We start from the raw sequence: 72,089 nt of genomic DNA on the forward strand, positions 1-72,089 counted from the left end.
TTTAGTTCCCCTTCCCACTCCTACTCTGACCTCTCTGTCCTCGGCCTCTTACACTGTTCCAATGAAGCTCAGCGTGAGCTTGAGGAATAGCACCTCATTTTTCGTTGAGGCACTTTACAACCTTCCAGACTCAACATTGATTTCAATAACTTCAGATCAGAACCACTGTTCCCATTTTTGGTCAGCTAGCGCTGGTAATGATTCCACTGCTGCAATTTTCAGCTACTCCTGATCAGTCTGTTGTTACTTAACATGTCTCATTACCACCTTCCTTACCTTGCACCATCATCCCTTTTGTCATTTAATCACTCCTGCCCTCCACCCTATCACAGATCTTCCTTTTTGTTCTTTCCTCCCCCGCACCCACCTCCCTGCACCCTTTTCCCTGGCTCAGTACTTGCTCAAAAACTTAAATCTTTTAACATCTTCCAGTTCTGACGAAAGGTCTCCGACCTGAAACGTTAATTTTGTTTCTTTCTCCACTGTTGCTGCCTGATTTGCTGAGCTTCTCCTGACTTTTCTGTTTTTATTGGAGATTTCCAGCTTCAGCAGTGTTTTGCTTTTAATGTACTGTAGTCTGCTCTGACATCACTCTGAGCACTCCTGCCAAGCTCTAACATTGACAAACTCCTTCCTACCCCAGTCTTCCCTCCCACCGCTAACCCTGTGAACTCTGCCAGCGGATCAACGATTACCGTCCCTCCAGAATTTCCGTTCACTTGCAAACAAGGCCATTGCCATCCCTGATCTTATTAAGGATGTTGTATCGATAACATGGACTTGCCGGTAACTTCGATCATGGCTGATGACAACTTCCCCCTTACTGAAGCCTCCCCGTCTGTCTATACCTTCTACCAGCTGCCCCACCCAAACCGCTGCGGTTGCGGTGTGACATTTATAACCAAATAACACCTTAGTCTGTGCCGCGACTCCTCGGTCAACTTCTCCTCATTTGAGCACATATGCCCCAGGTTAAATTTCCTTGACAGTTTTCGTCCCTCATCTTCTGCACTGAACGACTTCTCCTCCTCGGTGACTTCAACCCGCATCTCAGCTCACCCTGCTGTCTCTTCTCTGAGTTATGTGACCAACTGTTCTCACTTAACCTTTCCTTCATAACAATTATTGATGGGATTTGGGCGTCGCTGTCAAGGTCAGCATTTATTGCCTTTTCCCCCTTGAGAAGGTGATGGTGAACCGCCTTCTTGAACCATTGCGGTCCGTGTGGTGAAGCTTCTCCCACGGTGCTGTTAGGTGGGGTGTTCCAGGATTTTGACCCAGTGAGGATGAAGGAACGGCGATATATTTCCAAGTCGGGATGGTATGTGACTCAGAGGGGAAAGTGCAGGTGGTGTTGTTCCCATGTGCCTGCTGCCCTTATCCTTCTAGGTGATAGAGGTCGCGGATTTGGGAGGTGCTGTCGAAGAAACCTTGGCGAGTTGCTGCACTTGTATGTAGAATTACATCGTATTTACAGCACCTCAGAAGGCCATTCGGTCCACCAGGGTATATGCCGCTAATTTTGCTCAACACATACCGCTCACGAGTCACACCCCCTGCCGCCTTCCAACCCACTTCCTTCTGTGTCCGCCTCTTGCAAAAAAACTATGCCCTCAGTCACTTACAACGGAACTTTCAATCTCCCAACTGTGTATCCTTTGGCCCTCCAGTCGCCACCATACTTCTGCAGCTTCAATCACACCCTCACCTCCACCTTTTATGCCCTATTCCCCAGTAAAACTCCTAACTTCTCCCACCCTGGTCGTTTCCCGTGGTAGGGCCTATATCTTTGTTTCCATAAATGCAAAGGACACAGATTTAAACGCTTCTGGCGAACAACCGTTCTCGCCATTGATCACCAGAACTGAGTGGATCACAGAAAGTACTGTCGGTCCCTGTAATCCTCTGCCAAAACTGCTCATTACCCCTGGGAAATCCTAGAGTGCAAAAATAATCCCCAGCTCCTTTTCGCCACAAAACCGTCCCCTTAAACCCCTCTCACCTGTCCACTCCACTCTCACCAACAACAAGTGAGAGGGGCTCATGGACTTCCTGCCTCCTTGAACCCCTCTGTCCTGCCCCCTCCACTCTGACCAACAACAAGTGAGGGGCTCATGGACTTCATGCCTCCTTAAACCCCTCTGTCCTGCCCCCTCCAATCTCACCACCTACAAGTGAGAGAGGCTCATGGACTTCCTGTCTCCTTAAACCCCTCTCCCCTGCCCCCTCCACTCTCACCAACTACAAGTGAGAGGGGCTCATGGATTTCCTGCCTCCTTAAACCCCTCTCCCCTCGCCCCCTCCACTCTCACCACCAACAAGCGTGAGGGACTCATGGACTTCCTGTCTCCTTGAACCCCTCTCCCCTGCCACCTCCACTCTCACCAACTACAAGTGAGAGGGGCTCATGGATTTCCTGCCTCCTTAAACCCCTCTCCCCTCGCCACCTCCACTCTCACCACCAACAAGAAGTGAGAGATGCTCATGGATTTCCTTTTTCCTTAAACCCTTCTCCCCTGACCCCTCCACTCTCACGACCAACAACAAGTGAGATTGGCTCATGGACTTCCTGTCTCCTTAAACCCTTCTCCCCTGACCCCTCCACTCTCATCATCAACAAGTGAGAGGAGCACATGGACTTTCTGTCTCCTTGAACCCCTCTCTTCTGCCCCCTCCACTTTAAAAACCAACAACAAGTGAGAGGGGCTCATGGATTTTCTGTCTCCTTAAAACCCTCTCACCCGCCCCCAACACTCTCAACACCAACAACAAGTGAGTGGAGCTCGAGGATTACCTTGTCTGCAAGACGGAGACCACCCGTTCAGATGCTTTTGTCGCGTCTCTCCTTCCCCTTGTCCAACAAGCCAAACTGCCCTCAAAGCTCCACCTGCAAGAGCACTGAACTTTCATCTTCATCTATTGTCTGCTCTCTCCATTGATCCCCTTTCTGAGCTCATCTTGTCCATCAGACCCACTCCTGATCTCACGACCCAATTCCCAATAAACTTCTGACCATCCAACTTTCCTTCCTGGTCTCTATGCAAGCTGTTACTGTAAACGGTTCACTTTCCTCAGATTTTGTCTCCTCCCTTTCAAATCTGCGGTCATCACCCCTCCTCAATGCTCACTCTTGACCCCACTACCCTTGCAAACTAGCGCCCAATTTCCAACCGTTCTTTCCTCTCCGAAGTCCTTGCACGTGTTGTTGCCTCCCTAATGCGGGGCCATCTTTCCTGCAACTCAATATTTGAACCTTTCCAATCAGATTTCCACTCCTGACACAGGATTGAAACGGCCATAAAACATGTCACAAATAACATTCAACCTGACTGCGACCGTGATGCATTGATCGTTTCTCATCCTCCTCGACCTCTCTGCAGCCTTTGACACGATTGACCACAACACCCTTTTCCAGCGCCTCTCTTCCGCTGTCCAGCTGGGCGGGACTGCCCTCGTCTGGTTCCTCTCTAATCAATTCAGTCGGAGCCCGGAGAATAGCCAGCAATGGCTGCTCTTCAAGCCCCTGCACCATTACATCTGGACACCCCAAGGATGTATCCTTCGTCACCTCCTATTTCTCATCTGCATGCTGCCCCTCGATGACATCATCCAAAACAACTGCGTCAGATTCTACAAGTATGCTGCCGAAAAACAGCTCTCCCTCACAACCACCTCTCTCAACCGCTCCATTACCTCTGTGTTGTCAAACTTCTTGTTTGGATGAGCCGTTGTCCTTGGCCCTCTGCACAAACTTCGTTCGCTATAAACCGATTCCATCCCTTCCCTCGCCTCTGTCTCTCGCTTGTTTGCAAGTAACCATGCCGCGCTCTTTGACCCTGAGCTGAGCATCTCACCCCATGACAGCTCCATTACAATGACTGTTTATTTCCAACTCCATAATATCGCCTGTCTTATCCCCTACCTCCGCGCATCTGCATTAAAAAACCTAGTCCATGCTTTTGTTATCTCCAGAATCAATTATTTGAATGCTCTCCTGGCCAGCCTCCCGTCTTCCACCCTCCATAAACTTAAACTTAAGGTCTCTGCGCTCCTAACAGTTGCATCTTGTGCACCCCCCACTTCCTTAGAACCACCATTGTGGGCCGGAATTCCCCCCCTAAACCTTACCGCCTCCACTGGTCAATATAGAGTAATATCGGGTTGTGAGTAAACCAGGCGTCCTATCCGAACCCGCCCGGCGGCTTAGGTTAAAATTATACAGTTTGGGATTTTTTATAATATAGTTGAATAATATGACGGGACAGTTATGGAACTGGACTGATTCGTTTCACTGGCCCGACGACCATTTCTGCTCATTGACTTTTCTCGTGTTCATATTTTGTAAGCCAGTAATGAGATCTAGATTTCTAACAGTTCGTCTTTCCTCTCAGGGAAGTGGAGAAGCAGCGGAGAAATGAGGTGAGAATATCAGCAGTTGAATTGTCAAATTTATCAAATATTATTTTGCTAAATTGGACCACAAACCCAACTGAAATAAAACCCAGACGCAAAGTTGGACGAGGGGTTTTCTTACTGATAATCTACTCCTCAAAATAATAGAGTTCGTGTCATTCAAAGTTTGGTGCTACAGATTTATTCAGCATTCAATAGTTATTATTAACAACAATTAAACATCCACTTAACAACAGCATTTACGGCAAAACCTTGTGAGGTTTTAGCTGGAGAATCCTACCTGAACACGTTAAAGTTTCAAGCTCGGGATTTTCAGGGTTGCTCAGATCTTAATCGAATTCCAAAGTATCTGTTCCATCATCCACATTTTATAGGCCTTTTCCAACCATTCTACGTGACAATTGTCATGTTTTTTAGTTACATTACATAGTTATCATTCAACACTGATTTGATTGTCTTGTACTTGCAGCCATAGATCCAAACCCCCTAACTTGCTACACTGCCTAAATTTCCAGATCGAGGACTTGCAGGTTTTCAATTTCAAGTAAGGCGTCGATGCCTTCATAATAAAGGGGGCGGGTGGCTGGTGGCGGAGGTTCTCCCTGTTCTGTGAATGTGCAATAACTTTAGTTTTAAAGCGGTATCTTACCATCGACCGGTAAAACCCCCAAACTGTTCCCTTTCCCATTCAATCCCAATGTACTGAAATACTCAAATACACACACACACACACACACACACACACACATGCACACACACACACACACACACACACACACACACACACACACACACACACACACAGGGATACAAACGTACACAAAGACACACAGACACACACATATAGACTTAAACGCACCAAAACACCCAGAGACACACCAATACACAAACACACATTCACGCTCAAACACTCACACACTCAAATTCTCTCTCATACACACAGACACAAATACGCACAAGAACACAGAGACAATTATTCACACAATCAAATACTCTCACACACACTCACACATTGACAATAAAGCACATACACCATAACACAAGCACTCATACACACAAAAAAAGCTCTCTCTCACTCACACACAGACACACATACACAAGCGCTCTCACACAAACACACACACACAAATATTCTCAAACTCAAATACTCTCTCACAGAGACACACATCCACCAGCACTCTCACATTCTCATACAAGCACACACAATAACACAAGGCACACACATAGAATCATTCATACACATAAACATCTACATACGTCGACGCATACATAGACATATACACACACAATCACACAGACACACAGACACACATCCAAAAAATGCACACGCTCAGTTGCACAGACACAACACCCAAATACGCAGAAGCCAATTTGCACAATGCAATGTCTTACAAACAACAATGAGATAAGGAACCAAACATTCAGTTTTAGCGATAAATGTCGGCCAGCTTCTCGGATAAACTATATTGCCTATGTCAAATATACCTTGAAATCTTTTACGTCCATTTGAGAGGTCAGACAGGGCCACAGTTTAATGTCTCATCCTGAACATAGCATTTCCAACAGTGCAGCATTCCCTCTACTGAAGAGTCAGCCTAAATGTTATGCTCCAGTTTCTGGACTGGAGTTAAAACACACGACTTCCTGATTTAGAAACAAGATTGGATCTGATTTAACCAGGGTAGACTCTTCCTGAGGGACAACTGCATTCTGACCTCCAGAAGTGTCATTCAAACATATCCCCTGTGCTCCTGATAAATGTGAAGGACCCCATTGGCACCATTCATAGAAAAACAGGGGAGTTGTCCCAGTGTCCTGGCCAATGTTCATTCCGCAACCAACAACAGTTAAGCAGATTAGCTGGACATTTGACTCATTGCTGCTTGTGGGATCTTGCTGTGCGCAAATTGGCTCATCCCTTACATTACAACAGCGAATCCGCTTCAAAAGTACTTCATTGGTTGTAAAGCGTTTTTGGACGTTTTGGGGATTTGAAAGTCGCTTTATCAATGCAAGTTCTTTCTTTCCATTATTAAACTATCATCATGGATGAATATATATTAATATTCAAAAGTGAACGGTCATACAGTTCAGCAATCATTGTGAACATAGAGCAACTCAGCATTGGCATACTACCGCTACCTTTGTAATATTCCTAAAAATATCAAGCCACATATCTACTCCTCTTCCTGATGGACACCTTGGCCATCCCATCCATTTCCTGGAAGAAGGGAGCGAATGGGAAGGGAAGCCCAGCGAAGGAGGACCATTCACTTCCTAGTGAACAGTCAAAGACCCATTGCTGGTTGCCAAGGACCAGCTACTCCCCATTCTTGGTGGCGGAGATTGTATCCCATTCATATGGTGATTTCATAAAACTTCCTCTGGAGGAGAGACGGACCAAAGAAAGAAAACTCTTTATAAAAGGGGAAAGGTTTTATGTAATTAAAAGTCAGTGCATTATTTTCTTTGTTTTGTTTCATTTCCACGCTACCCTTAACCTACAAACACAGACGAGGAAAGACGGTGTAAGTTACAAATGTCCCTGGCGGTTTATTTCTTGCCTTTGATGTTGCCTTTCTTCGCGCTCTTTCCTCCTCCTGGAAAGATGTGTCTAAATATTTTGTCGCATTCTCTCAGGATCTTCTTGTGCTTTTTAACATCACAATTATCTTGTCCTGTAAGTTACTATGTTTCGCACCAAATCTATTTTCAATCATATCTCAATATGTCCTAAAACCGCGACCGAAAAGTGTGCAATGAGAGTGCATGAAACGGATCTGAATTTGTCTCAGTGGACTGAACGATTAATTCCCATTCGAACACGAATCTTTGAACTGTGCGCCATAGGGTTGCTCCTCGATAGGAAACGAAGCGAAATAACAGGGATTCCTTCGGAGTTTTGCGGCTGTACATGTGTAAACATACTGCTGTACCATCAGATCCAGACAGTATACAGCAGTGAGGGTTTAGCTGTAGGTTTAAGTGTGGAACACACAGAACATTATTATGTATACAAGACAATATTCTATTTCCCTACTGACCCAGTGTCCGGTTTGCATGTCTTGCACCAGCCATCTTTTTAGCCCGCCTGGAAAGTCAATTTGCCCTTTTTCTTTGCTGTGCCTTTCGGAAAATGCGACTGGAACTTTTGATTTTGCGCAGGCGTAAAGCGCGCGATATTGATTCGGCCGCCCATTGTACACCCCTCCCGATTTTCCTCTCCTTCCATGTCATTGGGCTAATCCGTTCTCGTCCGATTTCCGCCACCGCCGAAGTCGGATGTTCCGCCCGCTATGTATTTCCAGCATCTCCTATTTCTCGACTGCAGCTCGCGAGTCTCTCCTTGTTTTAAAACAAACAGCATTAACTTGAACTGATAACATCATTTGAAAACATAACTGTTAGCAGGCAGTCAAAATCATTTACAGTGGCGCCATATTTCCCATTAACGATCGCCCACTCGAAAAGAAAACATTTTGGAATTTGGCCCTTCTGCTGCCGTTCACCTGCCGATAGAATTTCGCCGAACTGTTACCAAATTTTAAGCCGATCGATTGAATTCCTGACCAATTGCATTGTTCATTTCAGGGCCAGCGAGACACCTTCCAAACCGTAGGTGAGGACTCCAGCATCGACACAATGAGGAAGGTTCAGATCATTTGTTGGTCTCCCGGGCACAATGCGCCGCCCCCAACCCCTCTAGAAGAGGGTCAGTGCCGAACAACGCGATGGGCATGAGCATTTCACCAATTTCTATATTATCAATTGATATTTTGTGTTTCTATATCGCCATCTGGAGATGTCCAACCTCCCTCCTGGTATTTAGTTCACTTCAAATACCATTTAAACGACCCTTTTGGTGGATGAATTGTTTTTTCTGCACAGCCCAGTCCTGAATGGCAAACTTAGCCCCCAGTCGATGAATTTGAATAAAGGAGGTGCCAACCTGGTGAAGGTACAATTCAGGACGACATGCATTCTAAACAGCAGAAACGACATGTTATAGACAGAGCTAATCGACCTCACAACCAACGGATCAGATCAAAGCTCTGGAGTCCTGCCACATCCAATCATGAATTGTGGTGGACAATTAAACAACTAAGGGGAGAAGAAGGCTCCGTGAACATCCCCATCCTCAATGATGGCAGAGTGCAGCACGTGAGTGCAAAAGATAAGGCTGAAGCGTTTTCAACCATCTTCAGCCAGAAGTGCTGAGTGGATGATCCATCTTGGCCTCCTCCCGAGATTTCCACCATGACAGAAGCCAGTCATCAGCCAATTCGATTCACTCCACGTGATATCAAGAAACGGCTGAGTGCACTGGATACAGCAAAGGCCATGGGCCCCGAAAACATCCCAGCTGCAGTGCTAAAGACTTGTGCTCTTCAACTAGCTCCGCTTCTAGCAAAACTATTCCAGTACATCTACAATATTGGCATCTAACCTACAATGTGTAAAATTGCCCAGGTATGTCCTGTCCACAAAAAGGAGGACAAATCAAATCCACCCAATTACCGCCCTATGAGTCTACTCTCAATCATCAGCAAAGTGATGGAAGAAGTCGTTGACAGTGCTATCAATATCCTTCTCACCGATGCTCAGTTTGGGATCTGCCAGGACCAGTCGGCTCCAGACCTCTTAACAGTCTTGGTCCAAACATTGACAAAAGAGATGAATTCCAGAGGTGACCAAATGTGGCATCAAGGAGCCCTCGTGAAACTTGAGGCAATGAGAATCGGGGGAAACGTCTCCAGCTGCTGGAGACATACCTCGCTCAAAGGAAGATGGTCGTGGTTGTTGGAGGCCAATCATCTCAGCCCCAGGACATTGCGGCAGGAGTTCCTCAGAGCAATGTTCTCGGCCCAACCATCTTCAGCTGCTTCATCAATGACCTTCCCTCCATCATATGGTCAGAAGTGGGGATGTTCGCTGATGATTGCACAGTGTTCAGTTCCATTCGCAGCCCCACAGATATTAAAGCAGTCCGTGCCTTCAAGCAGCAAGACCTGGACAACATCCAGGCTTGGGCTGACAAGAGGCAAGTAACATTCACGTCAGACAAGTGCCTATCAACAAGAGAAAGTCTAATCACCTCCACTTGACCATCAACATCCTGAGGGACACCATTGACAAGAAACTTAACTGGAGCAGCGACATAAGTACAGTGGCTATAAGAGCAGGTCAGAGGCTGGATATTCTGCGTCGAGTGACTCACCTCCTGACTCCCCAAAGCCTTTCGAACATCTACAAGGCGCATATCAGAACTGTGATGGAATACTCTCAACTTGCCTGGATGAGTGCAGCTCAAAGAACACTCAAGAAGCTCAACATCATCCAGGACAAAGCAGCGCGCTTGATTGGCACCCCATCTCCCACCCTAAACATGCACTCCTACAACACTGGTGCACCATGGCTACAGTGTGTACCATCTACAAGATGCACTGCATCATCTCGCTAAGACTTCTTCAAAAGCACCATCCAAACCCACGATCTCTACCACCTAGAAGGACAAGGAGAGCAGCAGCATGGGAACAACACCACCAGCACGTTCCCCTCCAAGTCACACACCATCCCGACGTGGAAATATATCACCGTTTCTTCATCGTCGCAGTGTCAAAATCCTGGAACTCCCTTCCTAACAACACTGTGGGAGAACCTTCACCGCACAGACTGCAGCGGTTCAAGAAGGTGGCTCATCACCATCTTCTCAAGGTCAATTAGGGATGGGCAATAAATGCTGGCCTTGCCAGCGACGCCTAACTCCCATGAATGAATAAAGAAACCTTCATGATTTAACATTTAAGCCTTCTCTTCTCTATTTCCGTGTCTATAATCCCGGTATTTCAAATCTTCCCTCATACATTTTCCCTTCCATGGCCTCATTCCAGAGAATCTTTATTGTGCTTTCTATGGGTTTAATATTATTTCTGTAATGGGGCGTCCAAATTGCTCATTGTGCTCTTGTCAGCAGCCCGAGAAGGCAGTAAAACGGGATGTAAACAAAGAGAAAAAGGCAAATAACTGATAAACCTTCATCCTAGTCACTGTAGCTGGTCTCATCATCGATAGATCACTCCGTAAAGGCATCCTCCGTTTTCCATTTGCCCCACTTTTGACAGCCGTGCCTTCACCCATATCCACACGACAGAATGTCCTCTATTTCAGTGTGATGTCTGCAGATAAACCGAGTTATGTTGTTAGAACAAGACAGTGTCCACGAGGAGTTATGAATGGTCATTTATCTTAAAAAATCTGTCTATTACATAAATCATTTTCTGGTACAAGTATATTGAGCCAGAAATTACTTTTGCTCATCCAGTGGACAACTAATGAACACATTCTAATGAACCTCAACAACGATTCGCATTCACAGACCGCCTTTAATGTAATAAACATTCCCAAGGGGCCTCACGGAGGAGCGAGTAAAAACGGGCACTAAAGGAATAAGAAGATATCAGGAGGACTGGCGAAAACCTTGGACAAAGAGTGGGTATAAGGAGGGTGTAAAAGGGGGAAAAGCAAATGCAGAGACTGAGGGGAAAAGGTTGTTTTAAAGAGAGTAGAATTTAGATGTCTGAAGGAATGGCTCCAATAGTGGGATAAAAAGAGTGGAGGATGGTAAAATATAACAATAACTACTTGTATTTATATAGCGGGTTTAACAGAGATAAATATCCTAAGGCGATTTACTGAGGTATAATCAGATAAACATGGTCCCCCGGCTACACAAGGAGTGATGGCAAAACTATAAAGCAAAGGATGGCGTTCATGAAAGGTCTGAAAGGAGGAAAGAACTTGCCTTTATAAAGCGCCTTTCAAGACTCCAGGACGTCCAAAAATGCTTTACAATCAACGAAGTGTATTTTGAAGTGTATGCACTTTGTCAATCTCGGAAAAACGGAAGCAAATTTGCGCACAGAAAGTTCCCACAAACTGGAATGAGATAAATGACAAGAAAATCGTTTTTAGTAATGTTGGTTGTGGGCTAGATATTGCCCAGGACACTGGAAAGAATTCCCCTGTTCTTCTCGAATATTGCCATGGGATGTTTTGCATTTCTTTGAGAGGACAGGTGGACCCTCGGTAACACGTGCCTTACAAAAGCCAGTCACTCCGACAGCACAGTGCTCCCTCAGTACTGCACTGCAGTGTCAGACTGGATTATGTGCTCAAGTCTCTGGAGTGAGAATTGAACTCACAATCTTATAACTCAGAAGCGAGACTGCAACCACTGAGACACGACTGACGCCGGAAAGAGGTAGAGGGAGATGGAAGGGCATAGAGAGGACATTCTGGAGCGTGGATATGGCTGAAGGCACGGCTGTCAAAAGTAGAGCAAATGGACTGAGGATGCACAAGCGGCCAAAGGTGGAGGAGCCGAGTGTTTGGCCGGGGCTGCAAGTTTGGAGGAGGCGACAGGGATAGCAAGGGGTGAGGCTCTTGTAGATTTAAGTGTAAGAAAGAATTAAAATATACTACAGGCTTTGGCGGCTGGAAGCCAACGCAGGCCAGTCAGGACTTGGATGATTGGTGAGGGACTCACTACCAAAAAGAGAGGGGTGGAGATGGAATCCGTGGACAGGATGTGGAGATTGTGGGGTCAAAGATAATGACTTCCCAATTTTTAACTGGATGAAATTGTGACTCATCTAAAACAGAATGATGCTCTGACAACACAAATACATTGTAAGGGTCAAGAGAGGCGAGGGTTTTGTCAGCGTACAACTGAAAGTTGATCCATATCTGCGCACAATGTCACCAAAGGGCAGCATGTAGATGAGGAAGAGGGAGCCAAGGATGGAATCTTTAGAGAGATCAGATTTAATAGTGAAGGGATGGGAAGAGAAGCTTCTCCGAGCTATGATTTGATCGGTGAGTGGAACCAAGCGAGCGCAGTCCCACCATAAGAGGCCAATGATCGATGAATGGGGAGGTCACGGGTGGGTTTGCTGTAAGTGTGGAGGACAGGGCGGAGATGGAGAGGGTTGGGCCATGGAGTAATTAAAACCCCAGGATGAAAATCTTAAATGTTAGGCGATAGGGAAGTGGGAGTCAATGAGGCCGAACAGGACCTGGTGCTGGTTGGAAGGCCGGCGAGGAGTGAACTGGAGGAATGGAGTCTGAAGGAGACAGAGGCATTGATCAGGGTTTCACTGGCAATGGGCTGAGGAAAGAATGGAGGCGGGTGAGGGAAGCACGGGGCCTTTGTGATGGAGGTCAAATCGGGACATGAGCTCAGCTCGGGCTCACACGGGAGCAATTTTCCTGGAGCCGTCAACCAATTTGAATTAAACGGGTAAATATCTGCAGTAAAATAACGGAGAGAGGACTGGCAATGAAGCTCGTTCACTGTCCGTCCCCTAATATCACCCACAGTCCTGAACGTGGCATTGAACTGTCCCTTTGTCAGAGACCCAAAATACATATTTTAACTGGGTAACTGCAGGAACAGAGGGAAACGGGTCTGCTGGTGTCCCTGGAGAAATCGGTAAAACTAATAAATGAATCGGCAGGAGTGAACATGGTCAATACAATGATATGAAAACTATAAATGAAGCCGCTCATTGTTGTTGGACCAGTCCTTTGTGAGCACAGCTTTTAACTTTATTCCTGAGAGAGGTCTCATTAAGACAAGGTTCTGAACTTTGAGATGATTGTGATATATCCACGTCATTATTTACACTGAAGACAAAGCTGCTGATGTAATGTGTTTGTTCAGGTGACTGTAAGTAATACCAATGATCAGGGGTATAACCGTGTCAGTGGAGATTTATCCCCTGTATAAATTAAACTCGTTGCAATGTATCAGCGCAGAGTGCCTTCTGGAGCTGCGGTTTTCAGATCAGCAGAAGTCAGTGCTTCTCACAGAAATGGAATTTCCAGTATTGTTTCAGATCGAACGCATGTTCTTGCAGCCATTGGAGTTCCTGGTAAGCTATCATCTCACCTGTGAATATTGTAAATCGGTGTTAACTGTGCTGCTGTATTTGACTAATTATTTTTTCTCCCACCATTTTTTACGCAGTCACCTCTTATATCAGTTGAATGATGGAATGTTTAAAGTCTCTGCTCTTTCAGTCTTGTAGGGGCTGCATTATATCTGTAATGATCATTGTATATCCAACCCTGGCACTGTTACTGGATTATTCTCTGTACTGAATATAATGTTGAATCATGGTTTGTTCTTAAATTCAAAACATTCGGTCTTGTAGGAGCTGCATTATATCTATTATGATCTTTACATATCCAACCCTGGCATTGTTACTGGATTATTCTGTGCAATGAATTTATTGAGGAATAATGGTCTACCCTTCAAACGGTCGGTCCTGTAGCACTTGCATTATATCGATAGTGAACGTTGTTTATCCAACCCTAGCATTGTTACTGGATTATATTCAGTACTGAATGTATTGGAATCAGATGTCTGAGCTAAGAGCTGGTATCAGACCATCAGGAGTTGTTAACATTTTCATGTTTTTGAAATAACCTGTCCTGGAATATTTTTCTATAAATGTGTTTTCAGTGATTCATAATGAGACAGCTCACGGTCCTAGTGTTACAAGGAGGCAGCGCAATGTCCGCCCTCTTCAATAACATCGCTTAGTTTAACTGGAATTTCAATGTATTTATTGGTTATCACTGTTATGAAATATTATTTCATTGTGTGTGTATCTGACGCAGCTCCAGATGTCTGGTCACTGAACTGAGTTTGCTGCTAATTCTTTCACATCTCATTCTCTGCTTCACTGTGGATGAATTCACTGTAAAATGCAATATTTTGTAGTTATGTTGTATCAGTTTGCACTTTATCTGTTGGAATCATGATCCCTTCTATTTATCTGTCGATTTTTAGCAGCAGCGCTGATTTTGGGGTTTTGTTAATCGAACAATGCCGCCATCTAACGCTGTACTTTTTAATTACAAGAGAAGGAATTTCAATTCTTGTGAGGTGTGTCTGGAAGAGGCATTCGATTCTGTGTATTCCATGCATTGTAGATGAAGTGAACAGTGTAGTTGAACAGGTGGAGACTTGGATGATCTGTAGAAACATTAAACTGTTCACAGAGGCTTCACTATTCAACAAACTTACACTGAGAATAGGATCGTTTCAACACGGGGCTGGTGAAGAGAAAGCAGGCGCAGGATGTTAGGATTTACTCGGATGTGAAAAGGGGCATTGGGAAAGACTGCAGAGAGAGTGCGGAGAGATATGGAGGAGCGATAGAGAACGCAACTGAGTGGAAAAACGAGAGAGAGGAGCAGAAGAAACGAGAGAAAGAGAAAGGCATAGAGAGAGAATAGGGGAGAGAGAGATAGCAAGACACACAAGCAGAATGACAGAGAAGGAAAGGAAGAGAGATGGAGAGAGAAAGCGGGTTGAACTGCTGAAACTTCGAGTACAATTATGAAGAGGAAATGTGACTTGAAAGTGTTATTAGGATGTTGTCAGATTGTTAGAGTTTTGTTGTACCTGCGCCGAGTGTGTTTATCGCTATCAGATCCTCAGTCTGTTTCTGTGAATGTTCCGTTTACTTGTTTAGTGACTGAGTAAATAAACATATTTGACATGTATTATCAGAAAAAGGATCAGTGATTCTTTGATCGCATTGAATTATTAGGTTATTATATTCTTGAAGCTATGTGTAAGCTTAATTAAATAAAGAACGAGGCTAATTTAATTAATGCATTTTAATGACAGGGCTTGACAGGGTAGATGCAAGGAGGATGTTTCCCCTGACTGGAGAGTGTAGAACCAGGATCACAGTCTAAGAATGAGGGGTAGGTCATTTAAAATCGAGATGAGGAGAAATTTCTTCAATCAAAGTGTGGTGAATCTTCAGTATTCTCTACCCCAGAGGGCTGTGGAGGTTCAGTCATTGAGTACATTCAAAGCAGAGATCGATTGATTTCGAGATGTTAAAGACATCACGGGAAATGGGGATGATGCAGGAAAATGGCGTTGGGATGCAGATGGACGGGAAAGTGAGCGAGAGCCGGTACAGTAGGGGGACTGTGCAAAGTAAATTTATTGAATATATTATGTAACTAACAAGCTGCTCCCTGACACCAATAACCACAGAAATTACGGGTTGAATTCATTAATTGCGTTGTGTTACTGGGACCTATAGATTAGATTTCTTCTAACACTCTGCTGCATTCTCTCCCTGTGAATCCCAGTCTCTCCTCCCACTGCATTGAATCCTCTATCTCCTCATCCGTTGCTTCTGTTTATCCACTTTCACAAACCATCTGCTCCTGACTCCACTCCAGCACCTACATTTCCTTTTCCTTGTCTCACTCACAATCTCACTCAGTGGCTCGGCCTCCAGCTGCCTCTTGTAATCCGATCCGAAGCCACAAACACACCACTGCGGGTCTTGGTTTTTCCCGTTTTGTGCCGGCCCCTGTCGGCTCTCTTAACCCAGAGCAACAAACCAGCAGCACATCCCGCTGTGCCCAACACCCCAGCTCGCTCATTTTCCCGTCCATCTGGAGCCCAAAATCCGGATTTAACCCGTTGGATTCCCGGTCAGTAAAACCCCTTCTCCCTTCCCGACTGGCACTGCGCCCTCACTCGGCCATTCACTTTATTCACTTTCGATGTCAATTTGCCAAGTCATTCATGATAATTGTCTTTAAATACATTTTTCTGCCCGAAAGCGCGGCCCAGGTCAGTGAATCAAATTCCAGCGTTACATGCAGCGACTAAACTGGAAATTTCACCCCAGATCCTGTCAAACTGCTGCTTTGGCTCCAGGTTTGATCAATAATTTCTCGCCTTCCGTTTCTCTTTCTTGCAGTGAATTTGGTGGCGATTGTGATCCTGTCCCGAGGAAAGTGCGGACTCTCCAAATGTATCACTCGCTACCTGGTGGGAATGGCAGCGGCCGATCTACTGGTCGTTATCACTGATGTCATAACATGGCGCATTATTGAGATTTATCTCCCAGTTTCATTTTTGACCATTACCCCCGTGTGCCGTCTCATTGTCAACCTGAGTTTTGCAGCTACAGCGGCTTCTGTCTGGTTCACAGTGGTTTTCACCTTTGATCGATTTGTGGCCATTTGTTGTCAGAAGCTGAAAACAAAATATTGCACCGAGAAAACGGCGGCTGTTGTTATCGGGGTGGTGAGTGCGCTGAGCTGTTTACTAAACATTCCCGGGTACTTTGTAATTGGCCCGGAATATATAATGGACAATGTACCGCGGGGTTGTGTCTTGAAACCGACCTTTTTCACTTCACCCGCATGGGCAGCGTTTGACTTGTATAATCTTGTGTTAATACCTTGTCTCCCATTCATTTTGATTTTGCTGTTCAATCTTCTCACCCCCAGGCACATTTTAGCGGCCAGTAGAGTCCGCAGGGGACTCCGGAGCCGCAGCAAAAGAGAGAATCACAAGGATCCGGAGATGGAGAACCGAAGGAAATCCATCATTTTAATCTTCAGTATATCAGTCAGTTTTATATTGTTATGGAGTGCAGAAGTTTTTTATTTTATCTCTCTGCGTTCAACAAACGCCCAGTACTATATGGCCAATGACATTGAGTCAGTCGGATTCATGCTTCAACTTCTCAGTTCCTGCACCAACACGTGTATTTATGGTGTGACCCAGACTAAATTTAGAGAGGAGCTGAAGAACGGGGTGAAGTACCCACTGAATCTAATTGTTACATTATTTAAATTATAGAAACTTCTGAATACATTTCCTCAAAAAATGAAGTTTATTATAGTAGATTTTCACGTTTTTCGGTGGCATAAGACGGGCGTTAGCCGATCGGGCGCCCGTTATTCACCGCGCCTGATTTTACTATCCATTGACATCAATGTGTTCACTAAAGGAACTTCTATTAATCCGATACTTCACATCAATTTGGAAATACCAGACAGGAATTATAACTTATCGAACAAATGTGGCGTTGTGAAATGATACAAGATGTGATTCTAACATGACCAACACCCGAACCGTTCCGAACTGGTAAAATCTTAATGTAATTTCAAACTCCAGTGGGGTGTTCCGGGGATCATTTCAAGTCTGAACTGTTGTGCAGCAATATTTAGTCACTGCAGGGAGTTTAATGGGATATGAGGCTGGACCTGGTTACACAGATCTATAAGGAAATCTCCTGATACATTTCCGAAACGATCAAGGGCCGGGAGATTTCGCACGGTAGCAGCAGGCCAAGGGAAAGCTCCCCTGCGACTCCTTGCCCCAAAAAATATAAGTTGAAAAGAAACTTTTTAGTGCTCCGGACCACTCAATGCCCATCGAAAGGGCGGCTCCTCCTACCATGTGTAACCAATATTAAATGGTGTCCCGTGTACGTCATAATACTCTGATTTACATATTACACGTTTGTTGACCGGAAACGGGTGGGTGTTGCTCCGGAAGCTCTTCTCAGGACCTTACCCACGATGGTGGAGGCAGGAACGCCAAAGTGAAAGGGGCGGTCAATGACCCCAAACCATTTACTAGCCTCCACAACCCCATTTCCGCCAGGCGGGGATACATAAAATCGGCCACACCTTTCCTGACCTCCGCCCTAGTATCAATCTTCGAAGCCCATAAGTTGGTCCATTTTCTCAAACTGCACCGGTTCACAACAGGTGGAGGGAAATTTTCACCATCGCTGGGGGCTGAACTGGTAGAGCGGATCACCCGCCCCTTATAGAACCGGACCGATTTTAATTTCTGCTCCGTCAGTTTACCGCCCAAGCAGTGAAGGTGAAATTGTCCCCTACGTCTCTGACCCCAAGGTTCGACAGGTATGTGAAAGTCATCAGGCAGTGTTTGCCAAACACTGATATGAATGTGGGCGAATGGGAAAACGCGATAATCCCCCTCCATAGAGACAGGACCTCCTATCTGAGAGAGGCAGTGGAGTGCTTATGAGCGATAATAACAAGTTTAGAGCACCAGGGGTGTTCAGGGAAACTATGGTCTGTCAGAGGACAGCTCTGCTTTGCGCCTCATATGCAAATCAAACGGCTCTTGGTGAGCAACAGGAAATTACAGGTAATTAAACAAATATACTTCAACAATGAGTCCTATTGTGGCCTCCGACCCAGAGATGTTATTCAAGCTGATCCATCGGTCTCACTGGTATTCGGTGAGAGATATATCGAACCGTCCATCGGTCTCACTGGTATTCGGTGAGAGATATCTCGAAAGATCCATCGGTCTCACTGGTATTCGGTGAGAGATATCTCGAACGGTCCATCGGTCTCACTGGTATTCGGTGAGAGATATCTCGAAAGATCCATCGGTCTCACTGGTATTCAGTGACATATATTTCGAACGGGTTCTGGAATCGCCCGCACCACCTGGATTCACAGTACAAATTCGCCTTTACTTTCGAAGGACAGCAGTACACTTGCACCGTCCTCTCTCAAGGTTCCCGCAACAGCCCCGCTATTTCCCTGCTCACAAGTAAGGAGCTTTGACAGGGCTGTGAATCCCCGGGCTGTCATCCAATATGTGGATGAAATCCTAATACATACCGGGACACGGGAAGATCACCTGCGAATGGTGAGTGAGGTTTTCCATCGACTGGAGTCCTCTGGACTTAAGGTCAATGTTACTAAGCTGCAGTTGATGAAACCTCAGATCACGTTCCTTGGTGTCATCGTAGAGGCAGGGTCCCGGTCTGTGGACCAGGATAAAGTCAAGGTTGTCACCTCCTTACCACGGTCCGCCGATTAGACCTCTCTGCGTTTGTTTCTGGGTATGAGAGGATTGTGTGGGGATTTTATCTCTGACTATAAAGAAATTGCTGCTCCCTTTATGGGCGACTCCGGGATGGAGTTGAATGGCAGTGGACAGAGAGGCATATCAACATCATCACCACCCTTAATACCAGACTTGTTACTGGTCCGATGCTTGCAGCCCCCATTATAAAAAGGATTGTGGCCTTTACCCCCTTCCCCATCAGAGAGTTCCGTCAGCATGCTTGCGCCGGTCCATCATGGGAAGCCTAATCCCTTAATTTTACATCGACTCGTCTCCAGTGAGCTGAGCTAAACTACACAGAATTAAGGAGGCAGGCACTTGCATTGTATTCCGCCCTCTCTTAGTCCCTCCGTATCATTGGAGGTCACAAGATTCAGGTTTACACCTATCACAGTCCAGGGCTCTTCCAAACAAAAGACCGAATTGAAGAGGGAAATGTGTCTGGTGCCCGAATCACTGATTGGCCCGAATCACTGATTGGCCGCTTTGTCCACCGAGGCCCTCGCGGTCTCACCAGCAGAAGGTGTGCGGAAAAGTTGAACTGACCCGGATCCGAAAAGGTTTTAATCTCATAGAAAGTAGTCAGATTCCAAATTTGAGCCAAGATATTTATGTAAAGGGGTGGTTCAAGGGAACTTGAGATGAGTGTAAATTGAAACGCTGCAGCTCTGCCTGTTACAGACTCAAGCCGTGTGATCAAATGGAGCAAGTTTGTGGTTTGATACCAATAGTAGTGACAGTCCCACACTGAGAAGATTGGGTCGGGCCACGCTGGCTGAGCGGAAGCAGGATATCTCGTCCAGCTGGACCGTGCACCACCACCTGTCGTGAAGCGAACACTCTCGATCACAAGACCATCACACCGTGGACCGCACGGAACGTTGTGAGTGACCTGCAGGGAAAGGCGGGGGGCGGGGGTAGATCCGGTCGGTCAGTTCCACGACCAGACGGTCGAAACCCTTTAGTGGAGTGTCTCATCGCCGGAACTGACCAACAGGCACGAGGATATAGTCTGGATGGTGGTGAGAAGGGCCCTCCCAGTGTGGTCTTTCCTGCATACAGCATCTCAGCGCCAGCGTGAGCTGCCGTCGAGGCTGCAGCGGGGCGAGACCATCGTCTAAATCCCGGGGGACTGCCCCTCCGTGCAGAATATGTGGAGAGAGATGCGTTGGTATCTGTCCCGGTTCATCTCCAACAGCTCGGTGACACAGGACGCTGTGCTCTACGGGTTGTTTTCCATGACGCAAACTGAGACAGATATCAATTGCTGCTGGAAGATCATCAATTGGCTGAAGGAGGCCCTTTGGTCCGCTAGAAACCTGTTGTTCTTCCAGCTGAAGGAGATGTCGACGACCGAGTGTTGCCGACTGGTACATTCCAAATTCCAGGAGTAAGTGTTGTGGGACACATTGAAGCGAGGTGCGGCCTATGCAAAGGCTCTATGGCGAAAGGCCACCGTGTAAGGCCATTTCACCTTGTATTGTGCAGCATGTATTAGATGATATGTACTGTGTTTTGAATTGTAATAATGGAGTCGTAGTGTGTACGATCTGTATTGTATTGTTGTGAATTGTAACTGTGATATTTACATTGAAATATGTGTATCCATAAATTTTATGAAATAAACTATATTGTGAAACATATAAAAAAAAGTTCCTGTCTCACCGTGTCTGTTTTTATTGGACAGTGAAGGGTGGAAATATAGCCGGATAGGAAAGATGTGGGGAGTTACACAAAGAGCATCTATTGCAGGCACCAGGTGAGAAATAGGAGTCTTTCTTCAAAGTGGGAAACTATGAACTGTGGAGATTCAAAGGCATTTGCGTGTCCAGGTACACCAATCACTAAAAACTAGTGCACAGGTACCAAAATAATTTTGAAGATCCCAATTTCTAGGCAGTCATATTCCAAGGTACCGCTATCAGGTACTTTGCCAAGGCTCTGGAATTTGCTGCTACAATGAGGCCCCACTGCCTCCCTCGCTGGTCCATTCCATACATCCAGCACCCTCTGCGTTAAAAAGGTTCATTCAATTATTCTGCTCATCCTATGCCCCAGGGAGAGAAGACTTATAGTGGCAGGAGGACCCAGACCATCAGCCATAAGTGAATTTAGATATTTCTGCTTTTAATTCCGTATTTTTCAATTATTTTTTTTTCCTTTTTTGCTACATTTCTATTTTGATTTCATTCTTGCAGATTTTGCATTTTTAAACAAGTTCTCCAAACCCTGTGCGCAGTGAGTGCTGACTCTGGGTCCTTTGATTGAGAGCTCTCACCTCCCCACCCCCGATCTGCTCCAGGGCTGACTCCTCCCATCACGTGACACGCAGAAGCGTCACTGCACGCCCGCTGACGTCACGACGCGTACGTGCAGCTCCGGCCCGAGGGACACCACACATGTGCCGCGTTCCGTTCCCAACAGGCCGACGCCGGGAGGGTGATGATGGGGGCCTCGGGCCGGCGGGCAGGCGCTGCTGTGGCCGGGGGCGAGGCCGACAGAGGGAGGGCCCGCACACGGAGGTGCACTGAGAGAGGACAGCGGGGGGGGGGGGTGGGGTGTGGGGTGGGGAGACGGGGGGAGTTACTCGGGGCCTCCTGCGGGCCCCGTGAATCTCCACTCTGGCAGCGCCCGTTGTCGAGCTGGGTTCGGGGGGGAGTCACTCTGCCGCCTCCTAGTCAATCGGTCCAGTGAAACAGGCCGCTCGGCTCATCACACTAGTGCCGGTACCGTGAAAGAGGCCGCTCGGCCCAACGCGCTTTTGCCGGCTCAGTGAAAGAGCGATCCGATTGGTCCCACTCCCCTGCTCTTTCCCCACAGTTGCGCAAATTTCCCCCCTTCAAGGATTGACCCGATTCCCTTTTGAAAGTTATTATTGAATCTGCTCCCACCGCCCTTTCAGGCAGTAAATTCCAGATCAGAACAACTCGCTGCCTAAAAACATTCTCCTCATCTCCCTGTGGCTCTTTTCCCAATTCCCTTCAATCTGTATCCTCTGGTTACCGACCCTCCCGCCAGTGGCAACAGTTTCTCCACATCGACTCCATCAAAACACCTCCTCAGTTTGAACCCCTCTGTTAAATCTCCCCTTAACCGTCTCTGTTCGAAGGAGAACAGTCCCAGCTTCTCCAGTCTCTCCCGGTAACTGAAGTCCCTCATCCCCGGTACCATTCTGGTAAATCTCCACCTGAACCTTCTCTGCTCCAAAGAGAGTAATCCCAGCTTCTTTATTTTCTCCACTTAATTATTATTATTTATTGAGTGGGTTGTGCTGGGTATCTGGAAGCTTTAATGCGGTGAGTAGAAAGCAATGGGAGGATAAGTCTGCAGACTGATTTTGGGAGATGGAGAAGACGGCGATCGTGGATTCAGACAATGGAGGGAGGTGGTCTTTGAGACCGTCCGTGCTCTGTTGTAAGATCTCTGTGTGTGTGTCTTGTTCCAGCCGTTCCCATTTGTACCTGTGGCCTGACTGGCGGAGTCTGTGAACTCGACTGTTGCTGTGACCCTGACTGTTCCTCCGCGGACATCAATGTCTTCTCCACCTGTCTGCCGGGCAGTGAACCGTAAGTTTCTGTTCGTGTGTTACTACATTGGCTCCCGGTCGGGCACCGCCTCGATTTTAAAATCCTCATCCACGTGTTCAAATCGCACCACAATCTCGCCCCCATTCCTCTCACTGTAACCTCTTCCAAACGATTTATAATCCCCTGACAAACATATGTCTCTCCATCCCATGCACTCTCCCCTGGCTCACCACGACCTTCTCAAGGGCAATTAGGGATGGGCAATAAATGCCGCCTCGCCAGCGACGCCCACATCCCATGAACGAATAAAAAAATATCGTGGATTCTACCCAACCCATTTATATCCTCCTGCAGCGCATGTATACTCTACGCACAGTCAGTGCTGGGAGAGTCACTCCTGTTATACACACAGTCGATGCTGGGACACTCAGTCCTGATATACACACAGTCAGTGCTGGGAGAGTCACTCCTGTTATACACACAGTCCGTGCTGGGACACTCAGTCCTGATATACACACATCAGTACTGGGAGACTCAGTCCTTTTATACATACTCTCTATGCAGGGACACTCAGACCTGTTATACACACAGTCAGTGCTGGGATACTCAGTCCTGTTATACACACAGTCAGTGCTGGGACACTCAGTCCTGTTATACACAGTCAGATAAATAAATAACTGCAAACAAAGAATGAAACCTCCAGGGCCTGATGGTTTCCATCTAAGAGTATGAAAGGAAACGGGTGGGGAAATTACAGATGCAAAATTATTGAGCACTTGAACAAGTCTGAGCTGACAAAAGAGAGTCAACATGGATTTGTGAAGGGCAGGTCATATCTGACCAATCTATTTGATTAATTTGATGTAACTAACAAGTTGGACAGGGAAGAGTCGATGGGTGTTGTCTATGTGGACTTCCAGAAGGCATTTGATAAGGTTCAGCACAAGAGATTAAGAGAATAAATAAAATGCACAAAATTGAAAGTGACCTTGTGACTTGGGTTGCAATTGTTTGGGAGGTCGGAGAAGAGAGTAAGAATAAAGGGAACGTTCATTGATTAGCGGGATGTGTCAAGTGGTATTCCCAGGGATCTGTACTGGGGCCTCAGCTTTTCACCATATTTATCAATAACTTGGATGAAGGAATAGAGAGTTGTAGATCCAAGTTTCCAGATGACACTAAGTTAGTAGGCACAGTAAGTGGTGTAGATGGAAGCAGGAAGTTATAAAAGAGAAAGTTTAAGTGAATGGGCAATCTGTGGCAGATGGAGTTCAACGTGGGGAAATGTAAGATCATTCACTTTAGATGCAAGAAGGAAACATTGGAGTATTTTCTTAAAGTGAGAGACTTGGAACTGTGGAGGAGCAAAGGGATTTGGGTGTCCATGTACACATATCACTAAAAGCTAATGCACAAATACAAAAAGTAATCACAGACTAATGGAATATTGGCCTTTATCTCGAGGGCTGGAACACAAAGGGAGGAAGTGATGCTTCAGTTCTACAGAGCCTTGGTCAGAGCCCATCTGGAGCACTGATCCTCAACAAGGATATATTGGCATTGGAGGGGGGACAGTGCAGATTCACCAGAATGATACTGGAGCTTGAATGGTTCTATTATGAGGACCGGTTGCATAAACTTTGTTTGCATTCCCATGAGATTAGAAGGTTGAGGGGTGATCTGATCCAGATATTTAATATTATAAAGGGATTTGATAGGGTAGAAATAGAAATTATTTTCTCTTGTGGGGGAATCCAGAACAAGAGGACATAACCTTAAATTTAGAGCTTGGGTGTCTTGCAGTGAAATCAGGAAGCTCTTTTTCACACAATCTGCTCCGGCTGATTGAAGTGGACCCTGTGATATAATAGAATTTTCTGTCTTGTCAGACTTGGTCATCTTGTAGATCCATCTTTTAAAAAGGTGGAGGAATTCAGTTCAAAGATGGATTCAACTCACTTCATCATGTGTCCTCAATCAGATTGTCTTACCTTCGAGACATTAAGGACTAAACACACTGCGTTTGAAAGAAAGCTGATATATTTGAAACTTGTACAGAATACTAAACTCCAGCCCAGTTAAAGGGGTAATTAAAATCAGAAACAAACCCTAACTGTCGGAATGAACATGGTTCAGTCCTGGATGTGATTGACAGCAGCAGTAACAGCAGAATCCATCCCCTGCAGTCACATGTGAAATCGCTGGTGACTCAGCAGGTGGAATGACCCCGTGAATAACATCCCACACACGGAGCAGGTGAGCGGCCTCTCCCCAGTGTTAGTACGTTCGTGTCTCAGCAGATTCCCCGTTCTTTTAAAGCTCTTCTCACAGTTAGAACATTTAAAGTGTCTCTTATCATTGTGAACAAGTTGGTGTTCAATGAGGTGGGATGACTGAGTTAATCCCTTCCAATACACGGAGCAGGTGAACAGCATCTCCCCAGTGTGAACTCGCTGGTGTTTCAGTCGGCTGGAAAATTGTGTGAATCCCTTCCCACACACGAAGGAGGTGAACGGCGTCTCCCCAGTGTAAGTGCGTTGGTGTGTTAGTAGATCATTTTATATTAAAAGCTATTCTCACAGTTTGAACATTGAAAAGGTATCTTCCCAGTTTGAATACGCTGGTGTTCCAATAGGCCAGATGATTGAGTGAATCCCTTCCCACACACGGAGCAGGGGAACGGTATCTCCCCAGTGTGACTGCGTCGATGAGTTTCTAGCCGGGACGGGGAACTAAATCCCTTTCCACAGTCCCCGCATTTCCAAGGTTTTTCCATGGTGCGGATGTCCTTGTGTCTCTCCTGGTTGGACGATCAGTTGAAGCCTCGTCCACACACACAACACGTGTACGGTTTCTGCCCGCTGTGAAAGGTGCGATGTTTTTTCAGGCAGTGTAACTGGTTAAAGCTCTTTCCACAGTCAGTGCACTGGAACACTCTCACTCGGGTGTGTGCGTCTCGGTAGTTTTCCAGTTAAACTGATGTTTGAAATCTTTTGCCACAGACAGAACAGACAAACATTTCTCCTTCTATATTTAAAGGCCGATGATCTTCAGGTGCTGGTGAATCGGGTAACTGTCAGATCTTGACGTGATGTTTGGTTTGAATTTCTCGTCTGCAAATCCTCCACTTCTCATACCCTGTAAAAGGAGTTTAAAGAAGTCCTCACTGTGAATACAGGATAGAAATTGAGAATTCGGAATTCTAGTTTCGATGGAACATTCTTCTCTCTCATTCCCCCAAACTGTAAATCCCCGTCCCACAAACTCACCCTCCTCCCTCTGCTGAAATCCAAGTCCATCGCACCATCTCCAACATTTTTCCTTCCATATAAGTTTTCTCTCTTCCCTGAAGGTGCTGACTCTGGCTGGATTCAGTCCTACACTCTCTGGTTTCCATCTCTCTCCTCCGCTTTTCTAATTTTATCACTCCGGCCCTCCATCCTATCGCAGACCGTCCCATTTGTTCTTTCCCTCCCCCCGCCCTCCACACACACTATGTCTGGCTCAGTCCTTGCTTAAAAACTTGAATCTTCAACATCTGAAGAAACCTTAGTTCTGACCTGAAAAGTTAACTCTGTTCCTTTATCCACGGATGCTGCCTGACTTGCTGAGTATTTCCAGAATTTTCTGTTTTTAATTCATAGTTTCGGCATCCCCAGTATTTTGCTTTTGATTGGATAAACCTCGCTCTTCTGAACCCCATCACAGAAATATCAGCGGGAGGCTTTTAAAATGGCAGATATCGTTAACCAGAATGGCCCGCGGGGTAGAATACGGTCCATCTACTTTAGAAGGGGCGCAGTGCGCAGGCACGGGAAGCGATTTTGTCTCAGCAACACCGGCTCAGGCCTCGAATCCAAGCCGGGGAATCTGGGGCGGGCTCCATTTAACCCTTCATCCAGCGCCTCCCTCGTCCTACCCACCACTTCCCGGTTTCTGCTCCAGTTTCCACGGAGTCCTACTTGCGACAAACGACACGACAGAGGAGCTCCCAGAATGGAGGGCGGGCCTGGGGAGAATGCGCAGTCTGATTGGGAAATCTTCGCCTTGGAGAGATAGTGGGGTTTCTGGGACGCTGGGGATTGTGGGGCCTGCGGCCGTCATTAGTCGCCGGGTGTTGGTCAGTGTTTTATTGCCCGCGTCGGGCACAGATCCGTGTCCAGAAATACAGACTGAGGAATTCAGATCCGGTTTGCTGAACACACACTGACCGTACAATTTAGAACAGTGTTCCTCAAACTTTTTTTTTCTTGACTCAGTGGAAGAAAAACACTTCCCCCAGGGATCCAAAACAATAATATCTTCTGACTGGAGTTTTTATCAAATCCCAATAAAGATCAATGCATGCGAGTTCTTCATTTCCCTTCAAGTAATAACTAAAATTAGACAACGACTTTACTTGAAAAACATGTTAAATACAGTGCAAATACAATTTAAAAAAGAACAGGTTGAGTTTCACTTACTTAATGTGACTGGTGTTGATGATCTCGTTCCAATCTGGATCACGAGATGAAAGCGTTCCACGCACGTCAGGTGCGCTGTTGAGTCGGTTTCGTTCTCTTGTTTTTAACCTTCTCAGAGTTGAAAATCCCAGTTCGCACATGTAGGCTGTTGTGAACGGCAGCAACAACAGAACACTAATCTTACTTAACAGTGGATAATCCTTGAAAGCACGGATCCAAAAACGATGACAAACTGAATGACTTGTGGCGTGTTTTCAGTGTGCTCACAGGTGAGTCGCATCAGTTCGATTTCTTCCTCAGCCATCAAGTTTAGCTTCATTATTGATTCAAGATTTTCGAAAGCAAAAGGATCTTTCACCCAATTATTTTTCTTCAAATTTTCAATCCCCAATGCCGGGAAGTAGCGACTAAAATTGTCAGTCAGAGCAGCGAGATGTAATTTTAAGACACATTTCATTTCATTCCTTTTTTCTTCATTGATGCTGCTCTCTCAAAGTGTTGTAACAGTGTGAAGCAGTAAATGAGTAAATGAGCGCCGCTCCCATTTCTAAGCAAAAATCTTGCAGTTCAGTGAGCTTCCTTGAATGAAATTAACAATTTTCACTACTTCCTTCAGGACTGCCATAAGATGAGGGGGAATACCCTTGGACGCCAAAGCTTCCTGGTGAATGAAACAGTGATTCTAACCATCATTACCAGCTGCCTCAGATAGTCTTCTCACAACTCCGCTATTTCTACCTGTCATATTTGCTGCAGCATCACTCGGAATTCGAAATCCAATTTGTATTTTTCATCTGCTCTGTCATGCAGTGCTTCGAATATCTGTGCTCCTGTATTTGTTGGTAAAGTTCGACAACACAGCAAACCTTCCATAAAGTCATCTTGCCTGACATTTCTCACATAAGCTAACAGTTTGAAATATCAGCACTCTCGTCAAGTTTGATAGCAAAATCCCCGGCTGACTGTAACCAAGTAAAAAGCTTGGCTTCTAAATGGTCAGCAATAGAACATATTCGCCGAGACATTGTGTTGTCACTGAGAGGAATGCTTCTTAATTTTTCAGCAGGCTTCTCATCGAAGACTGTACAATATTCCGAGATTCTGGAAGAATAAGTTTTTCGCCAACTGTATGGATCATTTTCTCTTTTGCCACACGGTATGCGACCAAATATGACACCAGTTGCGCCTTATCATTCAGAGCTGTTCACCGATTAAGAACTTGCGCTGATAACTTTAATCCCCTTTGCTTCCTTTGAAAATATTCAAGCGGGTTATCAACGTGTTCACCATGTTTTTTGACAGTTTTGAACTCCCGTTTACAAGCACCTTGCTACAAATAACACACTGGGGCTTTGGATCTTGGTTTGCGTTTGCACAATTGATGAAACAACATTGCCAAAAATCCGCACTCTACTACCTCGTCCACGACTTGGTTTCCTTCTTAGTCGGTGGTTCAGACCAGGTCGACATGGCAGAAGTCTGTCCGTCATTACTTGAACTTTCTGTTACAGATGACGTACTTACACATGTTTTTTTTTTCTTTTTCGGATGTAGATGGGTTTGATAACTGTGTTTCCGAACTTTCTCTTATTGCAAAACGATCCATTTTTGGGGATTAAAGTTTGAAGATTAAGCCGCTCCTGACTCCTTTCCCCCTGATACTGGGCCGAGAAAACTACCACTCACCATGGCTTTGGCGGCGAGGAAGAGCACGTCCTGGTTGATGCTCGGAAAAACAAAACATAACAGGAAGACTATTCCACTGGAACAAGGCCATCGCTCCACAGAATGAAATGACTGCCTGTCATCTGCCCAACGGAAATTACCCAATGAAAACGTGAATGTAAACTTCAGTCCAACATTCAACCAATCAATGTCACGCAATCACAAGTTCTGACTATAAAACTCCCTGTGACATATAAACTCTTTATGAAATAAATGTTTGACCGTTTCTTGTTTGATGTCCAGTTATGCTTCATTTGATTTTCCTGTGTTTGTGCTTTGACCGTACCCGTTTAATGGCAGTGAGCTGATATTACCAATCGGGCTCAGCATTCTCTGGCGAGCAGCTACCTGCCCTATAAGCGTCGATGGTAACCTGATATCTGACGAATTTCCGTTCCATTTTCCACTACATTTATACTTTTATTTTTAGGGTTCAAACGAGGGTGCACAAATTGAAACACAAAGCAATTTGGCAACATGCAGGTCTCCCCAGTAAACGCAAGAGCACACAGAAGGAATCCCAATTGAACAAATCCATTCTCATTCACTCCCATTGGAAAAAATCCTTAATGACCAAATTCTATTCCTTCCCATTGCATGGACTCCCAAAGAGAAAAAAAAACCTTTCTCATTCCAAGCCATTATGGAGAGTGCGGTGCCCAAAACTGAACACCGTGCTCTAAATGAATGTTTCGGGGGGTGGATGGGGTGCCAATCAAACGGGCTGCTTTGTCCTGGATGGTGTCGCGCTTCTTGAGTGTTGTTGGAGCTGCACTCATCCAAACAAGTGGAGAGTATTAAATCACACTCCTGACTTGTGCCTTGTCGATGGAGGAAAGGCTTTGGGGAGTCACGAGGTGAGTTACTCGCCGCCGAATGCCGAGCCTCTGGCCTGCTCTTGTCGCCACAGTATGTATGTGGCTGGTCCAGTTAAGTTTCTGGTCAATGATGACCTCCAGGATGTTGATGGTGGCGGATTCGGCGGTGGTAATGCCGTTGAATTTCATGGTTTGGTGGTTACACTCTCTCGTGGCGGTGATCGTCATTGCCTGGCAATTTTCTGGCGCGAATATTGCTTGCCATTTATCAGCCCAAGTCTGGATGCTGCCCAAAGAGAAAAAAAAAACCTTTCTCATTCCAAGCCATTATGGAGAGTGCGGTGCCCAAAACTGAACACCGTGCTCTAAATGAGGTCTAACCAGAGCTCTGTATAACTGTGACAAAACTTCCACTCCTTTTTATTCCAGTTCCCTTGAGATAAAGATCAAAATTTCATCTCCATTTTAACTTTTTTTTCAGTGATTTAGCAATCACTATATTGGACCCCTAAATCTCTCTCCTCCCCCACAGTTCCTAATTTCTTGCCATTTAGAAAATACTCTGATCTATCTTTTTAAGTTCCAAACTGGATAACCTCACGCTTTCACACCTTGACTTCCATCTGCCACAGTTTTGCCCAATCACTTCATCTATTAATGTCCCTTTGCAACTTTCTGCTCCCATCAATAATGCTTGCTGTGCCAACTAACCGAGTGTCGTCAGCACACTGGGATATAAGGTTCTCTACATAAGAACAGAAGAAAAAGGATCAGAAGTCGGCCATACGGGCCCTCGAGCCTGCTCCGCCATTTATTAGATCATGGCTGATCTTCGACCTCAACTCCACTTTCCCGCCCCATCCCCATATCCCTTGATTCTCCGGAGTCCAAAATATGTCCTAAATGTCCGACCCCTTATCTTTAGACTATGACCTCTAGTTCTTGACTCTCCAGCCAGGGGAATCAGCCTCTCAGCGTTTAGCCTGTCCAACCGTCTAAGAATTTTTTCGTTTCAGTGCGATCACCTCTCATTCTTCTCAATTCCACAGAATATCAGCGAATTTTACACAATATCTCCTCATCGTCCAATTGCAGCAAGTCCTCCTTACTCTTATATTCCAGCACCCTTGCGATAAAGGCTAACATATCATTTGCATTCCTCACCCTCATCAGACTCTTGGCAACTCACTATTTCGAGTATGTTTTTCCTCTATTCGCTCTATAGGGAAAATAAATGAACGTTGAAAATATTTTATCATAATTATACCCGTTTATGTTTTGGAAACAATATCCAGTTAACTGCATCAAAATCGATTCCAAACTTAGAGTTTCAGAAGGAAGTGGATTAATGCGAATACTGAATTGCGATGGCCTGGAAACAAACTCGGGTCAACTACTTGGAAGGCTGCCATGCTCGCCACCATACCACCATTGGTGATAATCAATAATGATAAAATAGTTTCCAAACATCAGACCTTGAACAGACATAGCAGGCTGTTGGATTTTGTTCAATTCCCCACCACTCAGATAATGAAGTAGTCCGTGCCCGCATGCAGCAAGAGCTGGACAACATCCAGACTTGGGCTGATAAATGGCAAGCAATATTCGCGCCAGAAAATTGCCAGGCAATGACGATCACCGCCACGAGAGAGTGTAACCACCAAACCATGAAATTCAACGGCATTACCACCGCCGAATCCGCCACCATCAACATCCTGGAGGTCATCATTGACCAGAAACTTAACTGGACCAGCCACATACATACTGTGGGGACAAGAGCAGGCCAGAGGCTCGGCATTCGGCGGCGAGTAACTCACCTCGTGACTCCCCAAAGCCTTTCCTCCATCGACAAGGCACAAGTCAGGAGTGTGATTTAATACTCTCCACTTGTTTGGATGAGTGCAGCTCCAACAACACTCAAGAAGCGCGACACCATCCAGGACAAAGCAGCCCGTTTGATTGGCACCCCATCCACCCCCCGAAACATTCACTCCCTTCACCACCGGCGCAATGTGGCTGCAGTGCGTGCCATCCACAGGATGCACTGCAGCAACTAGCCAAGGCTTCTTCGACAGCACCTCCGAAACCCGCGAACTCTACCATCTAGAAGGATAAGGGCAGCAGGCACAAAGAAACAACATCACCTGCACGTTCCCCTCCAAGTCACACACCATCCCGACTGGGAACTTATCGCCGTTCCAGCATCGTCGCTGAGTCGAAATCCTGCAACTCACTCCCTAACAGCACTGTGGGACAACCTTCACCACACGGACTTCAGCGGTTCAAGAAGGCAGCTGACCACTACCTTCTCGAGGGCAATTGGAGATGGGCAATAAATGTTGGCCTCGCCAGCGACACCCACCTCCCATGAACGAATTAAAAAAAAATCCGTAGAAATTCCCTTGCCCACTACATTAGTCACCTCTTCGAAAAATTCGATCAGGTTCATCAGGCAAATCCTTTACCCTTTATTAATCCACGCTGGCTCTCTCTGATCAGCTGGAAATGTTCACGGTGTTGAGACATTCTATTCTTAATTGTAGAATCTAGTAAATTCCCGACAACTGTTGCTGTTAGCCCCTTTCCCGATGTAGTTACATGATAAGCCTTCTCCCTATGTAGTTCCAATGTAGCCCCTCCCCCCACTTATGGAGTTCAAACGTAGTCCCTCTGACAATGTAATTCCGATGTAGCCACTGCCCTTATGGCGGTCCACTGTAGCTCCTCTCCCTATGTAATTCCACTGTAGCTCCTCTCCCTATGTAATTCCACTGTAGCTCCTCTCCCTATGTAATTCCACTGTAGCTCCTCTCCATATGTAATTCCGCTGCAGCTCCTCTCCCGATGTAATTCCACTGTAGCTCCTCTCCCTATGTAATTCCACTGTAGTCCCTCTCTCTATGTAATTACACTGTAGCTCCTCTCCCTATGTAATTCCACTGAAGTCGCTCTCCCTATGTAATTACACTGTAGCTCCTCTCCCTATGTAATTCCACTGTAGTCCCTCTCCCGATGTAATTCCACCGTCGTCCCTCTCCCTATCTAATTCCACTGTCGTCCCTCTCCCTTTGTAATTCCAATTTAGTCCCTCTCCCTATGCAGTTCCACTGTAGCTCCTCTCCCTATGTAGTTCCACAGTAGCGCCTCTCCCGATGCATTCCACAGTAGGTCCTCTCCCTATGTAATTCCACTGTAAACCCTCCCCTTATGTATTTCCACTGTAGCCCCTCTCCCTTGGATTTCCACGGTAGCCCCTCCCCTTATGTAGTTCCAATGCATCCCCTCTACAAATGTAGTTCGAATGTACCCCCTCTCCAAATGTAGTTCCACTGTAGCCCCTCTCCATGTGCAGTTCCACTGTAGCCCCTCACCATATGTAGTTTCAGTGCAGCCCCTCTTCCTGTGTAGTTCGTATGTAGCCTGAGCTGAAGACCTCCTCTTTAGTATCTCATTTTCCCATATGCTCCCTGCAGCATTTGCCTCTGGCACACGGGGCTAGGAGGCCCTGTTACTGTTCTACAGCAGCCGATACATCCACAGGACTCTCTGACCTCTGACTGAAGCAGTGCTACACCAGGGACAATGTTGCTCAAATGCGGGATGTATCTCAAGGACGTACGTTGAAACACGTCATTCGAACCTTTGATAGATCTCTCGTGACGCAGCATTTGGAACATTGTCTCCAGTTCTGGCCACTGGTGTTTCCAATGGACAAGGTTGACGAGGAGTCCAAGAATGATTCCATGTTTTAGGGCTTTAAGTTATGAAGAGCAAGAACACAGGAGCTGAACTGATTGTCACTGAAAACTAAAGACTGTATGGAACAGACTCCCAGACAAATTACCCGAGTATCTCCTTCAAAAAAAAAACCGAGTAAAGTTCGAGTGAGTTGATGAGGTAATGAAGGAGACACGGATGTTGCTGAGCTGCAGAGAGGTCGCAAAGCACCACCTATAGATGGGATGGCCAGGGATGATCGCTGATGGAGTTTTTTATATATAATAAGCAGATGTAAGAGCCGATAACAACTTCCCCCAATGAGCAGATATATAGCAAGGGACTATCAATAGAATGGAACACCGCCACTGAGCCATCTCAACCCAGTATAGCACAGGAAGTACTGGATGTCCCATGCATGACAACAAGTGAATGGAGGTCACCATCCCAAGGAATCCTCCTAACCCGCAGACCAGCTGAGACATCTCATCCCAATGTCACAGTAGGAGGGAACATGTCAGGTTGTTGCAATCTGACGAGACTGTGACCAGTTAAAACGGGAGGCAATGCTCAGTGGGAGCTACTGGCGAGAAATCTTTGGCAGCCTCAGGTAAGCTTTACTGAAAAAGGTTCAACATCACTGAGGAGCACTGAGAATTTGTGAAGTAAGTTTTTTAGCTCCATTTGTAAATTTGTCGGTAGCAGTAGCCTTTGCTGCTTCCGCTCACTGTATTGTTTTTTCCTTAGAGCTGCTTCATTGGCTCTGTAAAGCCCGAGGTTGAATTTTCTGCTCGTCATGAAGCAGTTTTCTTTAGAAATATGAAGGATTACAATGCAGAATTTGAAGGCAAAGTTCTGTTTAATTTTAAATCAATTTCTTGTTCAGTTACAGAATTTGGGCTGCTGTGTGTTACAAATGGCAAATCTGAGTTTGAACCACACCCTCAGAGCTGCTTTAGCTCCGTCGCTGCAACTTTGTCAAAAGTGCACTTATATTTACACAGGTAAATGGGGTTTTGGCCGCTCTTACGCTGAAGTTACGGTGGTGGAGCGGGAGCAGCGCCGAGGAAACGATAGGTTCATTCATGTTCATTCGCTCTTTATGATTGATTCGCCGTCTCCTGTACTCTCTCCGACTCCTTTATCACTCGGTTCTCCTTTCATTCTTTCTCGCTCCCCTTTATCACTCGGTTTTCCTTTCATTCTCTCTCTCCGTTATCCCTCGGTTCTGCTCTTATTCTCTCTCTCCCCTTTATTCTTCTCGACCTCCTCTCCCATTCTCCCTCTCACTTTCATATGCCTGGTTCCCCTCGTTCATTCTCTCTATCATTCTCTCTCTCCCCATTATCCTCCTGTACTCCTCTGGTATTCTCCCTCTCCCCTTCATCCATCTAGTTCCCCTCTCGTCTTTCCTCTCTCGCCTTTATCTATCCGGTTCCCCTTTCTAATTCTCTACCTCCCTTTTATATGGCTAGTTCCCGTCTCTCATTCTCTCTCTCTCTCTCTCATCCTCCCGGTTCTCTTCTCTCATTCTCTTTCTATTCTTAATCCACCACTTCTCCCTCTAATTCCCCTCTCTCCTCCTCTATCCTCTATTTTTCATTCTCGTTGGCTCTCTCCTTTATTACTCTCTTCCCAATCTCTCCCTCTCTCTGTTCCTTCCAGGTAGAACATTTCTTGAGAGTGTTCTGGACAGCTTTCGGCAACAATATCTCCTAGAACCAACAAGGGGGCAGGCCCTATTAGATTTAATAATGAGTCATGAGCCAGGTTTATTTAACTGCTTAATAATGTATGAATATTTCGGTAATAACGATCATAACATGATCGAGTTCAACGTTGTGTTTGAAAGGGAGAAACATTTATGAGCTGCTAAGATTCTAAATTTCGATAAGGCCGACTTCAACGGGATGAGTCAGAGACTGTCCAACAGTAAACTGGGGAAACCTGTTAATGAGGAAAACGACAGAAGATCAGTGGGAGGTGTTAAAAAGAATTTCAAGTGATACAGAACCAGTTCTTGCCTCCAAGGGGCAAGAGCTCTACTTGCCAAAAAGAAAAACAGCCATGGACGAAAAAAGAGGGAAGCGACAACATAAAACTAAAAGTTAAAGCATACAAAAATGCAAATATAGCATAGATCCTGGCGAATGGGAGAGATACAAAGAACGGCAAAGGGCGAAAAAACAGATAGTAAGAGCTACAAAAAGGGAGTATGAAAAGAAACTTGCAACAGATATCAAAACGAACACAATTTTTCTTACAATTGTACAAGGAAAAAAAGGTTGATCAAGAGCAATTTGGGCCCCTTAAAAACTGATAATGATGATATTGTAATTGAAAATATAGAAATCGCAGAAATGTTAAATATTTACTTTGCATCAGTATTTACAGTAGAGGGAGACGATCGCATGCCGGACGTTCCAAGGAAACTAATTGTGAATCAGGGACGGGACTTACAATAATTAACACAAGCAAATTAACAGTAATAAAGAAAATAATGGCACTAGGGAGTAACACATCCCCAGAACCAGATGGATTCCACTTAAGGGCTTGAAAGAAAGTAGTTGAGAACATTGCAGAAGCCCAACATATTATCTTCCCAAGTTTGCTCCATTCAGGAACTGTTCCTTTAGATTACAAAGTTGCACATGCAACTCCGCTATTTCGGAAAGGTGAGAGAGGGAAACCAGGGCATTCTAGACCAGTTAGCCTAATAGCTGTTGTCGGGAAATTACTGGAGTCTATAATTAAGGATAGAGGACTGAACACCTTGAAAATTTTCAGCTGATCAGGGAGAGCCAACGGTGATTTGTGAAGGGCAGGTCGTGCCTGACGAACCTGATTGAGTTTTTTGAAGAGGTTACTAAAGCAGAGGACAGCGGAATGTCTACGGATGTTGATTATATGGACTTCCAGAAGGCATTCGATAAAGTCGCTCATCAGAGACTATTAACTAAACTTGAAGTTCATGGAATTGAAGGCAAATTATTGACCTGGTTAGGAAATTGGCTGAGCGGGACGAAACAGAGAGTAGGGATAATGGCTCAAATTGGCAGGATGTGACTAGTGGTGTCCCATAGGGATCTGTTTTTGGGCCTCAACTATTCACTGGATTTATTAATGACTCAGATAAACGGGATGGAGATCCATCTCTCCAAGTTTGCCAATGACAAAAAGATAGGCAGCATTTTTAGCAGTGTAGATGGAAACATAACATTGCAGAAAGATAGTAATAGACGAAGTGAATGGGCAAAACTGTGGCAAGTGGATTTCATTGTAGGCATGTGTGAGGTCATCTACTTTGGACCAAAACAGGGTACATCAGTGTACTTTCTAAATGGTGAAAAGCTCGAAACAGTGGAGGTCCAAAGAAACTTAGGGGTCCATGTTCATAGATCATTAAAATGTCATGGACAGGTACAGAAAATAATCAAAAAGTCTAATGGAATGCTGGCCTTTATATCGAGAGCAATAGAAAACAAGGGGGTAGAATTATGCTATAGCTACAACAAAAACCCTGATTAGACCTCCCCTGGAGTACTGTGTTCAGTTCTGGGCACCACACCTCAGGAAGTATATATTGGCCTTCCAGGGAGTGCAGCGCAGATTTGCTAGAATGAGTTCGGGCGAAAGGTCTTCGACCTGAAACGTTAACACTTTTTCATTCTCCACAGCAATGGTCTGACTTGCTGAGCTTCTCCAGCACTTTTTGTTTCTATTTCAGATTTCCAGCTTTCGAAGTATTTTGCTTTTGATTTACTGGAATGATATCTGGACTCCAAGTGTTATATTACGAGGAGACATTACACAAAATAGGGTTGCATTCCCTGGAATTTAGAAGTGTAAGTGGTGACCTAATCGAAGTTTTCAAGATATTAATGGGAACTGATAGGGTCGATAGAGAGAAACGATTTCCGCTGGGTGGGTTTGGGTTAGGGTTAGGGTTAGACAAAGCCTAAAATTAAAGCCAAAACTTCCAGGAGTGAGATTAGGAAACACTTCTGCACGCAAAGGGTGGTGGAAGTTTGGAACTCTCTTCAACAAAGGCAGTAGATGGAAGCTCAATTGTTAATTTTATTTCTAAGATTGATAGATTTTTGTTAACCAAGAGTATTAAGGGATATGGGGCTAAGGCGGGTATATGGAGTTAGGTTACAGACCAGCCATGATCTCATTGAATGGCAGAACAGGCTCGAGGGGATTAAATGGCCTCCTCCTGCTCTAATGTGCTTTCAGTCTGTGCATTGCCAATTCTCAATCCAAGAATGAATCTTTTTCAATTGCTGAATTACCTGATATTTAGGGATCTTCTTACTACAGAAATGAGGGTAACGATCGACAGGCTTCCGAAGCACAAATAATCATTGCCCCATCCTCCAGGTGGTGCTTTGTTAAACCAGGGATTTCCAAGCACTCCGACAGGGCACAGTTTGGAAACAGTTTTCCGGTTGGTAGAAAGTAACCCGAAGGCAGATAATTGAATATTTGCAGTTAGTTGTTGGCAAATAAATTGATTTCCATGTTCATTTTAAAATAAAAAAACAATTCAACCGTCCGGGTCAAAGGCATCAGTTTTAGGTGCTCTGTGCTGATGATAATTTGAAATGTTGCTGACCTTAAAACAGTGCAGCTTTTGGGCCGTGCAATTACACGGAGCCCTGAGCAGATCCAGTTACGTTAATTAGCTGATCACTGAGGGCTTGCCGGTACCTGAGCTGGAAACACAATAAACTTTAATTAAGTCGTCTCCCTTCTCTCGCCTCTTCACCAACAAATTTGATAATAACACATTAACACAATATTCAAAAGTGTTTGGAATCTAGGCTGTTCCCCATCGATTCGTTGTAACTCGAGTCAGATAAGAAATGAATAAAGACACTGCGCAACAAAGCGCCGAGAGTCAGCGGCCTATCACATCGTCCCGCTGGCAGTGAGCAGCATGGAGCAGTGACTGTCACCACCACAGTGGGAAAAGGCAGTTACTGAACGGTGCAGCTGGTGAGACAGGTGAAGAACATGAAACTGGTCAAGAGTGGGCGGCAGAGAAAGGCTGCTCACCAACCCGGCCGAGGTTGGGTCGATGATACCACGGCTCGCAACAAAAGCTCTTCTGCCAGGTTTGTAAGCTGAGCAGCTCTGGATCAAAGGGAGTAACTTCACTAAAACAACAGTCGCAGTGTAAGGCAAACACCGTCCCTGCCTTCAGATAAAGGCCCACAGTTTCGGCTCTCTGCATACTGACTTTATTTGTTCACTTTCTTAATGAGGAACTTTCAGAAACTTTTGAATATTGTGTTAATGTGTTATTATCAAATTTGTTGGGGAAGAGGTGAGAGAAGGGATGCTAATTAATTAAAGTTTATTGTGTTTCCAGATCAGAGTTTGTATTGTTTTATCCACTGTCGGACAAGCGGACTGCACGCACCGAAAGCTGAAACCGAGACAGGCTCACATCCAGACCCCTGGACAAAACCTACCTGGAGACTGCAGTGGCTCAACAAGGATCAAAGCAGTACAGAGTGAGCTCAGAGAGGATAATGGAAACACAGCAGGAAAAGAAGCATTTCAGCAGCCCCGACTCCACGGAGGACAGCAACAAACTCGAAAGTCGCTATCAGTTTTGCGGGCACACTTTGAGAATCACTAGGGTCTCCAGCAATAAATTAGTGGTACCATCAATAATCTGGGAAGCTGTAAGTCCAATGTTTGGAGTAAATGCTTGGTTCTGATAGAGAGAAACCAAACTCAGAGATTCTTCCTTCCACGACAGCAACCGCCAACACCCCCACCCCCGCCATGTTGAGGAAGCCCGACTTGATGAATTGGTTTTGCAGACGAACATGCATAAGAACATCGGAATTGCTAGAAGAAAGATTATTGTTCGCCGTCTCCTTTCCTGGTAGTCACATGACACAGTGAGAACCGAGTTGTAGACAAATAATAGCAATCAAACCGAATGAATTAGTCTCCAACAGACCCAGACATGAGGCGAGGAAAACCCTCCAGTGGTGGAGAGCTTTGGGAACCATTGGTCCAAAGTCACCTGTTCCTCCCAAACCTGCTCCACTCACCACATGTCATGTCTCCAATTAATCATCCGCCTGCCCACTCACTTACCCTGTCGAGAACCCTGAGCAGACTCTTTGGATCCTCGTCACAGTTTACTTTCCCACGTATCTTTGTATCGTCAGCAAACTTGGATACATTACACTCGGTCCTCTCATCTAATTCATTAATATAGAGTGTAAAAAGCTGAGGCCCAAGCAGGGATCCTTGCGGCACCGCACTAGTTACAGCCTGCCAACCTGAATATGACCCGTTTATCACGACTCTCTGTTTTCTGTCCGTTAACCAATCCTCTATCTATGCTAATATATAACCCCCAACCGCATGAACCCCTTTTTACTCTTTTACTCTATCAAAACCGTTCGTGAATATGAACACATCTTTTCAATCTCATCTTAAACTTCTCTGTTCTAATAGAACAACCCCAGCTTCTCCAGTCTCCCCACTTAACTGAAGTTCCGCACCCCTGGTACCATTCTATCAAATCTACACTGCACTGTCCCTAAAGACTTGACATTCTCCCTAACGTGGTGCTCAGGATTAGACACAATACTCCTGCTGCGGCCTCACCAATGATTTATAAAGGTTTAGCGTCACTTCCTTCCTTTTGTATTCTGTGCCTATTTTATAAATCAATGGTCCCGTATGCTTTTTTAACATCCTTCCCAACTTGTCTTGCCACCTTCAAATATTTGTGTTAGTACAACCCGAGTTCGTTCTGTTCCTGTACCCCCTTCAAAATGGTAACATTTTGTTTATATTGTCTCTTCTTATTATTCCGATCAAAATGTATCATTTCACAGTCAGTTCTCTGCGTTAAATTTCATCTTCCATTTGTCTGCCCATTTCCCTTGTGTGTCTGGTCTCCTGAAGTCTGTTCTTAGCCTCCACATTGTTTACTACATTTCCGAGTTTCGTGTCATCTGCAAACTTTGAAATTATACCCTCTATACACAAGTCCAGTTCATTAATGCATATCAAAAAGATCAATGGTGTAAATACCGACCCCTGGAGAATACATCCAGCCTGAGAAATAACCGTTCACAACTACTCTCTGCTTTCTGTCTCTTTGCCAATTTCATATCCACGCTGCCCCTGTCCTGTTAATCCCATGGGCATCAATGTTGCTAACTCATCTGCAACGTGGTACTTTGAAAATTCATGTCAACAAACACAACTGCACGAAAACCATCAACCCTATTAGTTACTTCATCAAATAACTCAATCAAGTTTATCAAACACGATTTGCCTTTAAGAAATCCGTGCTGACCGTTATTTATTAAAACATGTTTTTCCAAGTGACAATTAATTTTGTCCAAGATTATTGTCTCCAAAAGTTTCCCCACCACCGACGTTAGGCTGACTGGCCTGTAGTTACCAGGTTTATCCTTCTCCCCTTTTTTGAACAGGAGAATAACATTTGCAACCAGTCAGTCCTCTGGCACCATCCCCATATCCAAGGAGGATTGAAAGATTGTGGCTATAATCTTTGCTATTTCCACCCTTACTACCCACAACAACCTAGGATGCAACCCACCTGGACCGCGTGGCTTTTCTACTTTGAGTCCTGCCAACCTTTTTAGTGCATCCTCTACTATCTCTTCCTTTGCTGGGACATTGGCAGCATCCTCTTTTTTTGTGAATGTAGATGCAAAGTTTTCATTTCGTACCCAAGCCGCGACTCCACAATGAGTTCGTTCTTTTGTCGCTAATTGGCCCCACCCTTCCTTTGACTGTCCTTTTGGTAATTGTCTGTTTATAAAAGACTTTACTGTTCCCTTTTATGTTATCTGCCACTATTTTCTCGTACACTCTCTTCGCCCGTATTATTTCCTTTTTCAGTTCTCCTCTGTACTTTATGTATTCTGCTTCATTTTCTAATGTATTATGGTCCTGACATTGGTCATAAGCCTCCTTTCTCTGTTTCGTTTTACTCTCTATATTTTCAATTATCCAGTGAGCTCCAGCACTGGATGCCCTTCCTAACTCCCTCATAGGAATGTGTTTCGTTTGCGCCCGAACTAGCTTCTCCTTGAAGGCCTCGCATTGCTTATTTACTGTTTTTACAGCCAGTCTTTGTTTGCATTCAACATGGGCCGGATCCCTTTTCAACTCACTGGAATTACCCCTCAGCATCTTCACCTTTGATTGATCCCTGTCTCTTTCCATAACTACTCTACACCTAATATATACCATCCATGGCACCATGTTCTCTCTTCATACCATCCATGGCACCATTAAATTGTTTTTACCCTCCAGGCCATATTTACCGGGTTTTCCTCCTCCCTGACACAATGTAATGGGTATATAACCTTCTTGTATCATGCCTTGGGTTTATACGTTCCAATTCACCATACCCTGGGTTTATGCCGTCGTTATCGTCATGTACTCGGTTTATACCCTAGCTGGCACAAAGTACTGAATGATGTATCCTCCATGCAATCGATATGGGGTTAATACTCCACCAGCACCATGTATTATGTTTAAACCCTCCTTGATCCCCTGCACTGGGAATCCACCATCCTTGACACTCTACACTGGGGATCCACCATCCCTGATCCCCTACACTGGGTATCCACCATCCTTGATCACCTACACTGGGTATCCATCATCCTTGATGCCCTACACTGGGTATCCACCATCCTTTACACCCTACACTGGGTATCCACCATCCTTGACACCCTACACTGGGTATCCACCATCCTTGACACCCGAAACTGGTTATCCACGATACTTGATCCCCTACACTGGGTATCCTCCATCCTTGACACCCTACACTGGGTATCCACCATCCTTGACACCCTACACTGGGTATCCACCATCCTTGACACCCTACACTGGGTATCCACCATCCTTGACACCCTATACTGGTTATCCACGATACTTGACACCCTACACTGGGTATCCACCATCCTTGACACCCTATACTGGTTATCCACGATACTTGATCCCCTACACTGGGTATCCTCCATCCTTGATCCCCTGCACTTGGTATCCACCATCCCTGATCCCCTGCATTGGGTATCCACCATCCTTGACACCCTACAATGGGTATCCACCATCCCTGATCCCCTACGCTGGGTATCCATCATCCTTGATCCCCTACACTGGGTATCCACCATCCTTTACACCCTACATTGGGTATCCACCATCCTTGACACCCTACACTGGGTATCCACCATCCTTGGTACCCGACACTGTGTATCCACTATCCTTGGCATCTTGTGCGGTATATACACGATTGTTAGCACCGTGCACGAGGTATTTTTTTTATTTCTTCATGGGATGTGGGCGTCGCTGACCAGGCCAGTACTTATTGCCCATCCCCAATTGCCCTTGAGTATACACAATCCTTAGCACCATGCGCGGTGTATCCACCATCTTTGACAACATTCCCGGTGTTTCCACCATCATTGACACCATGCGCGTGGTATGCGCTATTCTTGACACCAAATATTGAGTTTATAACCATCACAACACGATGTTCAGATTTTTATATCTTCCTTGGAATTAAGTACTAGATTTATATATTCCTTGGAATTACTTACTGGCTTGCACCCTCCCTTGCGCCCTCCCTTGCTGCCTCCCTTGCACCTTCCCTTGCACCTTCGCTTGCACTGATCCCTGCACCCTCCCATGCTCGCACCCTTGCACCTTCCCTTGCACCTTCCCTTGCACTGATCCCTGCACCCTCCCATGCTCGCACCCTTGCATCCACGCTTGCTCTCTCCCTTGCACCCTCCCTTGCACTCACCCTTGCTACCTCCCTTGCACCTTCCCTTGCACTGATCCCTTCACTCTCCCATGCTCCCACCCTTGTATCCACGCTTGCTCTCTCCCTTGCACCCTACCTTGTTCACTATCTTGCACCTTCCCTTGCACCTATCCTTGCACCCTCCCTTGCTCCGACACATGCTCCCTCCCTTGCACCCTCCCTTGCAACCTGCCTTGTAGTGTGAACTTGGATACAGAAAGTTGCAGCTGAACGAATTCTAACGTTAATACCATATTTTGTTTCAGGGCCTCGTTCTCTGCCGGTTCTTTGAGAAAGAGAAAATCAGTTTTTCTGGGAAGAAGATGATTGAATTGGGGTCGGGCACTGGGATCGTGGGGATTCTTGCAATCCTGCTGGGTGAGTTAAACTTTCCAAGCGATAGCACTTTGCATGTGTGAGGGAGCGCGATGAACTGTAATGGAATAGGACGGCTAGAGAATGAGAAGGACCATGACAAAGACTGGTCATTGGGGTGATTAAGCCCCCAGTAATATGCATGTTTTGTGAACGCTGCAGTCTGATCTTCTTTTGAGGTCCTTACTGTTAGGAACATAGGAACAGGAGTAGGCCATTCAGCCACTCGTGCCTGCTCCGCCATTTGATGAGATCATGGCTGATCTGTGATCTAACTCCATATACCTGCCTTTGGCCCATATCCCTTAATACCTTTGGTTGCCAAAAAGCTATCTATCTCAGATTTAAATTTAGCAATTGAGCTAGTATCAATTGCCGTTTGCGGAAGGGAGTTCCAAACTTCTACAACCCTTTGTGTGTAGAAATGTTTTCTAATCTCGCTCCTGAAAGGTCTGGCTCTAATTTTTACACTGCGCCCCCTACTCCTAAAACCCCCAACCAGCGGAAATAGTTTCTCTCTATCCACCCTATCTGTTCCCCTTAATATCTTATAAACTTCGATCAGATTACCCCTTAACCTTCGAAACTCGAGAGAATACTACCCCAATTTGTGTAATCTCTCCTCGTAACTTAAACTTTGAAGTCCGGGTATCATTCTAGTAAACCTACGCTGCACTCCCACCAAGGCCAATATGTCCTTCCGAAGGTGCGGTGCCCAGAACTGCTCACAGAACTCCAGGTGCGGCCTAACCAGGGTTGACAGTTCTTCACCTCCAGTTTTGTTCTGTTTGATAGAGAATGCTTTCAAAGCACAGGACCCTTACCTCAGGTAATAAGAATGATGCCTCAGAAAAGTCGCAGCTTTCTGGACTCAGCCGCTCCACCTGCCATTATGGAGAAAGTCCCTCCTCCCATCAGAGAGCGGGATCTCAATTGAACTGCTGTTGATCTGTGAAAATCGAGTAAACGTAAAATTCCAGAAAATGAAAAAGTGACACATTTGATCACATTTCTCCTTGAGCTGATGAGCTGAGAACTAGATACCTATCAGAAATGGCCTGGTTATATTCAATGTAATATTTGCTCAACATCCTGAACATCTGGACTCTGATCATATATTAAACGGGGAAGCTGTAGCTTTTGATCATGTTTTTGAGTCCTTGTGAGCTCCAGTCACGTTTCCAGCACCCAACTGATGGCCAAATTATATTCCATAAAACAGTAAGCATGCTTTAGAATAAAATAATGAAGCAGTCCGTGCCCGCATACAGCACAACCTGGACAATATGCAGGTTTGGCTGTTATGTAGCAAGTAACATTCGCGCCAGACAAGAGCCAGGCAATAACCATCTCCAACAAGACAGAATCTAACCAATTCCCATTTACATCAAACGACATTACCATCGCCGAATCCCCCACCATCATCATCCTGGGGGTCACCATTGACCAGAAACTTAACTGGACCAGTCACATAAATAGTGTGGCTGCAAGAGCAGGTCGGAGGCCGTGTATTCTGCGGCATTGCCTGAGGAATTACTGAAGGAAATAAACATTATGTCCTTATCATTATCATAATCGAACAGCCCCACTTGTGACCTTGTGATGGAGGGAAGGTCATTAATGTAGCAGCTGAAGATAGTTGTGGCTTGGTCACTGCCCAGCGATGTCCTCGGGCTGAGATGATTGGCCTCCAACAAACACTCTCATGTACCTTTGCACCAGGTATGACTCCAGCCACTTGAGAGTTTCCCCACTGATTACAATTGACGGCAGTTTTACGAGGGCTCCTTCGTGCCACACTCGGACAAATGCTGCCTTGATGTCAAGGGCAGTCAGTCTCACCTCACCTCTGGAATTCAGGATTCTTTTCCATGTTTGGACCAAGGCTGTCATGAGGTCTGGAGCCGAGTGGTCCTGGCGGAACCCAAACTGAGCATCGGTGAGCAGGTTATTGGTTAGTTCGTGCCGCTTGATAGCACTGTCGACATCTTCCATCACTTTGGCGATGATTGAGAGTAGGCTGATGGAGCGGTAATTGGCCGGATTGGACTTGTCCCGCTTTTTGTGGACAGTTCATACCTGGGCAATTTTCCACTTTTTAGTCGGATAGATGACAGTTCCGACTGGAACAGCTCAGGTCGGCCACCGCTTATTTTGGAGCACAGGTCTTCAACACGACAGCCGGGAGCCTTTGCCATGTCCATCAACTCAGACATTTATTGTTATCACGTGGAGTGAATGTAATTGGCTGAAGACTGGTATCTGTGAGGATGGGGACCTCAGGAAGAGGCTGAGAATGATCATCCACTTGGCACTTCTGACTGGAGATTGTTGCAAGCGCATCAAACTTTTTTTTGCATTCAGGGAATCAAGGGATATGGGAATCGGGCGGGAAAGTGGAGTGGAGTTCGAAGAGCAGCCGTGATCTTATCGAATGAGGGAGCAGGCTCGAGGGGCCGTATGGCCTACTCCTGCACCTATTTCTTATGTCCTTATGTTCCCATGTGCTGGACTGCGCTCTTGTTGAGGATGAGAATCTTCACCGAGCCTCCTTCTCCTGTTAGTTGCTGAATTTGCGACCACCATTCGCGACTTGATGTGACCGGATTTCAGAGCTTTAACCTGATTGTTTGGTTTGGGGATTGCTGTACTCTGTGCACAGCATGGTGCTCCCTCTGTTTATAATGCATGGTGCTCTCACTGTTTATAATGCATGGTGCTCTCACTGTTTATAATGCATGGTGCTCCCACTTTTAATAATGCCTGGTGCTCTCACTCTTTATAGTGCGTGGTGCTCTCACTGTTTATAATGCATGGTGCTCTAGCTGTTTATAATGCATGCTGCTCTCGCTGTTTATAATGCATGCTCCTCTCGCTGTTTAGAAATCATGGTGCTCTCACTGTTCATAATGTATGGTGCTCTAACTTTTTATAATGCATGGTAATCCTTTGCTGCAGCTTCACCAAGTTGGCAGCTGATTTTCAAATACGCTCGGTGCCGCTCCAGGCATGCTCTTCTACATTCCTCATTGAAACAGATTTGGTCACCCAGCTTGATGGTGATGGAGAAGTGAGGGATATGTCGGGCCCTGCGGTAACAAGATTGTTGTGGCATTCCATTATGCTGCTGCTTAGGGCCCATGGTGCCTCATGAGTGCCCGGTTTTGAGCTGCGAGATTTGTTATTAATCTATCCCACTCAGCAGGGCGGAGGTGCCACACGACACGATGGAGGGTTTCCTCGGAGTGAGGACAGTTTTGATTCTTTGACGATGTCAGACCGTTGCTTGACTAGTTTGTGAGTCAGCTCTCCCGACTTTGACAACAGTCCCCGATTGATAGCGAGGAGGAACTTGCAAGGTCAACTGGACTGGGTGTGCCTTTTTGTTTCCAATTTCGATGCCAAGGTCGCAGCTTTATACATATTTTGATACCGCGGCGTGGCTCACAAGGCCACACGAGAGCGCAGTGATGCACCAACCACATTGGTGTTGGACTGGAGTCACACACAAACGAGATTGGTTAAGGACGGCAGGTTTCCTTCACTGAAGGACATTAGTGAACCTATTGGGTTTTTGCGATAATCGGATAATTTTATGGTCACTTTGGGGCGGATATTGACTTCGACCGGCAGTTTGAAACGTGTGATAGCTAAAAATAAAAATCGGGAGGAATGTTCAACAGGCGACAAACTCGTTGTCACCGGTTTTACGCTATGGCAGAAAGTCAATATCGCCCATTTCACGTTGACATTTTTGAATTGAAATCAAATTTTCGTGGTTGGATTTGAACTCAAGTTGCTGGATTTTTAGTTCACAGTTTTGGATTACTAAATCCAGTGAAATAACCGCTGTGCTGATGGAGTCGCTGAGCAATGCTGTGACACTGCACAAGTTCATCATTATATTTCACAGCCTTTGCTGTGTTAATCTGCTTTGCCCCGAATCCCTTTTGCCCACATTTACCATTTACAGGTTGGTGTCATAGGGAAGCAATAAGTGAAGATACGTCATTGCTCTTTAACATTCTTCTGGCAGGTGGAGATGTGACCTTGACAGACAAACCAGAAGTTCTGAATCAAATAGAACTAAACGTGGCCAACAATGTCCCCTCTTCAATTATCCAGCGGTCAAAAGTCTCTGCTCTCTCGTGGGGTATAAACCATTATCAATTTCCAACAGACTACGACATCATCCTGGGATCCGATATCGTCTACAAGAAACGTGAATACCACTTACTGCTAAAGACCCTACAACATCTGAGCAACCAAAACACTATAATTTACATCTGCTCGAAGATGCGTGAGTTCATGGGAGCCATGAATTTTCACGAGAAGCTCATTCCACAGCATTTTAACTCCGAAATTGTTCACAGTGTCCCAGAAAATGAAATCAACCTGTACAAAGTGACCAAAAAAGTTCCTGGCGCTTATTAAGGAGGAAATTCCAGAGAATAGGGTGGAGGCAGTTAAACGTCTCATAATGGGAAGACGCGAGGGGGAGAAGGACACAACAGGCAAGAGTAAGAGGACTGGATGATGTAGGAGGAGGTTGCAGAGATAGAGGGATTGGGATTCCCATTTACTCTAACACCATAACCCTGACACCCTTACTGAAACCCTAAACCTAAACCTGAAACCCTAACCCTAATCCTGACGTTATAGTCCGAGCCAATCCCTCACCCGAGCCCAAGTCGGAGGCCTGACCAAAACGCGAATCCTATTAATGCCACTGTTATCTGACTGGAGTAATATTGGCAGGGAGGGTTAGAGTTTAGGGTTAGGAACCCTCTTTCGAGTCAGCTTCACCCTGTATCTAACTTCAGTCTAGCACTGCAGAACACATCACAGGAACTACACTTTTCCCCTCCTGAAGTGTTGCTCTCCCACTACATTCACGTTTGTGTGATGATTGCATCAACGGAAGCTCGTTTAAATTGACCCAGTTGAAGACTGCCGTAATGTTGTGCAGTAGAGAGTATATTACGAGATCAATACTTCGGCCCTCCCTCCCTCACAGCTTAGTGGGATACTCGGACTGCAGCCGTTCAAGAAGAAGGCTCACCACCACTTTCTCAAGGGCAACAAGGGAGGGGCAACAGATTCTGGCCTTGTCAGCGACGCCCACACCATGAGAATGAATATATAAAAAAAGAAAACTTGTGAAGTTCTCTGGTTCGAATTATTCCCTTTGCCGCATTTTGCAGTGAACGTCAATATATAAAGAACCAACACATTTACAAAAAGATTCATTAATGGGGACTTAGCTCAGTTTTAGCAGGGTACGAGCGAGACACACGTAACTGACATAGTTCCCTACCCCGAAACGATTTTAACCCTGGTGCGGGAGGGTATCTGTCACACTGTGACACCTGGTCCTCCTTTTGTTTGGAGGCAGTATTGTACAGCTGGAGGCAGTACAGCGAGATACAGGATAGTGCAGCTGCAGGCAATACAGGTAGGCACAGGCTAGTACAGCTGGAGGCAGAACAGCGAGATACAGGATCGTACAGCTGGAGGCAGTACAGCTGGGCACAGAATAGTACAGCTGGAGGCAGTACAGCTAGGTACAGGATAGTACATCTGGAGGCAGAACAGCTAGATACAGGATAGTACAGCTGGAGGCAATACAGCTGGGTATAGGATAGTGCAGCTGGGGGCAGTACAGCTAGGCATAGAATAGTACAGCTGGAGACAGTACAGCTTGGTACAGGATAGTACATCTGGGGGAAGTGCAGTTAGGTACAGGATAGTACAGCTGGAGACAGATAGTACAAAAGGAAGGAAGATATCCTCATCCTTTATAAATCATTGGTTGGGCCTTAGCTTGAATACTGTGTTCAATTCGGGGCACGGAACCTCAGAAAGGGTGTCAAGGCCTCAGAGAGGTTGGAGAAGAGGGTAACTAGAATTGTCCCAGGAATGAGGGAGTCTCGTTATGTGGAGAAACTGGAGAAGCTGGGATTGTTCTCCTCAGAACTGACTTGGTCGACTGGAGATTTGTTCGAAGTGTTCAAGATCATGAATGGTTTTGATTGCGTCAATAAGGAGAAATTGCTTCCAGTGGTAGACGGGTCGGTCATCAGAGGACAAAGATTTAAGGTGATCGGCAAAAGAGCCAGAGTCGACATGAGGAAACATTTTTTTTATGCAGCGAGTTGTAACGATCTGGAATGCACTTTCTGTAAATGTGGTGGGTGCATATTCAATATTAACTTTTTAAAGGGAATTAGATAAATACTTGAGGAAAAAAAATTACAAGGCTATATGGGAAGAGCAGGGGAATTGGACTAATTTGATAGCTCTTTCAAAAAGCCGAACAGGCAAGTTGGGCAAATAGTTTCCTCCTGTGCTGTACCTACTATGATACTGCGATACGATGTGAAAGAGTCAGCAGGAATCTCAGTTCAGTGGCCAGACATCTAAAGCTGTGGCAGGTACACGCACAATGAAATAATATTTCATAACAGTGATAACCAATAAATACTTTGAAATCTCAGTTCAACTGAACCATGTCATTGGGGAGAAAGAACAATGCACTGACTCGTTGTAATACTGAAACCGTGAGCTGTCTCGGTATGAATCACTGAAAACATATTCATAGAATCATAGAATCATAGAAGTTACAACATGGAAACAGGCACTTCGGCCCAACATGTCCATGTAGCCCAGTTTATACCACTAAGCTAGTCCCAATTGCCTGCACTTTGCCCATATCCCTCGATACCCATCTTACCCATGTAACTGTCCAAATTCTTTATAAAAGACAAAATTGTACCCGCCTCTACTGCTGGCTCTGGCAACTCGTTCCAGACACCCACCACCCTTTGAGTGAAAAAATTGCCCCTCTGGAAACTTTTGTATCTCTCCCCTCTCACCTTAAATCTATGCTCCCTCGTTATAGACTCCCCTACCTTTGGGAAAATATTTTAACTATCTACCTTATCTATGCCCCTCATTATTTTATAGAGTTCGATAAGATCACCCCGAAACCTCCTACTCTCCAGGGAAAAAAGTCCCAGTCTATCTAACCTCTCCCTATAATTCAAACCATCAAGTCCCGGTAGCATCCTAGTAAATATTTTATGCACTCTTTCTAGTTTAATAATATCCTTTCTATAATAGGGTGACCAGAACTGTGCACAGTATTCCAAATGTGGCCTTACTAATGTCTTGTACAACTTGAACAAGACATCCCAACTCCTGTATTCAATGTTATGACCAATGAAACCAAGCATGCCGAATGCCTTCTTCAACACCCTATCCACCTGTGACTCCACTTTCAAGGAGCTATGAACCTGTACTCCTAGATCTATTTGTTATATAACTCTCCCCAACGCTCCACCATTAACGGAGTAGGTCCTGGCCCGATTCGATCTACCAAAATGCATCACCTCACAATTATCTAAATTAAACTCCATCTGCCATTCATCGGCCCACTGGCCCAATTTATCAAGATCCCTTTGCAATCCTAGATAACCTTCTTCACTGTCCACAATGCCACCAATCTTGGTGTCATCTGCAAACTTATGCCTCCTAAATTCTCATCCAAATCATTAATATAAATAACAAATAACAGCGGACCCAGCACCGATCCCTGAGGCACACCGCTGGACACAGGCCTCCAGTTTGAAAAACAACCCTCTACAATATATTTCAGGACAGGTTAGTTCCACAACATGGTACATTTAAGAGCTCCTCGTGGTATGATGCCACGCCTTAGCCCAATCATCTGATTTGAGGGTATTTAGTACAGAGAATTAGCCAATAACATTCTCTGGGCTGGATACACATAGTTCATTGCATATATAATGCAGCTGCCACAAGACCAAAAGCGTAGCAAGTTTATACACCAGATAAACTGGTAGAACAGAACAGGCGGCTCTGTAAAAGATGATGGGAGAAGAAAATTGCAAAGTTCAGCAGCAAAGTTAAAACCGATTTACATCATTAACGGATGAGATAATTGCTTATCCGGAACACCAACGGATGCAAGAACAGGGTAGTTATTGCGTTTTATCCAAAACATTACTGGGTATTGGGTCAAGTTTATCAAGCCTCAATGGGGGATCATTTCGGGAACAGCGATCATGTTATCTTAATTGTAAACAATTTTACAACACCAAGTAATAGTCCAACGATTTTTATTTAAAATCTGCAAGCTTCCGAAAGCTTGTAGATTTCAAATAAAAATCGTTGGACGATAACTTGGTGTTGTAAAATAGTTTACAATTGTCAACCCCAGTCCATCAGCGCCATCTCCGCATCATGATATCTTATGGTTTAGATTAGTTACGGAAAAGAACGGGGAGCAATCCAAAATAAAAATACTTAATTGGAGGTCGGCCAAATTCAGCGGGTTGAGAACGGATATGGCCCGTCTAAATTGGAATCAAACATCGGCAGGCAAAACTGTAATCGAACAATGGGGAGCCTTAAGGGAGGATATGGTTCGGGTATAGCCTAGGTTCATTCTCACGCAGGAAAAGGTAGGGCAACAAAAGTCAGAGCTCCCTGGATGAAGATAGAGATAGAGAATAAGATGAAGCAGCAAAAGGGGGTGTATGACAGATGTTTGGTTTATAACACATGTGAGAACTAGGCTGAATCTAGAAAGTAGAGAGGGGAAGTGAAAAAGGAAATGAAAGGTGTAAAGAGAGAGTATGAGAATAGACTGCGGCCAACATAAAAGGGAATCCAAAAGTCTTCCATTGGCAGATAAATAGTTAACCGGTCGGAAGAGGAGAGGTGGGGCCGATTAAAGACCAAAAAGAAGATCTATGCATGGAGGCAGAATGCATGGCTGAGATACTAAATGAGTACTTTGCATCTGCCTGTAACAAGGAAGGAGACACAACATAAGTCAGAGTAAAAGAGGAGGTCGTTGAGATACTGGATGGGCTAAAATTGATAAAGAGAAGGTACTCGAATGGCTGGCTGTGCTTAGAGTGGAAAAGACACCGGGTTCGGATGGAATGCTTCGTAGGTTGCTGAGGGAAGTAAGGGTGGAAATTGTAGAGTTACTGGCCATAATCTTCCAAACATCCGTAGATAAGGGGTGGTGCCTCAGGACTGGAGAGTTGGAAATGTTACACCCTTGTTCAAATAAGTTTTTGAGGATAAACCCGGCAACTACAGACCAGTCAGTTTAACCTCAGTGGTGGGAAAACTGTTAGCAATTAAATTCCGGGACAAAATTAATAGTCACTTGTACAAGCGCGGATTAAAAAAGAAAAGACAGCACGAATTTGTTAAAGGAAAACGGGCTAAACTATCTTCATTGAGTTTTTTGACGAGGTAACAGGGAGGGTCGATGAGGGTAATGATGTTGATGTTGTTTATATGGACTTTCAAAATGTGATTGATAAAGTGCCACAAAATAGGCTTAGCCGCAAAATTGAAGCCCATGGAATAAAAGGGGCAATGCCCGATATGAAATTGGCTAAATGACATGAAAAAGAGAATAGTGGTGAACGGTTGTTTTTTCGGACTAGTGGAAGGCATACAGTGGTGTTCCAGAGGGGTCGGTGCTAGGAACACTGCTTTTCATGGTATATATTAATGACTTGGACTTGCGTGTATAGGACACAATTTCAAACTTTGCAGATGAAACAAACCTTGGAAGTGTACTGAGCAGCAAGGAGGATAGTGATAGACTTTAAGAGGACACAATCAGGCTGTTTCAATGGGCGGATACATAGCAGATGAAATTTGATGAAGAGAAGTGCGAAATTATACTTTTTGGAAGGAAGAACGAGAAGGGGCAATATAAACTAAAGGGTACAATTCTAAAGGGGGTGCAGGAACAGAGAGATCTGGGGGTGTATGTGCACAACTCTTTGAAGGTGGCAGGACAGGTTGAGAAAGCGGTTAATAGAGCATATGTGATCTTGGGCTTGAAAAATAGAGGCACAGAGTACAAAAGTATGGAAGTTATGTTGAACTTTTATATAACGCTGATTAGGCCAAAACTGGAGCACTGTGTCCAACTCTGGGCACCAGAATTTAGGACGGATGCGAAGGCCTCAGAGAGGGTGCAGAAAAGATTTACTGGAATGGTTTCAGGGATGAGGGACTTTAGTTACGTGGATAGACTGGAAAAGCTGGGGTTGGTCTCCTTGGAGCAGAGAGGGCTGAGAGGAGATTTGATAGCGATGTTCAAAATCATTGAGGGGTGTAGACAGAGTAGATAGAGAGAAACTGTTTCCATTGGCAGAAGGGTGGAGAAACGAAGGACACAGATTTAAGGTGATTGGCAAAAGAACCAAAGGCGACAGGAGGAAAAACTTTTTTTACGCAGCGAGTGTTAATCTTACGTAATGCGCTGCCAGAGAGGTTGGTGGAGGCAGATTAAATCGTGGCTTTCAAAAGGGAATTGCGCAAATACTTGAAGGGAAAAAATGCAGGGCTACGGGGAAAACGGCGGGGGAGTGGGACTCGCTGGATTGCTCTTGAAGAGAACCGCCACGGACTCGTTGGGCCGAATGACCTCGTTCTGTGTTTTAAATATTCTATGATTCTATGATTCGAAGGTCCTTTTGGACTCGCCTTACCTTTACACAAAGACAGGAAAGACTTTCTTTAACTCAGAAAAATCTAATGCTCCGCATAATATACAATTCAATGGAAGAGAGCATGTACCGTTTCAATGGCTCCCAACCCCAGCTCGTCCAGATGTTTTCAGTGAAACGATCTTTAAACATAAACCCACACTTGGGTCATTTCCTGCATCCGTCTTAAGTGAAATGAGACTCAATGATCTCGACGCCTGACGTTTCCCTCCGACGAAGTTTAAAGACTGAAACATCCTTGCTGGCCTCTGCTACAATGTGCCTGAGCATTCTAATCCCTTCCAACTGTCGGCTTCGTGATTGATGAGCGGACCGTTCGATAAACGGGCACCTGAAACAGGAAGGATGGTTGTCTTCCATCAGTGCTTCCAATTACTTTTGGAGATAACTCTCATATCTCCACCCCCTCGAACTCTCTATCTCGGATGATAACAAATAACCATTAATAGGTTAAAGCCGAGCCTTTGAGAGGCAAAGTGTTGAAACAAATTGTCACAAAGCTGTGACATTCAATATCTGCCGCTGTCTGCAGACAAGGTCTTAAATTCTTAACACTGCTGGATCTCCTCATGCATCTAATTTTTTCCAACAAACGTTGCTCCTTAACTCTCTGAGGCCACTTTTATGTCAAAGAACTACTCTCGGTAATCCTGCACCATCAACACACAATCGGTTCCGAAAACCATGGTCACCTGTTCTGAAAGAAGAAAACAGAAAATCCACTGTTGCTGTTTTTGAGATCCCAAGGGGTTTATTGCATAACGTGCATTTGTCAATTCCTGATTTCCTTCCAAGAACGTGGGGAAATAGCCACTCAAATGAAGAAACTCAAAAATATAATAATGCCTGATATATGTTTACATTCTGCAATAGAAAAGTTTTTTGCTTCGTGAATATTTACACAGAGTTAATATCATACTAGGAAACAAATCTAAATCAGCTGCCTGAGGAAGGGATTAACTTCTCGGCAGTGAAGAACAAGAAGGTGGACCCAGATATCATCAGACTCACGAAGCTTGCGTCACGCTGCTTTCACATCAAATTAAAAATGTTTCTGAATGAAAAAGAAACAAACTCAATTTTATCCCCCCCCCCCAAAAAAAAATAGTCTTTGTGCCGTGAAGCAAGAATAACTTGCACAAATATCCTAATGCTATTAAATCGTGGAAAATAAATATCAGCTTCTTTTCGACTTCCAATTTTCAAAACATGAGCTGTGAAAGAACTGAAATGTTTTTACCAAACTTTTGCTTCTTTTGGAATTGAAAATCTGTTAAAACAAGCAGAAATCATTAATAACATCAATATTATCTTTAAACACATTCCTGTCAAGGAAGACAGCATTTTAGTTCATACATCTCATATAAAGAAAAGTAGGTTGTGTCTGCACTTGTGCCTAATAATTTCACTCAACCTTATCCACCTCAAATCATTAAGTCCTTGACATTTGTGAGAAATTCAAAAATGCCAATTTCATTTATCTGATAATCTCATGTCTGGAACAAAAAACTCTCATCGAATTTACAATAATCAAAATTTCACCGTAGGCAAAATAAAAGTCTGGTTGTCACAATGTAATAAATTAGTTTACCTCAATAGCTCCAATTTAATTCAGCAATATCTTCAACTTAACTTAAATCGGAACAGATAAAATTATCAAAATAGCACGTGCTCACAAAAACATAAAACATTATTTCATCTTTCTTTTTGATGTTTCTTCAGGCCCCTTTCCAATTGAGAGTAAAAAGTACTGAATACAACTGAAGAAAAAGTTACCCTTCACAGCTAAACAAAATCTTTGTAACATTCTTGCACGACAGGCTGAAAAAGAGTGTGTCGCCACAGCAAGTGGCACCAAAACATTCACACGGGCTTTTAAAGTAACAGACCGCTGCAAACAAAATAACTTTCGTAGCTTGTAACTAGAAAAGGGATTTGATCTTCCCCACTCTCTTTCTTCATTATATGATAAATTAATTTCCCCTTTTTCTCCCAAACCAATATTCGCAACTTAACCCCATTCTGTACTGATTCAAAGTCTCAAGCTCACAGTTTGTGCCCTGACCCAAACCTGTTAACTCCTGGACAATTCTTAACATACTTCTCTGCCCTCCACGGCGCTCAGATTCTTTTCAAAAAGCTCCCCTGATTGTCTCCATTGTTACTGTTGTATTGGAGGGAAAGCTCTTGCTCCCGCTGAAACAGTTTTCCTACCTTAATGGACTGGGTTCAGCACCTTGTCCATCCGAGGCACTTAGTTTCACTCAATCCATATTATCGCAGGTCAAGGTCTGACGCCGCAGTCGCCAGTTTATAAGTTTGATTCAGACTCGACACCAATTGGTTGGGATTAATCCTTTATCGAATATAAGCAAGTATCAACACACAATGTTTCGGGCAATATTATTACAAAGAAGGACACGATAATAACCGTTCGTCTTGCTTTGGATAGAAACTGTAACCCTCGGGTGGCTGCTTATCCGTCTCTCTCTCTCTCTCACACACACACACACATCGTCCTGTGCTTTCATAAATACAAGTGTTAAACTAGAATTCTTTATATCGCTCATTTCATGCAATCTCTCCCTTATCTTTATTTCTTATTCATATTCCTTGACCTCTGTCAGAACTGCTCATGATATGTGCGGACCCAAGACTGCGATATTTCGACATGCCCAAGGTCTACATATTCTCAATTTATTCTCAACGTCGCCTATTATATTCAGCAAAATGCTTGAACCCTGCAATGTAAACAGCTTCCATCATCACCTCGCTCAGTCTGACCTTCTGTATTCTGGATAAGTTTTAACTCACCCATTTCATGATCCTCAGCGACTATCCTCCGATTCCCATCGATCTTATGTTTATAAGCGGGTGCTCCCCACCATCACAGAAGCGAGTCTTCAGCCAATTCGATTCACTCCAGGTGACATCAAGAAAGGGCTGAGTGAAATGGATGCAGCAAAGACTATGCGCCCGGCAACATTCCGACTGTAGTGCTGAAGACTTGTGCTCCAGAAGTAGCCGCGCCTCTAGACAAACTGTTCAAGAACAGCTACAATATTGGTATCAACCTGACAATGTGGAAAATTGCAGAGGTATGTCCTGTCCACAAAAAGCAGGATAAATCCAATCCTGCCAATTAATGCCCCATCAGTCTAATCTCAATCATCAGCAAAGTGATGGAAGGTGCCGTCGACAGTGCTGTCAAGCGGCATTTACTCACCAATAACCTGCACACCGATGCTCAGTTTGGGTTCTGCCAGGAGCACTCGGCTCCAGACCTGATTACAGGCGTGGTCCAAACATGGGCAAAAGAGCTTAATTCCAGAGGTGAGGTGAGAGTGACGGCCCTTGACATCAAGGCAGCATTTGACCGAGTGTGGCACCGAGAAGCACGAGTAAAATGGAAGTCAATGCGAATCACGGGTAAAACTCTCCAGTGGCTGGAGTCGTACATAGCACGAAGGAAGAAGGCAGTGGTTGTTGGAGGCCAATCATCTCAGCCCCAGGACATTGCTGCAGGAGTTCCCCAGGTCAGTGTCCTCGGCCGAACCATCTTCAGCTGCTTCATCAATGACCCTCCCTCCAGCATAAAGTCAGAAATGGGGATGTTTGCTGATGATTCCACAGTGTTCAGTTCCATTCACAACCCATAAGATAATGAAGACAACATGCAGGCTTGGGCTGATAAGTGACAAGTAACATTCGCGCCAAACAAGTGCCAGCAATGACCATCTCCAACAAGAAAGAGAGTCCAACCACCTCTCCTTAACATTCAACGGCATTAGCATCGCCGAATACCCCACCATCAACATACTGGGGGGTCACCATTGACGAGAAACTTAACTGGACCAGCCACATAAATACTGTGGCGACAAGACCAGGTCAGAGGCTGGGTATTCTGCGGCGAGTGACTCACGTCCTGACTCCCCAAAGCCTTTCCACCATCTACAAGGCACAAGTCAGGAGTGTGATGGAATACTTTCCACTTGCCGGGATGAATGCAGCTCCAACAATACTCAAGATGCTCGACACCATTCAGGACAAAGCAGCCTGCATGACTGGCATCCCATCCACCACCCTAAAAATTCACTCCCTTCACCACCAGCACACCGTGGCTGCAGAGTGCACCATCCACAAGATACACTGCAGGAACTCGCCAAGGCTTCTTCGACAGCACCTCCCAAACCCGCGACCTCTCCCACCAAGAAGGACAAGGGGATCAGACACAAGGGAACAACACCACCTGCACGTTCCCGTACAAGTCACACACCATCCCGACTTGGAAATACAACGCCGTTCCTTCATCATCACTGGGTCAAAATCCTGGAACTCCCTTTCTAACAGCACTGTGGGAGAACCTTCACCACACAGACTGCAGCGGTTCAAGTAGGCGGCTCAACGCCACCTTCTCAAGGGCAATAAGGGATGGGCAATAAATGTTGGCCTTGCCAGCGACGCCAACATCCCATGAACAAATTAAAAATGACCTCTTTATTCCCACTCTTTGTTTCCTGTTAGAAAGCCAATCCATTATCCATGCGAATATGTTACCTCCTACCTCAGTCGCGGAACATTTGGATAAACATAATTTAATAGGACAAAGCCAGCATAGCTTTACGAAGGGGAAGTCATGTCTGACAAATTTGCTTGAGTTCTTTGAGGACATAACGTACAGGGTGTATAAAGGGGAACCAGTGGACGTAGTGTATTTAGACTTCCAGAAGGCATTCGACAAGGTGCCACATAAAATATTATTGCTCAAGATAAAGAATCACTGGATTGGGGGTAATATTCTGGCATGGTTGGAGGATTGGTTATCTAACAGGAAGCAGAGAGTTGGGATAAGTGGTCATTCTCGGACTGGCAACCAGTAGCCAGTGGTGTTCCGCAGGGGTCGGTTCTGAATCCCCAACTCTTTACAATTTATATTAACGATTTGGAGGAGGGGACCGAGTGTAACATATCAAAGTTTGCAGATGATACAAAGATGGGAGGGAAAGTGGAGAGTGAGGATGACATAAAAAACGTACAGGGGGATATAGACAGGCTGAGTGAGTGGGCGGAGATTTGGCTGATGCAATACAATATTGGAAAATGTGCGGTTATGCACTTTGGCAGAAAAAATCAGAGAGCAAGTTATTATCTTAATGGCGAGAAACCGGAAAGTACTGCAGTACAAAGGGATCTGGGGGTTCTCGTGCAGGAAAATCAAAAGGTTAGTTTGCAGGTGCAGCAGGTGATCAAGAAGGCCCAACGGATTGTTGGCTTTTGTTGCTAGGGGGATAGAATATAAAAAACAGGGAGGTATTGCTGCAGTTATATCAGGTATTGGTGAGACCGCACCTGGAATACTGCATACAGTTTTGGTGTCCATACTTAAGCAAAGACATACTTGCTCTCGAGGTAGTACAAAGAAGGTTCACTCGGTTAATGCCGGGGATGAGGGGGCGGACATTTGAGGAGAGGTTGAGTAGATTGGGACTCTACTCATTGGAGTTCAGAAAAATGAGAGGCGATCTTATTGAAACATATAAGATTGTAAAGGGGCTTGATCGGGTGGATGCGGTAAGGATGTTCCCAAGGATGGGTGAAACTAGAACTAGGGGGCATAATCTTAGAATAAGGGGCTGCTCTTTCAAAACTGAGATGAGGAGAAATTTCTTCACTCGGAGGGTAGTAGGTCTGTGGAATTTGCTGCCCCAGGAAGCTGTGGAAGCTACATCATTAAATAAATTTAAAGCAGAAATCGACAGTTTCCTAGACGTAAAGGGAATTAGGGGTTACGGGGAGCGGGCAGGAAATTGGACATGAATTTAAATTTGAGTTTAGGATCAGATCAGCCATGATCTTATTTAATGGCGGAGCAGGCTCGAGGGGCCGATTGGCCTACTCCTGCTCCTATTTCTTATTTTCTTATGTTCTTATGTTCTCCTACACCGTGAGCTCTTATTTTGTGCAGTAGCCTTTGATGTGGCACCTCGTCAAAAGCCTTCTTGAAATCCAATGGCACCACATCCACAGGATTCCCTTCACCAATTTGCTGGATACTTCCCCAAAGAACTCGAATAAATTAGTCAAACACGATTTCCCTTTCACAAAGCCGCGTTGACGCTGCCTGACTGCATGGAGATTTTTGAAGTGCCCTGCTATAACATCCAAATTGATAGATTCGAGCATGTTTCCTATGTCAAACGTTAAGCTAACCGGCCTATACTTTCCGGCTTTCTGTCCCCTCCTTTCTTGAATCGAGGATTTACATTTGCTATTTTCCAAACTGTTGGGACCCTTCCACAATCTATGGAATTTGGGAAAATTAATACCAATGCATCTATTACCTCTGCAGCCACTTCTTTTAAGACCCTCGGATGAAGTCCGTCAGGACTTGCGGACTTGTCAGCTTTTAGTTCCAATATTTTTTTCAAAACCCTTTCCTGCTGGTTGTAAATGTATTCAGTTCCTCCCTCCCTTTCACCTCTTGATTCACAATTATTTCAATATATAGCGAACAAATAGAGGAGAATTGCCCTGCTCTTCTTCGAAATATTGCCAAGCGATCTTTCACGTCCACCTGAGAGGACAGACGGGGCCTCATCTGAAGGACCGCTGCACCAGCAGAGCAGCAGTCCCTCAGTGCTGCACTGAGAAAGAGACAGAGACAGAGGCACATCGACAGAGAGATTGACAGGGAAACATCGAGGCATATCGTGTCCGCTCTATCGCCAAGACCGACTATTACCACCTCCGTAACATCACCCGTCTCCGTCCCTGCATCAGCTTATCTGCTGCTGAAACCTTCATCCATGTCTTTGTCAAATCATGATTCCAAAATTGCAATGCTCTCCTGGTCGGCCTCGCTTCTTTCAGCCTCTATCAACTCCAGCTCATCCAAAAGACCTGCTGCCCGTAATTTGGCTTGCGCCAAGTCCCGTTCATCCATCACCCAGTCAAACAGCCTTTTTTCTCGACTATTTTTATCACTAATATAAAAAACTGTTCAAAGTAATTTTTAAAAACATTGTTTTTAACGCTCCTATGATTTTGCACCAGGATCTTTGCTCTCATCAGTGTTCAGGATATTAATCTTTCATTTCTGGAACCTCCGGGACAGTCCTAGAGGGCTGGGAATCCATCAATTAAATGAAAGAGGACAGAAATAGAGACAGAGAGAAACAGAGAGGGAGATAGAGAGAGAGACAGAGACAGTGATAGTGAGAGGGGCAATGAAACAGAGACAGAGCGACACAGAGACAGAGAGACATACAAATTCCGCTCCTTCATCAGGACCTCCTATTTCCACCTCTGTAACATTGAATCAACAGTTGTTGCATTGGATATTGTCATGTTTCATTGTAATATTCGGGTACTGGATGTAGTGAGTGTAACCATTTTTATCTGCAAAAGACCGTTTCTTGCTGTTAGTTTTCAGTTTTGGTACAATAATAAAGGAGCTGTCTCTACTGTACTGTATCCAGGCTGGAATTAAAGAACGAATATCTACCAATCATTGTACCCTGTTTGTTGAACTGTTCTAAATAAAGGAGATGCTTGCTTCTATTTGGAAGAAGCCGACCGTATTCTGCTTACTACAAGTATTCACAAGTATTTGTTAACAGAGAAGACTGGCACAGACGGTAACATTTAGCCAGTAAACCATCAGATACTCATTACAAACCAGGGATTAGGGACTTTAGCCAGTAAAACATCAGAAAATCATTACAAACCAGGAGGATCATAGCCTTCACCCAGTAAACGATCCGGGAATGAGCAAAGGCCAGGGATTAGTGCCTTCACCCAGTAAACTATCAGTGAATCAGGGTAGACCAGGGATCACGACCTTCACCCAGAAAACTATCAGGGAATCAGCACAGACCTGGGATCAGGGCCTTTCAAATTTCCAATAAAATTCATTTGCATCACTATAAACATACAATATTCAATAAACCAACGTAATCGGGCAGCGTAATAGAACGGAATCATTTTTAAACATTTTTTTCCATTAAAAAGTATATTTTGATATATTTAATAGTGGTAACCTGGTTAAGTTTTATTAATACAGCGAAAAATATGGTTGGTCACCAATAATAATTATTTAATTCGTGTTTACAGTCCTCCACCTGTGAGTAACCTGGTTTATAATCACTGAAAATGACGTTGAGTGATCGAGTCATAGAAGTTTACAACATGGAAACAGGCCCTTCGTCCCAAAATGTCCATGTCGCCCAGTTTATGCCACTAAGCTAGTCCCAATTGCCTGCACTTGGCCCATATTCCTCTATACCCATCTAACCCATGTAACTGTCCAAATGCTTTTTAAAAGATAAAATTGTACCCGCCTCTACTACTGCCTCTGTCAGCTCGGTCCAGGCACTCACCACCCTTTGAGTGAAAAAATTGCCTCTCTGGACCCTTTTGTATCTCTGCCCTCTCACCTTAAATCTATGCCCCCTCGTTATAGACTCCCCTACCTTTGGGAAAAGATTTTGACTATCTACCTTATCTATGCCCCTGATTATTTTATAGACTTCGATAAGATCACCCCTTAACCTCCTACTCTCCAGGGATAAAAGTCCCAGTCTATCTAACCTCTCCCTATAAGTCAAACCACCAAGTCCCGGTAGCATCCTAGTAAATGTTTTCTGCAATATTTCTAGTATAATAATATCCTTTCTATAATAGGGTGACCAGAACTGTACACAGTATTCCAAGTGTGGCCTTACTAATGTCTTGTACAACTTCAACAAGACATCCCAACTCCAATGTTGAAAAACTACATTGAACCATTTACTTGTTTCATTGATGTACACTGGTCAATTTCGTGGTAAATCAACATTTTTTGATGTGAAGAACATTTTAAAACGCGCCCACTAATGTCTGTGTGACTAAGAAAACGAGTAGAATTTGAGTAGCTTCCTGAACCGACGCGATCGGTGGAATCTGGCAATGGTGACCTGGGGATCTAGTCAGTTCTGTGGGCGGGACCTGATCCCGGATAATTGAACCTTCAACCTGCGTAAAAGATGGCTGAAACTATCAACGTAAGTGGTTTTGGTGTAACTCACTGACGTTTAAAATTGCCCCAATCTTTTGACCTGATCCGGACGATTCCGCCCGGATTGAACTGCTATTACTGGTGTAAACAAATGCAAACACGACGCATATGCTTTACATTCTCCTTTTTAATCCACCCAAACAACACCTCTCTCCCAAACTATGTCTCCCTCTGTCTGTATCTGTTTAATACTCTCTATCCTTGATTCTCTGAGTTTCCTTCTCTCTCTCTGTCTCATTCTCCTTCTCTCTCTCATTCTCTCTGCCTCATTGTCATTCTATCTCTGTTTCTCTCTGTCAGTATTTCTCATTCTCTTTCTCTCTATCATCCTCTCTCACTCACTCTCTCTCATCCTCTCCCTCTCTATCTATCAGCCTCTTTCAATCTCTCTCTCTCTCTCTCTCTCTCTTCCATTCTATCCTCTTCTGACAAGGTATATTGAAGCAAAATTGTTTAGCTTTGGAGCGAACTGAATTGAATTTGATATTTCAATTCCATATTCATTTGTGGCACAGCTCAGCTCAATTCAACATCAATGTGTGTATAAGGGACAAGTATCTCTTGACTGTACTGACTGTATGTGTGTGTGTCTCATTGTCACTGGTCCTGTATTGTAAACAAGGGATCCCCCTCGCAGCCAATCTCCCCCTGTGTCTCCTGGTCCAATATCATTAGCCAGGCACGGCCCTCACAGCCCTACTCCCCCTCCCCCTGTGCCCCACGTGTCTCCTGGTCCAGTAACGGAACCCCGTAACCCAGGGACCAACCCACACAGCCTATTCCCCCGTCCCCCTGAGCCCGTGTGACTTGGGCTCTCCTGGTCCAATAACGTAACCCAGGGACCACTGACACAGTCTCTTTCACCCGCCCCTTGTGCCGCGTGTGTCTCAGGCTCTCCTGATCCAATAACTTAACCAGTCGACCACACTCTCACAGTCTATCTCACCTCCCCCCTCCTTGTGCCCCATGTGACTCACGGTCTCCTGGTCCCATAACGTAAACTTGTTGTCTGTCTATCTATGTGTCTGTCTATCTCCGCCCCTCTGTTTCTCCATTTATGTACAGTGCACCCAATCTGATCAGACCCAGAACAGTGACTGTGATTGCCAGGTTTGCCCATTTTGCTGTAGGTGCAGGGCGGCCATTTAGTTGTAGTCCAGTTGAGCTCTTTAGTGCCGCCTTGTTGAGCAATAATTCATGTGTCGTCTTCAGAACAAGTCCTATCTCAATAGGTCAGGTTATCAATAAAATAAAATATCAGAATCTGATTGCAGATCATATCCGGGCTCGGTGCTGCAAATATAAAATGTACTTTCCGTCCAATTGGGAAGTGTAGGGGATAAAATATTAATTGGGATTTAGTTTTAATTTTTGAAACCCTTCAGCTCTTTCTATAATTTTAAAAAATTAACAATTAGAATCAGTGGATATTTCGCCGCGTTCTTCAGCTCCTCTCTGAATTTAGTCTGGGTCAGGACATAAATACACGTGTTTGTGCAGGAACTGAGAAGCTGCAGCATTCCTCCTGTGGATTCTGTGATATAAAGCGGCTCATTGGGGGAGTTAGAATAAATGTTTGTAATTCGCTGATAGATGGTAAATACAACCTGCGTCACCCATAACAATATAAAGCTGCCCGAAATACTGAAGAGTAAAATTATGGATTTCTTTCGGTTCTCCATCTCTGGATCCTTGTGATTCTCTCCATTGCTGCGGACCCTGAGTCCCCTGCGGACTTGTGCGGACACTAAAATACGTCTGACCGTCAGAACATTGGGCAGCAAAATCAAACAGAACGGGAGACAAGGGGTTAAAATGCGGTGAAACATGTAATATGCGGCCCATGCGGGGGAATTATAGAAGACCTGTTTAGTCACACAAAACCAGTGAACGTTATCAATTATATACCCGGGTTTAAGTGTAAAGTACCAGGGGAGACTCTCCAAACAGCCCAGCACACTCACTGTTCCCAGAACCACAGCTGCCGTTTTCTCGGTGCAATATTTTGTTTCCAGCTTCTCACAACAAATGGCCACAAATCGATCAAAGGTGAAAGCGACAGTGAGGCAGACAGAAATCACCGTGGTGGCAAAAATCAGGAAGGTAACGATACGACACACGGGAGTAATGTCCAGGAACGAAACCGGGAAATAAATCTCACGAATGCACCTCAATATGACATCAGTGATAACGACTAGGAGATCGGCCGCTGCCATTCCCAGCAGGTAGCGGGTGATACATTTGGTGAGTCCGCACTTTCCTCGGGACAGGATCACAATCGCCACCAAGTTAACTGTAGGAAAGAGAAACGGAAGCAGAGAAATTACTGATCAGACCTGGAGCCAAAGCAGCAATTTGACAGGATCTGGGGTGAAATTTCCAGCTTTGTTGCTGCATCAAACGGTGGAAACTGATTCATTGACCTGGGCAGCGTTATCGGACAGAGAAATGTTAAAAAAAAGACAATTATCAATAATGAATTGGGAAATTGATATAGAAAGTGAATAAAGGGAGCACCGGATCCACTGGAAGGGCTGAGTGAGGGCGCAGTGCCGGTGGGGAAGGGAGAAGGGGGTTTTCCGCACCGGCAATCCAATGGGTTAAATCCGGATTTGAGCTCCAGATGGACGGGAAAGAGCGAGAAGGTCGGGAAGGTCGTAGAAGGGGAGGTGCAGCTGGAGACCGAGCCAGTGAGTCAGGTTGGGAGGGAAACAAAGAAAAGGACATGAAGGAGATGAAGGGGAGTCAGGAGCAGATGGTTTGCGGAAGCGGATAAACTGAAGCAACGGATGAGGAGCAGAGGATTCAATGCAACGGGAGCAGAGGCTGCGAATCACAGGGCGAGACTGTAGGATGGTGTTCGATGAAATCTAATCTATAGGTCCCAGTAACACAACTCAATTAATAAATTTAACAGTTCCTTTCTATGGATTTTTTTCTGGTCGTTGGGTATAAAATGTTTTCAATGAATTTAGTTTGCACATTCAATTAAAATTAAATTAAAATGTATTAATAGAATTTTCCTCATTCTTTATTGATTTAAACTGTCACATAGCTTTTGGAATACAATCCCCTAATAAATCAATGTGATCAAAAAAAGACAACGTATTTTCTTCAAATATATTTAAATTATGTTTATTTATTTAGTCAGTAAATAAGTAAAAGGAACATTCACATAAACAGACTGAGGACCTGATAGCGATAAACACACGCGGCGCGAGTACAATAAAACTCTCACTATCAAGATTGGTGGCATTGTGGACAGTGAAGAAGGTTATCTAGGATTGCAACGGGATCTTGATAAATTGGGCCAGTGGGCCGATGAATGGCAGATGGAGTTTAATTTAGATAAATGTGAGGTGATGCATTTTGGTAGATCGAATCGGGCCAGGACCTACTCCGTTAATGGTAGGGCGTTGGGGAGAGTTATAGAACAAAGAGATCTAGGAGTACAGATTCATAGCTCCATGAAAGTGGAGTCACAGGTGGATAGGGTGGTGAAGAAGGCATTCAGCATGCTTGGTTTCATTGGTCAGAACATTGAATGCAGGAGTTGGGATGTCTTGTTGAAGTTGTACAAGACATTAGTAAGGCCACACTTGGAATACTGTGTACAGTTCTGGTCACCCTATTATAGAAAGGATATTATTAAACTAGAAAGAGTGCAGAAAAGATTTACTAGGATGCTACCGGGACTTGATGGTTTGACTTACAGGGAGAGGTTAGACAGACTGGGACTTTATTCCCTGGAGAGTAGGAGGTTAAGGGGTGATCTTATAGAAGTCTATAAAATAATGAGGGGCATAGATAAGGTCGATAGTCAAAATCTTTTCCCAAAGGTAGGGGAGTCTATAACGAGGGGGCACAGATTTAAGGTGAGAGGGGTGAGATACAAAAGGATCCAGAGGGGCAATTTTTTCACTCAAAGGGTGGTGAGTGTCTGGAACGAGCTGCCAGAGGCAGTAGTAGAGGCGGGTACAATTTTGTCTTTTAAAAAGCATTTGGACAGTTACATGGGGAAGATGGGTATCGAGGGATATGGGCCAAGTGCAGGCAATTGGGACTAGCTTAGTGGTATAAACTGGGCGACATGGACATGTTGGGCCGAAGGGCCTGTTTCCATGTTGTAACTTCTATGATTCTATGATTCTATGATTCTATGATTCACATTTCCTCTTCATAATTGTTCTGGAAGTTACAGCAGCTCATTCCGAAGAATTGTTCACCTCGCTGCTGCTCCCTATCTCTCTGTCTCTCTCTCGCTCTCTCTCTCTGTCTCTAGTTTTCTACTCTCCCTTTCCTTCTCCCGTCTCCCTCTGGTTTTCCTTCTCAATCGCGTACTCTATCGCTCGGCTCTATCTCTCCGCGCTCTCTCGTCTCTCTTTCTAAATGCTCCTTTTCACACCCGAGTAAATCCTAACATCCAGCGCCTGCTTTCTCTTCACCAGCCCCGTGTTCCAAAGATCCTATTCTTAATGTCAGTTTGTTATATGTTAAAGGCTCTGTGAATAGTTTAATGTTCCAACAGATCATCCAAGTCTCCATCTGTTCATCTGCACTGTTCACTTCATCTACAATGCATGGAATAAACAGAATCGAATGCCTCTTCCAGACACACTTCACAATAATTAAAATTCCTTCTCTTGTAATTATATAGTACAGCGTTATAGATGGCGGCATTGTACAATTAAAAAAAACGGCAACATCACCCCTGCTACTTATAATCTACATGGAAATAGAAGGGCTCCTGATTCGAAAAGGTAAAGTGCAAACTGATAAAACATAACTCCTAAACATTGCATTTTACAGTGAATTCGTCCACAGTGAATCAGAGAATAAGATGTGAAAGAATCATCAGCAAACTCAGTTCAGTAGCCAGAATTCTGAAGCGGCGTCAGATACACACACAATGAAATAATATTTCATAACAGTGATAACCAATAAATACATTGAAATCACAGTTAAACTGGACCATGTTATTCAAGAGGGAGGACAGTGTGCTGCCTCCTTGTAACACTGAGACCGTGAGCTTTCATATTATTAATCACTGAAAACACTATGATGAAAAAATATTCCAGGACAGCTTCGTTCCGCAACATGAAACTGTTAACAGCTCTGAGACCAACTCTTAGCACGGACACCTGATTCGAATATATTCAGTACAGAGAATAATTTAGTAACAATGCCAGTGTTGGATATACAAGGTACATTATAGTTATAATGCAGCTGCTACAAGTCTGAAAGAGCAGAGAATTAGGACATTCCATCAACTGATAGAACAGAACAGGCGGCTGTGTAAAACATGATGGGAGAAAAAAAGTGCCCCGTACAGCAGAACAGAACACCGATTTACACCATTAACAGCTGAGACAACGGCTTACCCGAAACTCCGACGGCTGCAAGAACAGGATAATAAATGTTTTCTATCTGATAGATTACTGGATATCCCATTTCTGTGAGAAGCAGTGATTTCTGTTGATCTGAAAACCGCAACTCCGGTTGGCACTCTGAGCTGATACATTGCAAGGAACTCTGATTTATACAGGGAGTAAATCTCCACTGACACGGTTATACCCCTGACCATTGATATTAGTTACAGTCACCTGAACAAACACTTTTCATCAGCAGCTTTGTCTTCAGTGTAAATGATGACGTGGATATATCACAAACATCTCCAAGTTCAGAACCTTGTCTTAATGAGACCTCTCTTCGGAATAAAGTTAAAAGCTGTGCTCAGAAAGGACTGGTCCAACAACAATGAACGGCTATATTTCTGGGTTTTATATAATTGTATTGACCATGTTCACTCCTGCCGATTCATTTATAAATATTACCGATTTCACCGCGTGTACTCTGAATCCAGGAACACAAGCAGACTCGTTTCACTCTGTTCCTGCAGCTTCCCGGTTAAATTATGAACTTTGAGTCTCTGACACGTGGACAGGTAAAGACGACGTTCATGGCTGCAGCCGAGAAATGACTGTGTGATATGAGGGGACGGACATTGAACGAGCTTCATTGCTATTCCTCTCTCCGTTATTTTACTGCAGATGTTTACCCGTTTATTATCCATTGGTTGACGGCTCCAGTAAAATTGCTCCCGTGTAACCCCGAGCTGAGCTCATGACCCGATTCGACCTCTATCACAATGGCCCCGAGCTTCCCTCGCTCGCCTCCATTCCTTCCTCAGCCTATTGCCTTTGAAACCCTGATCAATGCCTCGTCCCCTCTCGGCTCCATTCCTCCGTTCACTCCTGGCCGACCTTCCAAACAGCATCAGGTCCTGCTCGGCTTCACTGACACTCACTGACACCCAGTTCCTGATCGCTTCACATTTAAAGTTTTCATCCCGCGGTTTTAATCCCTTCCTGGCCCAACTCTCCCCATCTCCGCCCGCTCCTCCACACCTGCAGGAAACACACCCGTGAACTCCTCATTCATCGATCATTGGCCTCTTTTGGCGGGACTGCGCTCGCTTGATCAACTCACCTCTCTGATCAAAACCAGGAGAAGCTTTTCTTCCCACCCTATCACCGTTATATCTGATGTCTCTAAAGGTTCAATCCTTGGTTTCCTCTTCCTCATCTCCATGCTGCCCTTTGGTGATATTGTGTGCAGATATGGTTCAACTTTCAGATACACGCTGACAAAATCACCGCCTCTCTTGACCCTTCCAATATATTTGTGTTGTCAAAGCAACATTCTGTTTTAGATGAGTGACAATTTCATCCAGTTAAAAATTGGGACATCATGATCTTTGACCCCACAATCTCGGCCACCGATTCCATCTCCACCCCTCTCATTTTGGTTGGTGAGTCCCTCAACAATCATTCAAGTCCTTACTGACCGACAGTGGCTTCCAGCCTCCAGAGCCTGTTGTATATTTTACTTTTTCTTACACGTAAATTCACCAGGACCTCACCCCTTGCAATCCCTGTAGCCTCCTCCAAACCTGCAGCCACTGCAGCCCAGGCCAAACGTTCCGCTCCTCCACCTCTGGCCGCTTGTGCAACATTCGTCCATTTGCTATCCTTCTCACAGCCGTGCCTTCAGCCATATCCTCGCTCCAGAATGTCCTCCCTTTGCCCCTCCATCTCCCTCGACGCCTTTCAGGCCTCAGTCGTGGCTCAATGGTTGTCGTCTTGCTTCTGAGTTAGAAGGTTGTGAGTTCAATTCTCACTCCAGCGATTTGAGCACATAATCCAGGCTGACACTGCAGTGCAGTACTGAGGGAACACTGTGCTGTCGGAGAGACTGGCTTTTGTAAGGTACGTTAAACCGAGGGTCCATCTGCCTTCTCAAGTAGATGTAAAAGACCCAAGGACAATATTCGAGAAGAGCAGGGGCTTTCTCCCCAGTGTCTTGGGCAATATTTAGCCCACAACCAACATGACCAAAACCGATCTCCTGGTAATTTATCTCATTCCAGTTTGTGGGAATTTGCTTGCGTTCTTCCTAGATTACCAAAGTGAATACACTTCAAAATGCACTTCATTGATTGTAAAGCGTTTTGGGACCTCCTGGGGTCCTGAAAGGCGCTTTACAGAGGCAAGTTCATTCCTTCTTTCAGACATTCCATGAACGCCATCTTTCGCTTTATGGTTTGGTCATCCCTCCAATTATCTCCTTCTGTGGCCGGGGTTCCATGCTTGTCTGATTATACCTCAGTAAATCGCCTTACCATATTTATCAATGTTGTATCCGCTGTATAAATACAAGTAGTTATTGTTATATTTTACCATTCTTTACTCTTTTCATCCCACCATTGGTGGCCATTCCTTCAGACATCTCAACTCTACTCTCTTTAAACCAAACCTATCCCCTCAGTCTCTCCATTTACTTATCCTCCTTTTACACCCTCCCTATACCCACTATTTGTCCAAGATTTTCGCCAGTCCTCTTGATATCTTTTTAATGTTTTAGTGCCCGTTGTTACCCGCTGCTCATTGCAACCTCTTGGGAATGTTTATTACATTAAAGTCGGTAAGTGAATGCGAGTCTTTGTTGACGTTCATTGGAATGTGTTCATTGTTTGTCCACTGGATGAGCAAAAGTAATTTCTGGGCTCAATATACTTGTACCGGAAAGTGTTTTATGTAATAGACGGAATTGTTAAGATAAATCAACATTGGTAACTACTCGTGGACACTGTTTTGTTCGAAGAACATAACTCGGCTTACCTGCAGCCATCGCATTGAAATAGACCGCATTCTGGAGCGTGGATATGGGTGAAGGCACGGCTGTGAAAAGTGGGGCAAATGGACAGCGGAGCCTGCCTTTACGGAATTATCTATCGAAGATGAAACCAGCTACAGTGACTAGGATGAAGGTCTATTCGTTATTTGCCTTTTTTCTCTTTGTTTACATCCCGTTTTACTGCTTTCTCGGGCTGCTGACAAGAGCACAGTGAGCAGTTTGGATGCCCCATTACAGAAACAACATTAAACCCACAGAAAGCACAATATAGATTCTCTGGATTGAGGCCAGCGAAGGAAAACTGTATGGCGAAAGATTTGAAATACCGGGATTATTTCCACTGAAATAGAGTCGAGAAGGATGAGATTTTAATTCATGAAGGTTTCTTTATTCATTCATGGAGGTAGGCGTCGGTGGCGAGGCCAGCATTTATTGCCCATCCCTAATTGACATTGAGAAGATGGTGATGAGCCATCTTCTTGAACCGCTGCAGTCCGTGCGGTGAAGGTTCTCCCACATTGTTGTTGGGAAGGGAGTTCCAGGATTTTGACACTGCGACGATGAAGAAACGGCGATATATTTCCAAGTCGGGATTGTTTGTGACTTGGAGGGGGACGTGCAGGTGGTGTTGTTCCTACGCGCCTCCTCTCCTTGTCCTTCTCGGTGGTAGAGTTT

The 72,089-nt window shown here is 44.9% G+C and overlaps 1 protein-coding gene across 1 annotated transcript; it reads left to right on the forward strand.

Annotated features, from left to right (window-relative positions):
* Positions 1-38,937: 38,937 nt before the first annotated feature.
* On the forward strand, positions 38,938-48,029 carry LOC137312560 (EEF1A lysine methyltransferase 3-like). The gene is made up of 3 exons (XM_067979092.1): positions 38,938-39,093; positions 43,487-43,598; positions 47,632-48,029. The coding sequence occupies exons 1-3, from the start codon at positions 38,938-38,940 to the stop codon at positions 48,027-48,029; spliced, it is 666 nt and encodes a 221-aa protein (XP_067835193.1).
* The last annotated feature ends 24,060 nt before the right edge of the window (positions 48,030-72,089 follow it).

The sequence above is a fragment of the Heptranchias perlo genome, unplaced genomic scaffold (assembly GCF_035084215.1).
Source record: "Heptranchias perlo isolate sHepPer1 unplaced genomic scaffold, sHepPer1.hap1 HAP1_SCAFFOLD_43, whole genome shotgun sequence".
NCBI classification, from domain to species: Eukaryota; Metazoa; Chordata; class Chondrichthyes; order Hexanchiformes; family Hexanchidae; genus Heptranchias; species Heptranchias perlo.

Bases quoted from the DNA above. Each gene is read 5' to 3' on its own strand.
- LOC137312560 (XM_067979092.1), top strand. From the start codon at position 38,938: ATGGAAACACAGCAGGAAAAGAAGCATTTCAGCAGCCCCGACTCCACG. The intron at 39,094-43,486 runs GTAAGTCCAATG...ATTTTGTTTCAG, and splicing joins CATCAATAATCTGGGAAGCT to GGCCTCGTTCTCTGCCGGTT. The intron at 43,599-47,631 runs GTGAGTTAAACT...TTCTTCTGGCAG, and splicing joins GATTCTTGCAATCCTGCTGG to GTGGAGATGTGACCTTGACA.